At 41.8% G+C, this 71750-nt stretch overlaps 4 protein-coding genes and 5 pseudogenes across 5 annotated transcripts; 1 reads left to right on the top strand and 8 right to left on the bottom strand.

Moving 5' to 3' along the window:
• Positions 1-15527: 15527 nt before the first annotated feature.
• On the bottom strand, positions 15528-15817 carry LOC146635780 (putative protein BRICK1 pseudogene; annotated as a pseudogene).
• A 402-nt stretch (positions 15818-16219) lies between these two features.
• On the bottom strand, positions 16220-17516 carry LOC146635781 (pre-mRNA-splicing factor CWC25 homolog pseudogene; annotated as a pseudogene).
• A 1675-nt stretch (positions 17517-19191) lies between these two features.
• LOC146635782 (histone H2A-like) lies at positions 19192-19627 on the bottom strand (annotated as a pseudogene).
• Positions 19628-21414: 1787 nt separating this feature from the next.
• LOC146635783 (phosphopantothenoylcysteine decarboxylase-like) lies at positions 21415-22023 on the bottom strand. The gene has a single exon (XM_085348900.1). The coding sequence runs from the start codon at positions 22021-22023 to the stop codon at positions 21415-21417; it is 609 nt and encodes a 202-aa protein (XP_085205026.1).
• A 523-nt stretch (positions 22024-22546) lies between these two features.
• LOC146635784 (acyltransferase PGAP2 pseudogene) lies at positions 22547-23490 on the bottom strand (annotated as a pseudogene).
• A 5455-nt stretch (positions 23491-28945) lies between these two features.
• On the bottom strand, positions 28946-29356 carry LOC146635785 (histone H3). The gene has a single exon (XM_085349058.1). It carries the CDS (start codon positions 29354-29356, stop codon positions 28946-28948), a length of 411 nt encoding a protein of 136 aa, XP_085205184.1.
• Positions 29357-29681: 325 nt separating this feature from the next.
• On the top strand, positions 29682-30701 carry LOC146635786 (histone H2A-like). 2 transcript variants are annotated; one of them, XM_085349064.1, is made up of 2 exons: positions 29682-29716; positions 30353-30701. In XM_085349064.1, exons 1-2 carry the CDS (start codon positions 29682-29684, stop codon positions 30699-30701), a joined length of 384 nt encoding a protein of 127 aa, XP_085205190.1. The 2 variants fall into 2 exon arrangements, with proteins under 2 accessions (XP_085205190.1, XP_085205192.1); XM_085349066.1 differs by having other exon boundaries at positions 29682-29700; positions 30340-30701.
• A 1781-nt stretch (positions 30702-32482) lies between these two features.
• Positions 32483-34281, bottom strand: LOC146635787 (histone H1-like; annotated as a pseudogene).
• Positions 34282-43512: 9231 nt separating this feature from the next.
• Positions 43513-50444, bottom strand: LOC146635788 (programmed cell death 1 ligand 1-like). The gene is made up of 3 exons (XM_085348998.1): positions 50435-50444; positions 48518-48877; positions 43513-43625 (listed from the first exon to the last, which is right to left on the bottom strand). Exons 1-3 carry the CDS (start codon positions 50442-50444, stop codon positions 43513-43515), a joined length of 483 nt encoding a protein of 160 aa, XP_085205124.1.
• Between the last annotated feature and the right edge of the window lie 21306 nt (positions 50445-71750).

Consider the following 71750-nt stretch of genomic DNA (forward strand, 5'->3'; position numbering starts at 1 on the left):
GTTATGCTGAGAAAGGATTTTGTTAAAGGTGCCAACATGTGATTAAAAGCGTCACAGGAAGAAAAAAAACTCACAAAAACTCAGTAACTATTAGTGTTTTAAATGTGTGTGTTCACATGATATTGGTTTATGTTGCTGATTTTTCATTTTCGCTTTGGTTTGTAGTTTTGCAGTCAGCCATCAGTAAGGTGTGAGCTGACAGCAGCTTTCTGACACTGTGAGGAAGGTCGACACTGCCCTGACTGCTGCAACGGAAGAGGTTAAATAGAAATGTTGTTCTGCACTGAGTCACAGTTTAACTTGAACTGTTGATCAATGAAATGTCTCTGGTTACAGTCGAGGGCCACCATCAGCCTGCAGGGCCGCACTTTGAGAGCTTTAATTGTTACACATGAAGCTTAAATGTATTGTGAATTTTTAGATATATTTTGAAATATTTTGTCACATGACGATGTTGGCATTTAAAAATGTGAAAAAATAAATAAATGCTGGTTTTAAAATTAGTTTAAAAATGGATAGTTCAGCATTTTGTTTTTATTCTGATTTAAATACTTAGTTTGTGCTCTACAACACAATACAATAAAACTTTATTTAAATAGCACATTTAAAAACCAGAGGTATGCCAAAGTGCTTCACAGAACCAATTAAGAGCAATAATAGATACAAATACAAATATACTGACAGGTGGGACGGGTACCTGATGTGAGGTATATAAGACTGCCTACAGCCTCTCTATACGTCCTCACATCTCTCACCTTTGATCACAGGGAGTTACTCTGGGTTTACAGTTCTTCATGTTAAACCTCATCAGTATCTTATTGACATATGTTTCTTGTGACATTGTTATACATCCCTCACACTGAGTGAAATCAATACCCAGAAAATGCTGAAGTCTGCCCAAGTCTTTCATTTTAAATCGGACTGAAAGCATTTCTTTCACATCCTTCATTACCTTTTCATTGCCAGCTGCAATTATCCACCCAGGTGATCACCTTGCCATGTTCTGCCTCCTTGGTATAAACACAGTAGTCTGCTGGGTTTTGCCTGAAACAGTTCTCAGTTAGGTAGGTTTAGTTCAGTCTTCATGTTTATTATCTTGTTCCCCAATCAGTCATGTCTTCTTTCACTCCTGTCTCTGTGCTCCGTGTTCCCTTTGTTCAATGTCAAGTCCACATCTTTGTGTTATACTTCCTGTTTTACTTTGACGTTCCCTTGTCTCATGCCAGTGTTTCAAGTTTTGCTTCCCCTTGGTCCCGTCACGTTTCATTTCTCCCAGCTGTGCTCTCCTCCAGTGTCTCATTCCCTCATTATCCCTCAGTATATTTAAGCCCCATGTTTCCCTTGCTGTGTGTTAGGTTATATTATTTTCTAGTGTAGCTCCCATCCAGCAAATAAAGCTTTGGGGTTTTTTTTTTGTTTACTCTTCGCATCTGTTAGGCTACGTTCACACTGCAGGTCTTAATGTTCAATTCCGATTTTCTGATCAAATCCGATTTCTTTGTCTGCTTGTTCACACTACAAATAAAATGTGACAGCAAACACACTCTAGTGTGAACCCTCAAAGCGGCCCGCGTGCGCAAAAGAAGACGTCACACACAACGTGCTCTGTTTAGACTCAGACCAAACAGTATTGTTTGAATGATGGCCCTTAATATAAAGACTTGTTTCAGACTTTACGTTTCCCAATTTTGCTTTAAGTTTTAAAGTTATTTTGTTATTTACATATGGCCTAATAATTATCCTTATTGCTGTTTTAGAGGAGCAGTGCTTCAAAGGAAAGGTAGCTCCAAGCCCTCCTGGGTTTTAAATGCACCTTAGAACACACATGCATCAACATTACAATGAGCGGGTGGAGGGAGGTTTGGAGTCTTCTCTCACCCCCATTCTCTGCGACCTGCTGGAGCAGGGGGGCTAGGACTAGGAGGAGGAGTTGGCCGTCCGACTGCGGTCTGGAGTGTGGAGCCTTCCTGCTGCTGCGGAGTCGGGGCGGTCTGCCTCCCCCCACCGCAGGGAAAAGGGAAACACCACCTGGGTCTGGGTGCAGTTCCCCCCTCCAGGGGCGGGGGCACCTAGACCCGGTTTGTAGAGTACGCTTGGGGAGTGTGATCGTGTGTACAACGTCTCTTTATGTCTGTCTCCACGTTGGTTGAGTGTGGAGTAAGTGCATATGAGAGCATGAGGGTGGGAATGGATGTTTGTGTCTGTGTGTGCCTGTATGTCTGTGTCTATATGTCAGGTTGGGTGTCAGGCGCCACCTCTCTGGGGACATCTCAGGCCCTCCAAGGTTTGGAGGCCTATCTCCCCCTACCACCACTTCCCCTCCCAGTGGCGGACCCCCTCAGACATCGGTGCGTTGGTGGTTCTTTGTGTCTGGGGATGGGCGTCCAGGTACACACCGGCTCACTCCTTGGCGGCCGCTTATCGGGGCCTGGAGCCTGGGGCTCGCTCGGGCCACTTCGGTCACTCAGGCACAGCTGGCTGCCGGCGGAGCTCACGGGCGCGTCACTGCAACTCCCCCTGGCTTCTGCTCCGCGGCTGCTGAGTGAGCCCTCATCTGGGACTCTCCTCAGCTCTTTCTGGGACAGTGGCGCGGCTGCCCCTCTGTTGGTCTTCCTTGGTCTCTTGTGTTCTGGGGGCCTCTGGATGTCTGGAGTTTTGATCTCCTCCATACCTGCTTCATGCCCTGGAGGACGGGGCTGTGGCCCCCCCACACCCTCTAGCAGATTATTACATGAAGGAACCTTTTAAAAAAACAAAAAACAAATGCGTCCATGCTCACAGGTGTACACACGGGTGATCACACCCACAAACTACACCCTTTTTGGCTCCTACCTCAAAGCACACTGTGTTCTGTTGATCTTATGTGCTGCACAATAATGTTTAATATTTAGTATTTACTGTCATATTCCCATATATCATTGTGATGTTGTTTATTCTTGTTCTCTTCTGCTTGCTTTCTTTTTTCTTTCTCAGCAGGTGATCCAGGTGATTGATAGATGCATTTTTTTTTCTGCCCGTTCTGTTGGTTTTTGTCTTTTGCCCTTCTCCCCCGTCCCTCTTCTCAGCTGTTTCTCTTTCCCTCTTTCTTTCTCCCCTTCTTTCCCCCAGTCAAGTCTGTCCCGTATTCAGTAAGTGAAAATAAAATAAACAATAAAAGGTGAATCAAATGGACCATTATGGCAAGGCTGGGATGGTCAGTTTGGTAAAGTAAATCCGTTGGGCATCTTTCTTTGCCTTTAGACAACAATTCTGATGGCAAAAGAGCCAAACGGGACAGGCCAAAAAAAAAAAAAAAAAAAAGGTTATATTATTTCCTAGTGTAGCTCCCATCCAGCAAATAAAGCTTAGGGTTTTTTGGGGTTTTTTTTGTTTACTCTTCACCTCTGTTAGGCTACATTCACACTGCAGGTCTTAATGTTTAATTCCGATTTTTTGATCAAATCCGATTTCTTTGTCTGCTTGTTCACACTACAAATAAAACAACGCGCTCTGTTTAGACTCAGACCAAACAGTATTGTTTGACTGATGGCTCTTAATATAAAGACTTGTTTCGGACTTTACGTTTCCCAATTTTTCTTTAAGTTTTAAAGTTATTTTGTTATTTACATATGGCCTAATAATTATCCTTATTGCTGTTTTAGAGGAGCAGTGCTTCAAAGGATAGTTGCAGATTTCTGTCAGAATCTGCAGATTATACAGTACAAATAAAATGTTCATGTTTCTCCAACATTGTCTTCCCAACAGTTTCACTGACATCTACACGGGATGGCCAGGAAGCGTTCACGATGTCTTCTCGGGCTCTTCTCCGGCGCTGATAATTGGCGTCTGTCTTGTGTCAGTGAAGTAGAAGACGGATTTAAGGTGACATGGCCATTCAAACAGCAGTCGCTTTCTAAAACATTAGATATGTATCGAATTCAGTACCACATACGAAAGTGACCTGGGTCGGATTTGAAAATATTGGATTTGTGCTGTTCACACTGTCATACCATGATCGATATGGGTCGCATAGGGTCAAAAAAGTCGGATTTGATGCGCTTTCCCCTGGAGTGTGAACGTAGCCAAAGTCTGCATTTGGGTCCTCCAATGCCAGCACACAGCCTGTTCATGACAAATGCAGCACATAACAGCAGGGTGCAAGGTGCTAGCAGGCATCTACACGGTACGCCATAACCAAGTGGCCGGCTTAGTATACAGAAACATCTGTGCTGAGTGTGGCCTGGAAGTCAAACTGGGAGAGTTGAAGGTAGTTGAGAATGACCGAGCTAAGATCCTGTGGGACTTCTGAATGACAGCAACATCAGGAAGAAGGAACACGAAAAGCTGGAGAAATACCAAGGGCTCAGAGAAGATGTGGAGGGTGAAAATAACAGTGGTCCCAGTGGTAATCAGAGTGCTTTGTGCAGTGACTCCCAAGCTAGACGAGTGGCTCCAGCAGATCCCAGGATCAACATCTGAGATCTTTCTAGAAGAGCACAGCCCTAGGAACAGCTAAGATACTGCGCAGGACCCTCAAGCTCCCAGGCCTCTGGTAGAGGACCTTAAACGATAGACCGCCCGCAGGGGCGAGAGGGGAATTTTTAATGACCTTGTGTGGGTGTGTCCTGTCAACTCTCCCACCTTGGTGAGCTTTGTCTGGTGGCTGCTTGCTCCTCCTCTGTGAAGTCTGTGTTTTGGTGATTTAGCCGTTTTCAGTTACTTTTCAGTTTAGTAAAACTAGAAGTGCTAGAAAACCTAAAAGTCAACCAAACACGGGGGCCAGTTTAGCTCAGTGGAAAACAGCGGATTGAGTTCGAGTCCAACCTGCGGCCCTTTGCTGCATGTCTTCCCCGTCTCCCTCTTCCTCTGCACTTTACTCTTCATTTTCACTATTACTATCCAATAAAAGGCAAGGTGCCTTGTTTCTTTGAGGATTTCTCCAAAATGTGATGATCAGAGTTATGGATGGTCTGGTATGATAAGTGGTTTTGTTTGGAGTTGTGCAGAACTTGTCTGTGTCACCATTTCAGAGAATATGATCAAGAGATGACAATAGCCAAATTGTCCAGCAGGTGCCACTGTGGAGATGGTTTCAGATTGTTTTGAATCGTCAATACAAGCACAAACACTTCAAATCTTTCATGAAGCCTTGCTTTGCTCATCATGGCGACACCTTCACTGGAGATCTGTATCTCATCATTGCCATAGTTATGTCACAGTGTAGCTGGAAGCTGAGCCAAAATCCAGATTAAAGGGCAAACTTCACAAATCGCAAAACTGACCTTTATCTTCTGAAGCAGAAAATCCACATTTATTCCCAACTAAGGGTTTAAATGCACAAAGGGCCAAAATAAGACAGAAATAAAACAGGAAACAAACACTGAGACAGAGACTAAGATGCACAAACTTGACAGGGACAAAAAAGAAAACAAACATGAAGCTGAAACCAGCTAAACACATGTGACACAGGGTTCATAAGAACAACAGGCAAATTTTTACTCAAACACAAAGTCCCCAGAGAGATTCATGCTTCACTACCACAAACCTATCATCCAGGGGAAGGACAAAGAGCCCAAAACAGTAAGTAGTTTATCTGTAATTCTGTTTTTATAAATTCCTTCACCTTCTTTTACTTTGTGTTTGTAAGTGTGGCTTTAAAAAGACAATACGAGATCTAGTAAGGCTATAATTAGGTAACATGTTCTTATTCTTATGAGGTAGGCCTGATACAGTTTGTTTGCACCATCTACTTTCAAAAAGTTTAAAAAGAAGAAAGATCAGAAACTAACAGAGATCAGTGGAATTATTTCCTCTCCTCAATCTAATCCACTGACCTTAAGTGTTACTCTAATTTAAAAGCTTTGTGAGCTCCTGATGTCATTTCAGTGTTAGAATTCATAGACACTGTTGTGTCTGACACTTTACTATCAGGTTGAAGAAACCTTTTGTATTTCCCATCAGTTTCAGTGCAGTGTTTTCACACGTAAAGAACAACATGGGGAAATTCTGTAATTCTTCACCAACGTGTCTGATCAGATTAGTGGAATAAAGAAATATTTATGGCTTTTTAACTTATTGCAATTATTTTCTGTTAGAAAAAATTAAAACATTTAATTGTAAACTGATTTGGTTACTAATTTGTGTATGAACATATAAACTCTGTCGTTTCTTGCATGGTGAACTTCACAGTCACCATCATTATGTGATGTGTTGGTTTAGTGTGTGACCAGCTCAGTTAGAAGAGACTCCCCAATCAGGGCAGCAAACAATACAAACAAACAACAAATCTGCAGAAGCAAAGTTAGTCACCAGAACTATTCTGTTAGCAGACATTTATCACCGATGGCTGGTCTTTGACTCTGACCACACTGCAAGGTGTCGCCCCTTATTCAACAGAGCATGTCTGTATCAGAGTGTGCAGATCCTCTCTGGAAACCCTAACTGTAAAGCAGGTCTCAGTTTATTTTTCATAGTAAAAGGAAACCTCAACATCTGTCAGCCTACGAGACCCTCCACAGATTTTTCAGGACTCAGTGAACAAACACCAGAGATTTTTTTTTCTATTTGTGGACTAGGTAGAGGCACAGGACTCTCTCAGCCAACATAGGACCCCAAAACTACAAGCTCGACATCAATATTGTATCTAGATCAGCTCTCTCAAGTTACTGAAGTAGTTTTGATCAGTCAGTGTTATTATCTGACTGACATTTTCCTTCTTCTAGCTGTACTGACTGACCTTTGACCTCATGTGTTGATGACTCTTCGCCTCTGTCTCCTCTCACAGGGAGAAGATGATCTGCAGGATCCTGCTGCTCATCATCCTCACCTCATGTGTCTCTGGTTAGTTTACAGCTTCACTTTATGAACTCCAAATAAAGCTCAACAACAGATTTGTTCCAGTTCTCAGTGTGTCTGCTCCTCTCTTTCCCTCTCTGTCTCCTCAACAGGATCATTTGTAGTCAATGTGACACAGACCTCCTATCAGGCAGAGGAGAACCACAACATCACACTGGAGTGGACGTTCACCACCAAACCAGACAGATCTCCAAAACTCTCAACATCCGCTGTGAACTCTTTATCAGTGATAAATCCAGGCTCAGGACTGATGACTCGGGTCTTTACCTGTGTGAGGTGAACACTGATTATGGCTTCAGTGTTGGAAGATGTCAACTCAATGTCACTGGTAAGATGATTATAATTGCTATTTTTTATCTTTGTTTAAATAAACAAGAAGTGAATGACAGGTGTTAAGAACTGTATTATCTTGTACATGGCAATAAACATCATGAGTTAAAGTCCACATGGTCCTGGGACTGACAGCAGCAGCTCTGTTTGTCTGCTGTCATTATTTTTGTTTTACAAAGAAAAAACATCTCTTACTGTTACGTCTGTTTTATTGCCAGAAAATAAATTATATACAAGGTAATGAAGCCACATATAGGGGAAGTTATATACATATGTGGATAGATACAGTGTTGACAACGACTGTTGACAGTGTTATAACTACTTGCACTTTCAATTCAGTTTCCACCCGCATGTAAGCTACAAGATCTACAAAACACTGCTTTTGCTTATTATTACTTTCTTTTGGTCGTGTGAAGGGAACCTGCAAAGTAAGAATTTCATTGCTCTGCGTAACCATTTGTGTTTTGTGGTGTACATGACAATAAACTTCTTGAATCTTGAACACTTTATTAATCCGAGGTGGGAAATAGTTCTGTTTTAGATGATCGGTTGAATTATGAAAGCTAAAAAATGTAAACATTGGAAATATAAACAAAGTAAGTAAAAATAAGTCAAATAAAGTGAAATCATAAATTAAATATTTCAAAGTTAAAATAACACCATGGGGAGCTTAAGACTCATCATGAAGATCGATCACTCCACAGAGCTGGGAAACAAGCTCTGAGGACTGGGGTTCACGCCATCAGGAAGTTTTCTTCTGATTGGTCAGCAATCAAGGTGAGTGTGTGACAGTTCATGTAATCAAAGTTGGGGTAACAGTCAGGTCTCTCTCCTGACACATAAGATTTGTGCGGATGAAAGCTTTACCCTTGAAATACACAAAATCTTTACAAAGGATGTAAACATATTACAGTGATTATCACACCAAACATTAAATTAAACAAACCCCAAAATCACAGTTTTGTTTTCCAATCCAATGAAAGAAATAAACGGTGGTAATTATGAGAAAACAAACAAGTGTACAGTGTAAATTGCTCGTTTTGGAAAAATTGTGTAACAGAGGGCTGAATATGGATGTTTACTTATTGTCTCCAGTGTGTTTACTGGTTCTATGACCTGCAACTCTGGCACTCTCCCCAACTTCACACCACATGATTTATATCATTATGTTATCAACAAGGCCTCAAGTTATCCTGGATAGGATCTGAAGGCCTACAAAAGCTTGGATGCTTCTCAGTATTTTGTGCCATGATGAGAAACAGTGTTAGTGTTAGTGTTAGACCGTGGGTGCAGCGTGTTTCTGAAACACGCTGCACCCACGGTCTCTGTCACTGCTCAGGTATTTATGTGATGAGAGAAGAAACTGGCAGAATGAAAGTTGGAACGAGTCTTCTGCTCCTCGCTTTTTCCCCTTATAGACTGTAGACTTGTAGTCAAGACCGCCTAAACCAAGACCAAGACAAAGTCGAGATGACACCGAGACAAAAAAGTCTTTAAACTGCAGCCAGATGCTGCTTTGTTTACGGGTTTCAGGCATATTTATGTGTTCTTGCTTTCGCACAGCCCTCCTCACTGCTGTCTACTGTTTCACTCACTTACTGAGAGGACAGACGCACGCTCCACTTGACTGTTGCGTCTCTCACCCTCTCTGTTTTTCACACAATGATATTATCCTATATCCTCGCATGTGATTGGCCACAATATGGAGGGATTGGAGCATAGCTGAGCCACTGTGTGAGAGCTGAGCAGTGAAAGGAAATTAAGTGAGGAGCCGGCTCTCGCTCAATGGGAGTCGACTCTTCTGATTCACTACAAAGCTCTCTCTAAGCACGGCTCTTACGGTGTGTTCACACCGAGCGCGATAGACGCGACCAGAGAGTCAGGTTTACATGTAAAGTCAATGGAAAAGTGCAATGACGCATGATTGCAGGTCCCGCGAAAATTCAGAAGCGTTTGACGGGGACAAAAAAGAAAACAAACATGAAGCTGAAACCAGCTAAACACATGTGACACAGGGTTCATAAGAACAACAGGCAAATTTTTACTCAAACACAAAGTCCCCAGAGAGATTCATGCTTCACTACCACAAACCTATCATCCAGGGGAAGGACAAAGAGCCCAAAACAGTAAGTAGTTTATCTGTAATTCTGTTTTTATAAATTCCTTCACCTTCTTTTACTTTGTGTTTGTAAGTGTGGCTTTAAAAAGACAATACGAGATCTAGTAAGGCTATAATTAGGTAACATGTTCTTATTCTTATGAGGTAGGCCTGATACAGTTTGTTTGCACCATCTACTTTCAAAAAGTTTAAAAAGAAGAAAGATCAGAAACTAACAGAGATCAGTGGAATTATTTCCTCTCCTCAATCTAATCCACTGACCTTAAGTGTTACTCTAATTTAAAAGCTTTGTGAGCTCCTGATGTCATTTCAGTGTTAGAATTCATAGACACTGTTGTGTCTGACACTTTACTATCAGGTCGAAGAAACCTTTTGTATTTCCCATCAGTTTCAGTGCAGTGTTTTCACACGTAAAGAACAACATGGGGAAATTCTGTAATTCTTCACCAACGTGTCTGATCAGATTAGTGGAATAAAGAAATATTTATGGCTTTTTAACTTATTGCAATTATTTTCTGTTAGAAAAAATTAAAACATTTAATTGTAAACTGATTTGGTTACTACAAATTTGTGTATGAACATATAAACTCTGTCGTTTCTTGCATGGTGAACTTCACAGTCACCATCATTATGTGATGTGTTGGTTTAGTGTGTGACCAGCTCAGTTAGAAGAGACTCCCCAATCAGGGCAGCAAACAATACAAACAAACAACAAATCTGCAGAAGCAAAGTTAGTCACCAGAACTATTCTGTTAGCAGACATTTATCACCGATGGCTGGTCTTTGACTCTGACCACACTGCAAGGTGTCGCCCCTTATTCAACAGAGCATGTCTGTATCAGAGTGTGCAGATCCTCTCTGGAAACCCTAACTGTAAAGCAGGTCTCAGTTTATTTTTCATAGTAAAAGGAAACCTCAACATCTGTCAGCCTACGAGACCCTCCACAGATTTTTCAGGACTCAGTGAACAAACACCAGAGATTTTTTTTTCTATTTGTGGACTAGGTAGAGGCACAGGACTCTCTCAGCCAACATAGGACCCCAAAACTACAAGCTCGACATCAATATTGTATCTAGATCAGCTCTCTCAAGTTACTGAAGTAATTATGTGCTTAAGAATGCATTCTTCGGGTGGCCAGAGAGAAAGGCCAGATTCTATGGCGTGGGGCGAAGATAATGTTTTTTTTTCGGATTACTCCCGACTAACCATGGACCGGCGTGTGTCCTTTAAACAAATCAAGTTGGAGTTGAGGGAAAGAGGAGTGGAATACTCCCTGCTCTACCCTGCCACTCTAGAAATAAAACATAATGGAGCAAGGCACAGATTTTCTTCACCTGAGGAGGCTTCAAAATTCATTAAGAACCCCCCCCACGCACACACACGCACGAACACATCCTCCAACTGTTTATGCATGGACGATGAATACAGAGTTTATCACGCAACATCAAAGGGATGTGCCTTTTTTCACGTCACGCTGTGCGCCACGTTATTGTTTACATGAGATGAATTGCAGAATGGCAGATGGAGACAAAATACTGTTACTCTGACTATCTTCAGGTTTTACAGCTTACATATACACACGCAGTTACTGTCCCTCCATTTAGAAAGGCAGAGGCATCACAGTGTGATTATTTTACATGTAGTTGTTTTTTCCCTGTGTAATAATATTCAACATTGCTATCAATACATTTTTCAAAAAATGCCTCTCTGTGCAAAATGGGTTCAAAAACAGAAACAGCTGTGGGATACTGTTAGTCCGTGATTTGAACCGGGGAACAAATCGTGGCAGGATCAGCCTGATGTTATTTGTATCCCACTGTAACTTTACTGTATAAAGAGCTAACATCTCCAAAATGTCAGGAGTAGTTAGTCATTACAACAAGTGTTTGTGAACTAAAAATCAAGAATGTGGGATACTGTTTGTCCGTGATTTGAACAGAGAGTCAGGTTTACATGTAAAGTCAATGGAAAAGTGCAATGACGCATGATTGCAGGTCCCGCGAAAATTCAGAAGCGTTTGACGGTCAAACGCGTGTCAAAGTAGCGCATCGGGCGCGTTTGGCGCACGTATTTTTATCCGCGCATCAAATGGGAAGAGTCGACTCCCATTGAGCGTCAGTTTTTTTTGTTGCATTTTGTGCATACGCGCGTATCGCGTCTACCGCTCGAGTTGGAAAAATCTGAACTCCAGCGTCATTTCGCGCCGCGGCAACCAATCAGGAGCCTGGTGACGTGGCTCTGACCTAGGTCAAAGGGGCAGGTCCAGCCAAAGCCCTTCGTACTTCATTCAATATGGAGGAAAGGCTAATCAAGCCGTAGCAAACCACCCGGAGCTGTACGACACCAGCTTCTTTCTGTACTGAGACAGGAATAAAAAGGACCAAGCTTGGAGGAACATAAGAGATCGGGCAACCTGGTAAGTTCATTCATTTCTCTTTTGAAATTTTTGACTGACCCGGGGAAGCCGCACAAAAGCTAGCAATCCCGCCCACTGCCCCGCTATTTTCCCACTGATGTACAAATACCTTTCTGCTCTTATGCATGTTGTCATATAGAAATATATGTTATTGTTTATTAATAAACAGCACACCGTGGTCCTGCTGTTCATCCGTCACTGCCTCGCTTTTTCGCTGATTTTTTTTTATTGCACAGTACAACTTTCAACAATGTGCCTTGCATTCTGCAGCCTGATTGACAAATCTCCTCCGTGTCGTGTCTCCTGCGCTTGCCAAATTTGTCATGTTTGGTTTTGATAACCATCACGTCCAATAGAAAATACAGCACAAAAACACCCATAACTATGACCCTCATTCGGACCCTCAATAATACTTTTACGTTTTGAAATCTACAAAGGTTTGCACTTTGAGAATCAATTTGTGAGAACTGTGACTACTGTTCATGTGTGTGGGGAAAAAAGTGTATAAAGTGCGTGGCGAGGGGCTAGTTATTCTGAGAACCCCTGCAACAAATGAGGGACCACTGTATATACTTTCTCTATGACTATTGTTTTCAACCTGTTAACATTTAATATTGTCTTGATAGAACCAACTGATTCTGCAGCAGAGCATCCCCTGTTGCATCTCCTGGCTCCCCAGTCCCTGGTCCCTGAGCTCCTGCTGCTGCAACCACAGGTATGTAATTGTAGCAACAGCTGTCAGCAAGCACTGATAGCTTTTTACTCTGAATCAAATCAAATCACTTTTATTGTCACATCACATGTGCAGGTACACTGGTACAGTACATGCGAGTGAAATTCTTGTGTGCGAGCTTCACAAGCAACAGAGGTGTGCAAAAAAATACAATAACATAAAACAAACAAAATATAAGAATGGCTAAATCTGAGAGTAATAAATATATGTACAATATAAGAGTGTATGCATTACTAGATGTGTATATTAAATGTTTTTCTATGTGTGTGTGTGTGTGTGTGTGTGTGTGTGTGTGTGTGTGTGTGTGTATATACATATTTTACAAATTAAATAGAGTAAACAATAAAATAAAATATATAAAATATATAGAGGTTGGTAGTTGAACATGTGCAAAATAAGTGGCATTTATATACAGTGTGGAGTGCATAATGTTGAAGTTCCAGTAGTGAAGCTGAGGTGTCTATGACGTGTTCAGCAGTCTGATGGCCTGGTGGAAGAAGCTGTCTCTCAGTCTGCTGGTTCGGGACCGGATGCTGCAGAACCTCCTTCCTGAGGGAAGTAGTCTGAAGAGTTTATGGCTGGGGTGACTGGAGTCCTTGATGATCCTCCCCGCTTTCCTCAGGCACCGCTTCCTGTAGATGTCTTGGAGGGAGGGAAGCTCACCTCCAATTATCCGTTCAGAGCACCGCACTACTCTCTGGAGAGCTTTGCGGTTGTAAGCGGTGCTGTTGCCGTACCAGGTGGTGATGCATCCAGTGAGGATGCTCTCAATGGCACAGCGATAGAAGGTCCTGAGGATGCGGGGGCTCATGCCGAATCTTTTCAGTCTCCTGAGAAAGAAGAGGCGCTGCTGCGCCTTCTTCACTGTTTTGTTTGTGTGTACTGACCACGTAAGATCCTCAGCCAGATGTACTCCAAGGAACCGGAAGCTGCTCACTCTCTCCACAGCAGCGCTGTTGATGGTGATGGGGGTGTGTACTTCTCTGCACCTCCGGAAGTCCACTATCAACTCCTTTGTCTTTGCAACGTTGAGGGTGAGATGGTTGTCTTGACACCAGTGGGTCAGGGCGCTGACCTCCTCCCTGTAGGCCGTCTCATCACCGTTGGTGATAAGACCCACCACTGTAGTGTCGTCCGCAAACTTCACAATGATGTTGGAGTTGTTAGTGGCCGTGCAGTCGTAGGTGTAGAGTGAGTACAGGAGAGGGCTCAGTACACACCCCTGTGGAGCACCAGTGTTCAGTGTGATGGGGGATGAGGTGATGCTGCCCAGTCTGACCACTTGGTGTCTGTCAGACAGGAAGCTAAGGATCCAGCTGCAGAGGGAGCTGCTCAGTCCTAGATCCTGCAGTTTCCTGTCCAGCTTCGAGGGAACGATGGTATTGAATGCTGAGCTGTAATCTACAAACAGCATTCTCACATACGTGTCTCTCTTCTCCAGGTGTGACAGGGCAGTATGTAGTGTCAGGGCTATGGCATCATCAGTGGACCTGTTGTGGTGGTATGCAAATTGTAGAGAGTCCAGTGAGTCGGGTAGTGAAGAGCAAACAAAGTCCCTGACCAGCTTCTCGAAGCATTTGCTCACGATGGATTGTTGGATTCCCTTGTGATTACCTTTACTAAATATCTACAACCAATCTGTTTATATCCTGTTTTTTTTTTTTTTCTTCAATGTTGAAAATGAAAATCTAGTAGCAGCCTTCTCATTTCTTTGTGTTGTTTTGTGTTGTATTTTACAGGCCCACAGAGAAGGACAGCTCCGAGGCGAACAAGGGACAGGTCCCAGGACGGTCCATCAGCAGTGGAGCTGGCCATCCTGGAGTCCCTGAAGAGGCCATGCCAGTCTCCAACGGAACATTTCCTCCTCAGCCTTGTTCCTGCTCTTGAGAGCAATGCCGACTCACACGAGACAATTGTAAAATTTCAAATTTATAAATTAGTTTTTGAAAACAGCACAGCTGTGTTAAATTTGGAAACATTGGACCCCAGCAATCAGTAGTTTTCTGATGAGGCAGCAGGCTCTCCAGGGCAGAAACAATGTTCTTATTCTTCTCCTCCTTCCCCCTGAGGCTCTTCCACTTTAAGCTGGGTCCTTTTTATTCCTGTCTCTCTGTAAATAGTTATATTTTATATATTTATGTTTAATGTTTTTCTGTTTGAGAATTTTATATTATTTGAAATAAATTTTTGTAATGACTTATGCTTCAGTTCTACTACACAGCAAATATTGGCACACAGCTTGACACATGTAGAATTAATTTCATGTTATACTAATGAAAAAAATATACTACTATATAGGAACATAGTGAAGATCAATTATTTAAGAGAATAAAGAGAGGTTAGTTTATTTTGGAGTAGACCTCCATTTATTAAGAAAATTTTTAAAAGGCAGGGTTGTGGGGAAGTCAGTGGGTCTTCAAACAGGCTATTCTTTTGGCTGCCAAGACACTGCTCCCTCTGCCGAGAAGTGGGCCATGAACTTCTTCTTGACCAGGACAGCCTCTCTGGAGGAGTTGTTGGCTGCTACACGACCCAGAACTTTTTTGAAAAATTAACCTGTGATAAGACAGCATATCAAGACAGAATTGTTATTATAATATAACTAAAGATTAACTGTGCACAATTTTATCTAGCTCTGTTTTAAAAAAGGGTTAGGGTTTTTTTTTTTTAAATTTAAGGTAATTTATTACAGTAGTTAAATTCTGAAACATCACCAAACACTTTGTTGTACAAGGAGGCCCTTATTAAATGTAAGTACACAATAATAGTTCATCTTGGCACAGGCGAATGTTCCTCTTTTGATACAGCTTTCATTTGGAAGTGACACTGTACACAACACAGATGGTCAAACTGCAGTGATACAAAATTTATAAATCATAATTATGCTCCAGACTTATTTTAAATCAATACTAGTGGAGCTTAGTTTTGTAATAGAATATAATGATGCTTGAATCAATGGTAGCCCAGTTAGACACACATCCTCTGTACAAATGCGTCATGAGATAAAATAACACCAAATCCAGCCATATATTAAAAAAAAAAAAAAAAGGTCCACATCGTCCCAAAATAGGAGGGTGGGGTCCATCACACTTAGTCCAAAAATTCAGGGTGAGGGATGGCAGGTAGGTTGGGGGTGTTATGAGTTTCAATGGCCACTTCTAGGTCAGGGTTTCTCCTTTTGTCACCCTTGCCTCAATGTATTTAATCCTCCTCTCCAGCGCTGTCAGCTTCTCGTTGAGTGTGGCCAAACGAGATCGACACGGCATGTCAAACGAGTTAAGAAAGTCGGCGATCTTCTTGATGCTGCTCGTAATTACTTCTATGTACTCTCGATTCGCCCAGTCTTGGTGAATCTCTTTGCACTGGATCTTCCTGGCCAGCCATGTTGGACGAGTTGCAGTATCCCTCTGCTTTCACCCAGGAAGCACAATGAAGCCTCCAGCTGGACCTGTCGGAGGTACTCCTGGGGGTTTCTCGGCGGTCCGCTCAGGTCCAGGTCGCCCACGGTACCGGATCCACACTCCACGGGCAGCAGTCTCGGCATTAACTCCTCCACGTCTGACTTTATTGTAGGTCTTGCCGAGTCTTGCTTTGAAGAAAGTAGCTAAAACACATGAAGTAACAACAGGCCTTTTGTACTGTACATATGAATACTGTGACATCTGCTTTTCAAATTAAAAGCCTGTGTTTGAATTCCTGACAGGCTCGCAGCTCACCTGCCCCAGTCAAAAAATGGTGTGTGGCAGTCTTTAGTCAGTTCATTGAATGTAATGTGAATTTTTGTCTTTATCGTTTCATGAAGTTTTCCAGGGAGGCTGGCGTCCTCTGAATGGAGTGTATATTTCTCTTCACTCTGTCCTCTAAGGAGGAGCTCGCGGCACTCTCCAGCTTCATGTTGTGGATGAAGCCAGCGTGGCGGTCATGCTTGGCGTTTTGTTCCCTCTGCTTCTCCTGCTCGTCCTGCCTCTTATAGCGCTTCACATTATTCTCCCTGTCCTCCTCCCGCTGCTTGGCTTGGTCCATCATCTCACGCTTCTTTCGCTCCATCTCCTCTGCAGAGAGCTTCTTGGGCACGTGGTTCCTCTGTCTCTGGTAGCGGCCCTTCTGTGGGCTGGGAGCTCTGGGTTCCTGCTTCTTTTCACTCCGATGTGAGGAGGATGAAGAGTAGGAGCGGCTGTCCTTGTAATTCCTGTGAGGTGATCGGGATCGGCTCCTCTCACGCCGCCCTGAGTGACCGGAGGAGGTCGAGGTCTGTTGATATCTGTCTGTTGGGAGCTGTAGACCACAGCCTGGATGATGATGATGAGAATGAGATTTGGTGTCTGAGGAGTTGTCTCGTGGGTGTGACCTGTGTTTCTTCTCATCGTCTTCCTCCGAGCTCAAACTTGAACTCCTCCTCTTATGCTTCTTTTCCCTCCTTCTGTCTTTGTCTCCTTCCTTCTCCTTCTTCCTCTTCTTTTTCTTGTCTTTCTTATCAAGGTTTTGGCGAAGCATTTCTTTAATTTTCTTCATCTTTACTGGATTAGTCAGGACTTCTCTCTTCTTTGCTTCCTCACGTTTCCTGATTTCAAACAGGGGGTCTTCCCTGATCTTGGCAGCCAAATCGAGGCTGGAGGAAGGGGTGGCGGGGTTAAATATGGACCCAGGCAGGAGGCCTGTCTCAGCTGAGGGACTGCTCTCTGGCTCCTCATACTGGTCAGTGATCTGCTTGTCAATGGTGCACCCAAGCAGGTACTCATCCCTGGACACCTGACCGGCAGGGCCCTGGTACATCCAGTCCAACCGATCATCTTTTTTTTTTTTAAGACGCCGGTTTCCTCCGCATATTTTGTCATTTCCTCTCGGGCTCGTTCCTCCTTCAGCTGCTTCTGGAGCTCCCCGATCTTTTTACGTTCAGCCTCATGTTTCTGCTCAGCTTTCCAGACACGCTCAGTGTTTTTCATAGTCTGGGGGTGCCAGCTCTTTTTCAAGTTCAGATCACCGCCTCCCATCTTGAAAAACGTTTCTTTTCAGTCCCAAAGAGAAATGGAAATGGCCAAAACTGACCGTTAGCGACTGAAGGTGAAACCACCAAAGTTTTTCACCAGCTGGAAAATGGAGCTGCCGACGCTTGAGTGTCGAGTCTTGCTTTTTTTTTTTTTTTAAACTTTATTTAAAGTATACAAAATTACATATAAAATGTACATACATATTCAATTACATATACAAAACCGTGATCACACACCACTCACTAAAGAAAAAGTCAAACAAGGAGGAAAATCGAGCATCTGAGTCCACAAACCACTTCTAAAACTTACAATTTCAATACATTCCAGGGGAAAACTTTCCCAAGTTTCAGGTCCATTGTTCGTCTTCTCCGCAGATCTGTAATGGTATGTTTACTCACCACATCACTACCTATCATCTTTTGTTCTAACACTCCTTTGGCACGGATTTTCCAAATATGTGTGTTTATAACACACATTACTAACCAAAAGAGTCTCCTTTTGTCTTCACCCATTTTTTCTTTAAACAAACCATATTTAACTGCTTTAATATTAACATCCACATCATAGCCAATCTCTGTCATCTTCTGCCTGATCTCAGTTGTCCTATAACAATCCAATAGAAGATGTTCTAGGGTCTCATCTTTATCACAGTTGGTCATGGGACATTTCATGGTGGTAACGAAACAACTCCACTGTACCACTGCTCTCACAGGGAGGCGCCCGAGCGAGATGAGCCACACCACGTCTCTCATGCTTTCGGATAATATTTTGTCTTGTATATTTTTAACTATTAATAGATTTTCATCTTGATTTGCATACTTATATTGAATTACACCTTCATTTTTGGTTTCATTAATTTTTTTATAGATATTACAGAGTTACACACCAAAGTTTATAGCTAAACCAACTAATTTGCAACGTCAGAGGTCAGGGTTCAGCAACTTAATGGAATTCTTGAGAGCTTTAAGGTCGCATGATATGCTCTGAGAACACAATGGGATGAATAGCCGCCTTGAGACCAGGAGGCCCAGGTTCGAATCCTGCTCAAACCCACTACTGTCCTTAAAACAGGGGTTGACTAAGCGTAGATGTAAGTGACTTTGCAAAATGTCCCATATTTAGCAGCAGTGGTGCTGAACATGTTGCTAACAGCTCCACATTTTCCTCCCTCTGTACCTGGGTAGTTTCTGCAGCACCAAAGAAGTCCACCTGTCCCTCTCCTCACGTTATGATTTCCTATTGTGTTTGACAAGGTTTGTGATCTTGCCACAGTGTCATGTACCACGTGTTGTCTGTTTCCATGAGCGTAGAAACTGCTTTAATTATCAAGCGAGTGAACCATGATGAGTGTCTACAGTGGTAGTTATGAAGCTAATAATTAGTGACATCCTATTTATTCTAAATTAGTAAGATGAGCAATGAGGTTGAACAAGGCACAAGCCTCAACCACTCAGCAGGAGAGACTGAGAGCTTTTTGCTTTAGTTTTAATTTGACTTTATATTAAGACCCTCTATTCTTGTCTTGTGAATAAAAGAAACACACTGCTTAAGCACTCATGATAGTATATTTTGAAGGTGGATTTCAGTCCCTGACTATGTAAGATGACATGAATGAACATACATTTCAAAATAAATCAAGATACATAATCTACATTTCCCAATACACAAAATGTTACAGACACAGTCACAGCAAGACGGATGTTTGCTCAGAGAGAATTGTGTGGCTCTTAAAAGAGGCTTTGTTTTTTTGTGAAGCCGAGCGCTTTGCGTTTACTTGGCCTTGGCGGGCTTCTCGGTCTTCTTGGGCAGCAGCACAGCCTGGATGTTGGGCAGCACACCACCCTGAGCGATGGTGACTCCCCCCAGGAGCTTGTTGAGCTCCTCGTCATTGCGCACAGCCAGCTGCAAGTGACGCGGGATGATACGAGTCTTCTTGTTGTCGCGGGCTGCGTTGCCAGCCAGCTCCAGGATCTCAGCGGTCAGGTACTCGAGCACAGCTGCCAGGGGCGCCGGCTCCTACACGCTCGGCATAGTTGCCTTTATGCAGCAGTCTGTGGACACCACCCACGGGGAACTGAAGCCCGGCACGGGATGAGCGGGTCTTGGCCTTAGCTCTGGCTTTGCCTCCAGTCTTGCATATTTTATCATTTATTTTATATACACACACATATGAACAACCAAGCTTACATATACACACCATGGGCATGAATGTCATGGTAATTTTGGGCTTTTTATTATTTTAAAACTTTCCCAGAGTGGAATGATTGTTCACCATTCATCTTCAGTGACTTTAAAAAACAAAAAAAACAAGAATTCATTTTGGATTGTCTCTTATCCACACAGGGTCAAAATATAAATGCAGGCTCAAATATATACATGCACTTACTTACATTTTTTAATAATTGGTGCTGAAGGTTCTACAGTGTCTTAGGTCGACAAAGCCAAGGTCTAATAACTCGTCGTTAGCGACTGATTACAACTTTTAGTGACTGAGAGGTTGCCAACCAAGAAAGAAGCTCCTCCTCCAAAAGCAAACCCTTTAAGCTCGACTGAAATTTGCAGCTGTCCACATGTGAACAAGCCTTCTGGAAAAATGTTTTATGGTCAAAGATGTGACAAAGATTGAGACAATAAAGAGGTATGTTTAGGAGGAGCACAGGTGAGGCTTTCAAATGGACAAACACTGTAGCAACTGTCAAGCATGGTGGTGGTAGCAGCATGCTCTGGGGCTGTTTTGCTTCCAGCAATACTGGCAGAATATTAAAGGAGGAGGACTACCTCCAAATTCGTCAACTTTTTCTCAAATCAAGAGCTGGACAGGACAACAATCCAAAAACTAAACCTGGTTTTGGAATAGATAAGGCAAGCTTCAGGAATCACCTTCCCCGACCCTAATGAAAATGTGTGGACTATGCTTAAAAGGAAAACAACCAGAGTTAGAAATTCTCATGCACCCAATTCTTGTTTTTTTAAGTCATTAAAGGCACATCCTGTATGTCTGATATGATTGATTATGCTCAATAATCGATCCTGGAAAAAGGACACTTCAAAGAACTAATTAAAACCCACAGAAAACCCCAAATTACAACGGCTTTCATGAATCTGATGGGAATACATGACTGAAATTTTAACTTGTTGCACTTTTGTCTCTTTCCCTTTGATAATGACAAAAATTTTAGTTCCTTTAGCAAATAAACAAAATGTATAATCACACATTTTACAGCTTGGAGTATAAATATGGCCTTTTTAACAGGTATATTATTAGATGTTCATTTAGGGTGGTACTTAGCAAACAGTAATGTGGCATGTCGCAGTTTTCATTATCCTTATATCTATATCTGAATACGTCAGCTAACATTAAACAAAAAGAATAAACAAAGGTAAATTCAGAGGAAAGCCTTTCCAGGAAAAACAAGTCGAGCACATCGTAAACAGGCTCAAACTGTCTGTTCAAGTCAGGAAAAAATGTATAATACAAAACGCACTTTCATGTCATCTCTGAGAGATGCAGCTGTTGCTACCTTATCTTTTATGTTACTTGGGATACCAAATAATGTGTTACTATCTAAACAAAATAAATATACAAAAAAACAACACAAAACTGTTTAAAATGTACCTCAAAAAACTGATGGTGACAGCTAAAAATTAACGTCTCACACTACCAACTTTTTTGTTTTTAACCTCTGGGCTGATCAGGCTCCAGAGGTGATATGATGGGAATTAATGTTGAAAAAGTCAATGCACGTCTTTGAAATGTAAAGCCGCTGTGCCCCAACAGGTTTAACAATACCAAAAGAGGATTTAGAGAGATCTCAGTCATGATGTTCTGGACACACCCACACATTCTAAGAAGTGGATTTATGAAGTAAAACAGGTGAAAGCAAGTAAATGTGTTTACCATGAGTGTGTTGGACCGTGGCAGTTTGACAAATCCAACAACAAGGCATAGTGTTTCTTTTGCTTTGGCCTTTGCTTGGATGTACAATATGACGTTCATGCCTCCAAAGATGACTCATCTGGTTTCTGAAGATACTCTTTGACAAGACTGACAATTGTCGATACTTCTGCCATGGCACCTTTACCTTCATCTCCACACACTAGCTTTTTGGCAACGCAGGGGATTTCCACATATCCAAACTCTTTCAGTCTGGATACCTGCTGGGCTGTAATAGGATGCAGCCACATAGCTGTGTTCATTGCAGGGCAGAAGAGAAGAGGACGACTGGTATCCCAGGCTCTTACCACACACGTCAGCAGATTATCACAAATACCACTAGCAATCTTTCCAAGACTGTTGGCATCAAGAGGGGCAATGACAAGTAGATCTGCCCAACGCCTTAGCTCAATGTGTAGCACAGGGTCAGATCTCTGTTTCCACAGCTCCCATTCATCCTCGTCACTGTAGATTTTGACTGACACCTCAGCAGAATTATAGAAGTGCTTGGCATGCTCTGTAGTGACTACTCGTACATCCACCCCAGAGAGTTCAAGAAGCTGGGAGACCAAAAGAGGCAGTTTCAAGGCTGCAACACTCCCTGTCACTCCAACAAGGACATTAAATGTCCCGGAAGTTTTCAACAAATCAGTTTTTAAACTTGACATGTGGTCGTCTTGCTGCCTGTCAGCAAAAAGAGCAAAAAGAGTCTTGCTTTTTTTTTTTTCTTCTTTAAAGTCTGTGAGCCTCCAACCGGCGTGCAACGTTTCACGTCCTGTGTAACTAAAACGATTTCCTGTGTGCTCTCAGTAACGTGCTGCAGGATTGTTTAAGATACAAACACTGCAGGCCGGCAGCTCCGCCTCCGTCCTCTTCACATGTTCAGACCGTCTGAGCCTCTCTGATTTCTGTCAAAACATTTTGTTCTTTACTCAAAGGTTCATTTGTATTTCTTTACATTTCCAACACTTTCTCCTTCAGCGTTTATTCATCGGCCACTTTGGAAAAGCTTTTCTTGTTTTTAATAAACTAAACGTCTGGTGACGACGAGGATGAAGAACACCACCATGAAATCATCATCACCATCACATTTATTTAGTCTCTGATGGTTTTTATCTGTGTGGAAATAAAACCATTAAAACCCTGATCAGCTGTTTCTGTAAACAAGTGTGACATCATCAATACGCATCATTTCTGATGATTCAAAGACACAGGCACACTAGAGAAACAACAACAGAAGAAGAACTCTGGTCCACGTCTCCATCACGCCGTCCTGCTCCGAAGGTCAGGGTGTCGTTGGAATGATGTCATCAGACTCCTCTCTCTGCTCTTGAGTTCAGAAATGGCATTAACGCCCCGCCCCCTCCTGCTCAGTATCGTTTGTCCTCCAGCGGCGTGGCCACGGTCACCTCTTTGCTCCCGAAGTCCCAGAAGGCCGTCATGTGGAAGGCCATGTTGGAGAAGACCACCAGGTACTCGAAGGTGGCGAACAGGGAGTAGATTCCTGCTTCACAGTATTTGTTGTGGCGTCTGAAGAAGTAGGCAGCGATCACACAGCAGCTGATGTTGACCAGGAAGAGACGCAGCTTCCAGTGATATGATGTCACTTCCTCTGAGCTCACGTAGTGTCTCTTGATGACGTACCACAGCCAGCACGTAATGAGCATGTGCACCAGCGAGCTCCCTATGAACGTGATGAACCCGTACTTATGAACACTGTAGGTTTCCGTGGACGACACGTACGTGAGCATCACCAGGCCGGTGTTCTCGGCGAGGCTGCAGAGGAGCGCCAGCCCGCTCAGCAGCAGCTCCGGCAGCCTGTCGGCGAAGCGGCTGCGGTAGAAGCTGAAGTAGGCGAAGGCCACCAGGTACCGCGGCGCCGAGTGGAGCCCGATGCAGCCGCTCCAGATGTAGCGCTCGGGCGCACCGCTGATGGCGGAGCTGATGGACGGGAGGTAGTTGGACACCTTACAGTGCGTGTACGTCGCTTCCTCATAGTGGTACCAGAGGGAGATGAAGATACAGGCGATGAAGCCGGTCACCGGCAGCAGAAACGTCCCCACGGAGAAGCTTTTGAAAGGCAGCCGGATGAGGAGCCGGTCCCGGTCCAGGTTGCTGTACGGCCCCTGAAGCATCCTTCACGGCTCCCGAGGCTAGCTCCGATCAACTCAAAGCCTCGCTTATATTTCCGCAGATCGCGGGCGGATTCGTCACGCACCAATCGCAGAGAGGCTTGCGGCAGCGCGCAACATCAATGCACTTTTATCCAATGAGCAGCACACACCGAGGCGGGGCGATGCTCCACGTGGAGCCCGTCACCAATCACGAGCCGGAGCGGCACCGCGTCACAGCCAGTCACACACTTTAAGAGCAGCGAGTCTCCTCTGTTCGCTACATTTTATGCTCTTATCACAGGGAAAGGAACGTGAGGAAGAATGGCACGAACCAAGTAGTGTTTCTACAAGGCTTCGGGAAAATGAGTGGACGCATACAAGAGTAGGAAGCACGGGGGTTTGGGAGCACCAGACTTAGCTTGTTTTGCGAATTCCTTTTATAAAAATTACTCAAAGCGCAATTTCTCGGGGTGCCCCGTGGGTTCGAGGGAAAGAGCAACTGTGGCAAAAGAAAAGAGGCAGGGCCAGAGCGGGTGTTCCATACCACAGACTTATGTTTGGTGACTTATCAAGTCAATGGGAACATTATGGTTTAAATATTCTCCAAGATAATACGAAAAATATCTATAAAAAAATTAATGAAACCAAAAATAACGGTTTAATTCAATATAAGTATGCAAATGAAGATGAAAATCTATTAATAGTTAAAAATATACAAGACAAACTATTACCCGAAAGCATGAGAGACGTGGTATGGCTCATCTCGCTCGGGCGCCTCCCTGTGAGGGCGGTGGTACAATGGAGTTGCTTTGTTACCACCATGAAATGTCCTATGACCGACTGTGATGAAGATGTATGTGAATTAAATAAAATGTGGAACACTGCCCATTCAATAATATCGATAGGGGAAGACAGCTCTGACGGAGTGGGTATTTTCTTTAAAAAAGATGCGGTGAATATAATCAAAAGAAGAGACATAATACCGGGACGACTCCTCCTTGTTGATTGCTGTTATTACGGGCAAAAGTTGCGTATTATTAATGTTTATAATGCACCCGAACGAACGAAAAAGATACAATTACTGAAAAAACTGAAGTATTTATTAGAGATTGGTTTTAATATAATTTTGTGTGGAGATTTTAACATTGTTACTGAAGCTACTGACAGAATATCCAAGGTTGAATTTAGAGAATTGCGAGAAAGCAAATTGTTGGTTAAAGTTTGTAAGGAAGCAGCACTCCGTGATTTATACAGGCACTTGCATCCACATACCGTCCACTACACTAGATTCGATTCGTTAACTAAAACAAGGATTGATAGATTCTACATATCACATAATGTTCAAGGTCTGAAATATGACACTCTTTTAACAGACTTTTCAGATCATATGGTGGTTATGGCAACAGTGTCGTGTTGTCCCCATGAATTTTTGAACTATTGGAAATTGAATACATCCTTGTTAGCAGACGAGTTACTTAGGTTCGAAGTTAAATCTGAAATTAAGAAAATATTACATCTTAAGATTTTTACTACTTCTTTCTCGGAACTTTGGGAGCTCCTTAAACGACGTATGTGTCAATTTTTTAAATTTAAAGCGAGAGAATTAAATCATGCAAAGAATGTAAAATATAACGAAGATGTGTGTAGATATATATATTTAAGAAATAAGAAGGAGAAGGAAGAGGAGGAGGAAAATCAAATGATGTCTCTTAAAGAGGACATTGATCGAGTCAATAGAGAAGTTTTATTTAATATGTTGCGACGTACTGACTTTCACGGGAACAGCGATTATATGATTTTTAATAATCAAAAGAAAAGTCGGAATGATTTTATTGTCTCAATTAAGGATAAACATGGAAAGTCAGTTTTTAAAGAAGAGGGGAAAAGACAAGTGATTAGAGACTATTGTTCGGAGATGTTTTCATCCATAGCTACAAACAGCGACGCTATTAACAATTTTTTGAGTGAGGTTGAACCATTAGATCCTGTCATTTATGAAACTTTGATTGGAAAAATTAAAAGAGAGGAAGTGGAGTCAGTAATTAACCAACTTAGTACCGATAAAACACCTGGTCTGGATGGACTCCCCTCTGAATTTTACAAAATTGTGAGTAAAGAACTGTCTGAATTGTTAACTCAGTATTTTAATGAAGGAATAGAAAGAGAAACAATGGGTAAATCGTTTTATGAGGGAGTTATGTGTTTATTATATAAGAAAGGTGATAGAGAAGACATTAACAATTATAGGCAACTGACAATAATGAATGTAGATTATAAAATTTTTTCTAAAATAATTATGTCCAGACTAGAGGATGTATTAGATATTATCATTGAAAAGGAACAAACATGCGCAATTAAGGGACGATTGATGTGGGATAACTTAAGTATGTTAAGAGAAATTATTTATAATGGAAAGGATTCAGAACTCTGCATTTTAGGATTAGATCAAAGGAGGGCTTTTGATTCTGTTTCCCACTCCTATTTATGGAAAGTAATGAAAGCTTATAATTTCCCGGACCAATTTATTTCCATTATTCAATTGAGTTATAAAAAGTCCCTAGTGCAAGTTAAGGTAAATGGAAAGCTCTCACCCCCTTTTAGTGCTGAGTACGGGGTTAAACAAGGATGTCCTTTGAGTGCTGCGTTATATGTCCTTGCAATTAATCCCTTATTGAAAAGGATAAATGATGATAAACGGATTAAGGGATACGTCCTTGACAAATCCCATAAAATCGCAGCTTTGGCGTATGCAGATGATGTGTCGGTGATAATTAGAAATCAAAACGAACTGTCTTCAGTTATGGAGATATTACAACACTACGAACAGGCATCAGGTGCCAAGCTTAACCAAGAAAAAACTGAAGGGGTGTGGCTTGGACATCAGACCAGACAACCTAACATGATGATCTCTCTTTGTAGGGAGATTAAAATTTTGGGTATATGGATTGATAATACTGACTCTAGTTTACTAAATTGGAATAAGAAAGAAAATGAAATTAAAATGGAAATTATGAAATGGGAAAATAAAGATACAAATTATAAAACGCGTATTAATATTGTAAAAACACACATAATTTCGAAACTTCTTTTCCTTGCCGCAATTTTTCCTCCTCCGAGAACAACTGTAATGAAAATAAGTAAGATGTGCATTAAATTTATCTGGGGATCCAATCGAGAAGTGACTAAGAGAAAATTTATGTACAAGAGTAGGAAGCACGGGGGTTTGGGAGCCCCAGACTTAGAGATTGTTTTGCGAATTCCTTTTATAAAAATTACTCAAAGCGCAATTTCTCGGGGTGCCCCGTGGGTTCGAGGGAAGGAGCAATTGTGGCAAAAGAAAAGAGGCAGGGCCAGAGCGGGCGTTCCATACCACAGACTTATGTTTGGTGACTTATCAAGTCAATGGGAACAATATAGTTTAAATATTCTCCAAGATAATACGAAAAATATCTATAAAAAAATTAATGGAATACAAAATGAAGGTGTAATTCAATATAAGTATGCAAATCAAGATGAAAATCTATTAATAGTTAAAAATATACAAGACAAACTATTACCCGAAAGCATGAGAGACGTGGTATGGCTCATCTCGCTCGGGCGCCTCCCTGTGAGGGCGGTGGTGAAGTGGAGTTGTTTTGTTACCACCATGAAATGTCCTATGACCGACTGTGATGAAGATGAGACCCTAGTCCCTGTGTGTTGGCCCTGCGACAGACTGGCGACCTGTCCAGGGTGTACCCCGCCTCTCGCCCTATGACAGCTGGGATAGGTTCCAGCGCCCCCCGCGACCCTGAAAAGGACAAGCGGAAGTGAATGGATGGATATTCTCCAAGATAATACGAAAAATATCTATAAAAAAATTAATGAAACCAAAAATGAAGGTGTAATTCAATATAAGTATGCAAATCAAGATGAAAATCTTTTAATAGTTAAAAATATACAAGACAGGGTTGTTCCAGATAGGTGTACGTTTGCATGGGATTAATGAAGACGCCGTCAATTTTAGAAACTAATATTTAGTATTTACTGTCATATTCCCATATATCATTGTGATGTTGTTTATTCTATTACTCTTGTTCTCTTCTGCTTGTTTTCTTTTTTCTTTCTCAGCAGGTGATCCAGGTGATTGATATATGCATTTTTTATTTATTTCTTTTTTTTTCTGCTCATTCTGTTGGTTTTTGTTTTTTGCCCTTCTCCCCCGTCCCTCTTCTCAGCTGTTTCTCTTTCCTTCTTTCTTTCTCCCCTTCTTTCCCCCAGTCAAGTCTGTCCCGTATTCAGCAAGTGAAAATAAAATAAACAATAAAAGGTGAATCAAATGGACCATTACGGCAAGGCTGGGATGGTCAATTTGGTAAAGTAAATCCGTTGGGCATCTTTCTTTGCCTTTAGACAACAATTCTGATGGCAAAAGAGCCAAACGGGACAGGCAATATATATATATATATATATATATATATATATATATATATACAAGACAAATTATTATCCGAAAGCATGAGAGGCGTGGTATGGCTCATCTCGCTCGGGCGCCTCCCTGTGACGAATGGCGCTTCTATCCTGTTACCTATTTAATATTACCTTATTGTTAGGGCTGTTTTTGTTGTGCATCTGCACTTTATTGTTGTCAATGGGACAGTGTGAAATGTAATTTCAATTACTTTGTATGGCAAGTACATTTGAAGAAATTGACAAATAAAGTTTTCTTCTTCTTCTTCTAAATTACTATTGAACAAATGACCAACTAAGAATTTCAGACTTTAGTTTACTTCAGCCATATTCCATATAAATCAGGTATCATACAAAAATAAAAAAAAGCTTGAAATACAGTTATGACAATAAAATTATATGACTTTAAGGACTTAACAACATTACTTCAGTTATAGGACACTGTTTTGGTTCTTCTGTCACGTGACAATAGGACATAGATGACAAGAATAAAATGGGTAGCTGCTTCAGTGCTTCTGTCAATTCGTGAAGATCTTGATATGTCTCAAATGAATCCTATGAATAGGTCAGTACCATTAGGATGAAATTGTGTCACCAACATGTTAACGTTAGATAACATTTTAACAGCCTCTGCAAACTAATATTAACATGTTTGCCTTACTGTCATGTCTATAGTTTATAGTATTTTATAGCATATTTAAACAATAGGAGTCTACGCTGGAGCACTTTGTCTATCATATTGTCTAGTACAAAGAACTGAAATGTGATGAGCGTTGGAAAATAATATGTGAATAATTAAAGGAGGGAGCCATTTAGCATAACAATTCATGCTTACAAAACTACTTTCTTTTTTTTTTTTTTACGGAAGTTAGTGAATTCCATGTTCATGCCGACTGTCGTTTCCAGAATAAAAAGAGCATGAAGATTGAAGTGTGAGTACGAGATACTACTGCTACTACTGGAGCGAGCTCTTGGTGTGAGTGAGGTGACTCGGAAAAGAGCAGTTGTTGGTAGGAGAGCGTGCAGCTTAAGCTCTCTCTCCGCGGATGCGGCGAGCCAGCTGGATGTCTTTGGGCATGATGGTGACCCTTTTGGCGTGGATGGCGCACAGGTTTGTGTCCTCGAAGAGTCCGACCAGATAAGCCTCGCTGGCCTCCTGCAGAGCCATGACAGCAGAGCTCTGGAAGCGCAGGTCGGTCTTGAAATCCTGAGCGATCTCGCGGACCAGGCGCTGGAAGGGCAGCTTACGGATTAGCAGCTCGGTGGATTTCTGGTAACGGCGGATCTCACGCAGAGCCACGGTACCAGGCCTATAACGGTGGGGCTTCTTGACGCCTCCGGTGGCCGGGGCGCTCTTACGAGCGGCCTTAGTGGCCAGCTGCTTCCTGGGGGCTTTGCCGCCAGTAGACTTGCGAGCAGTCTGCTTGGTTCGTGCCATTCTTCCTCACTTTTCTTTTCTTGTGATACGAGCATAAAATGTAGCGAACAGAGGAGACTCGCTGCTCTTAAAGTGTGTGACTGGCTGTGACGCGGTGCCGCTACGGCTCGTGATTGGTGACGGGCTCCACGTGGAGCATCGCCCCGCCTCGGTGTGTGCTGCTCATTGGATAAAAGTGCATTGATGTTGCGCGCTGCCGCAAGCCTCTCTGCGATTGGTGCGTGACGAATCCGCCCGCGCTCTGCGGAAATATAAGCGAGGCTTTGAGCTGATCGGGCTACATTTTCTCTTAGTCTCGATACTACGAAGAACAGAACCTGTCAAAATGAGTGGGCGCGGCAAGACTCTTTTTGCTGACAGGCAGCAAGACGACCACATGTCAAGTTTAAAAACTGATTTGTTGAAAACTTCCGGGACATTTAATGTCCTTGTTGGAGTGACAGGGAGTGTTGCAGCCTTGAAACTGCCTCTTTTGGTCTCCCAGCTTCTTGAACTCTCTGGGGTGGATGTACGAGTAGTCACTACAGAGCATGCCAAGCACTTCTATAATTCTGCTGAGGTGTCAGTCAAAATCTACAGTGACGAGGATGAATGGGAGCTGTGGAAACAGAGATCTGACCCTGTGCTACACATTGAGCTAAGGCGTTGGGCAGATCTACTTGTCATTGCCCCTCTTGATGCCAACAGTCTTGGAAAGATTGCTAGTGGTATTTGTGATAATCTGCTGACGTGTGTGGTAAGAGCCTGGGATACCAGTCGTCCTCTTCTCTTCTGCCCTGCAATGAACACAGCTATGTGGCTGCATCCTATTACAGCCCAGCAGGTATCCAGACTGAAAGAGTTTGGATATGTGGAAATCCCCTGCGTTGCCAAAAAGCTAGTGTGTGGAGATGAAGGTAAAGGTGCCATGGCAGAAGTATCGACAATTGTCAGTCTTGTCAAAGAGTATCTTCAGAAACCAGATGAGTCATCTTTGGAGGCATGAACGTCAGGCAGAGCTAAGGCCAAGACCCGCTCTTCCCGTGCCGGGCTTCAGTTCCCCGTGGGTCGTGTCCACAGACTGCTGCGCAAAGGCAACTATGCCGAGCGTGTAGGAGCCGGCGCCCCTGTTTACCTGGCAGCTGTGCTCAAGTACCTGACCGCTGAGATCCTGGAGCTGGCAGGCAACACAGCCCGCGACAAGAAGACTCGTATCATCCCACGTCACTTGCAGCTGGCTGTGTGCAACGACGAGGAGCTCAACAAGCTCCTGGGGGGAGTCACCATCGCTCAGGGTGGTGTGCTGCCCAACATCCAGGCTGTGCTGCTGCCCAAGAAGACCGAAAAGCCCGCCAAGGCCAAGTAAACGCAAAGCGCTCGGCTTCACCAAAAACAAAGGCTCTTTTAAGAGCCACACACTTCTCTCTGAGCAAACATCCTTCTTGCTGTTATGGTGTTTGTAACAAGTTGTGTACTGGGAAATGTAGATTATGCATCTTGATTTACTTTGAAATGTACATTTATTCATGTCATCTTACATAATCAGGGACTGAAATCCACTTTCAAAGAAAAACTACTTTCATTAACTCCAAAGCTCTGTGTGTTTAGTCTATTCTTTTGTGAATAAAACTAACTTTAGGTCTTGATATAAAACTAAAGCAAAAAGCTCTGTCTCCTGCGTTGTGGTTAGGGGTCGTGTTCAACCTCATTGCTCATCTTACTAATTAAGAGTAAATTGGATGTCACTAATTATTAGCTTCATAACTGACTGTGGACACTCATCATGGTTCACTCGCTTTATAATTAAAACAGTTTCTAAGCTCATGGAAACGGACAACACACAGTTCATGATGTGGCAAGACCACAAACGCAACAGGAAATCATAACACCAAACAGGTGGAGAGGGACAGGTGGACTTGTTTGGTACAGAGGGAGGAAAATGTGCAGCTGTTTGCAACGTGTTCAGCACTGCTGCTGAATTTGGGACATTTTGCAAAGTCACTTACATCTACGCTTAGGTTTTTGTGTCTATTGTGAGTAGAATAAAACTATTACAATAGAGTTTGCTTGGATAATAGGGGGCAGCTGGTGATCAGAAGAACAGGAAATGATTCCTAAGTGTGGCTTTTGTTAGAATGTCTTTGTCAACCCCTGTTTTAAGGACAATAGTGGATTTGTGTTCTCAAAGCATTTCATGCGACCTTAAAGCTCCCAAGAATGACATTAAGTTGCTGACCTCTGACGTGCCAAATCAGTTGGTTCAGCGATAAACTTTGGTGTGTAACTGTATAGTATGAAAAATGCATTGACAGTGGGGGTCTGCCTGTTATAAAGTGAGTGAAAGCTGCCTCAGCCAAGAACAAGAAGCCACAGTTACTAGTCTGGTTAGAGGACAGCCCCCCCAGACTGAACAATAGAATTAGTGGAAAACTGCTGTGGAGGGGGACACAGGGCAGCCCCGGACTCTTCTTCAGCTGGGATATCCAAAGAATCGGTGAGGTCAAGAAGTAAACCTCAAGACTATTTTGAAATAATTTAATTCCCCTCATCCTTCACGCTACAGAGCTCCATGGTAAAATAAATAGCAGTACGGGCTCAGCTTGGAGTAAAATGTGTCCTTGAAATCACACAATATCAATTCAACTGGACTAGATTTAGTCAGGTAAGGTTGTAGATTAGAGCATTTCAAGTGGATTATATTAGCTAGGTATCATTAAAATATACAGTGTACTTCCAGTACAACAGCCAGTGTAGGCTTTTAAAAAATAGAACTCAGTATTTCATACGTGAATAATAACATGCATCTATGAATGTATTATGTGTTGTTTAATAGAATATTTTAAAATGTAGTTGCTAACTTTTAACAGTTTATGACTTGTATTACGAAGGTGTGATTATAAATATTAAGTCGTTAATATTTGTATTCCTCTGGAGTTGTAGACTTGCTTAAACAGCACTAATGTGCACCATGATAGTAATCCAAGTTGTAATTGTAATGAGGACAATGGAGAAAAAAAAAACCGTGTTTTAATAACATGGACATTATTGTGAATGACAGAGTGGTGAGTGAGTGAGAGGAAGGAGCTCTTGTGTGTTGCTGTGGTGGCTCTGAGAAGAGCCGTTGTTGAGTGTGAGAGCGGTGTCAGCTCACTTCTTCTTGGCTGCTGTGGCCGCCTTCTTGACTTTGGGCTTGGCGGCCTTCTTGGCGGGGGATTTCTTTGGTGCAGGAGCCTTCTTGAGCACCTTCTTGGGGCTCTTTGCCGCCTTCTTGGGGCTTTTGGGCGCTTTCTTGGCCGCCGCTTCTTGGTCTTCTTGGGCGACTTCTTAGCGGCTGCTGCCGGTTTCTTGGCTTTGGCCGCGGCGGGCTTCTTGGCTTTAGGAGCGGCTTTCTTTGCGGGCTTCTTGGCTTTGCTCTCAGTAACCTTCTTGTTCATCTTGAAGGATCCGGAGGCCCCGGTGCCCTTGGTCTGCACCACAGTGCCCTTCGCCACCAGGCTCTTGATGGCGGTCTTTTTTTTTTTTTTTTGCCTGTCCCGTTTGACTCTTTTGCCATCAGAATTGTTGTCTAAAGGCAAAGAAAGATGCCCAACGGATTTACTTTACCAAATTGACCATCCCAGCCTTGCCGTAATGGTCCATTTGATTCACCTTTTATTGTTTATTTTATTTTCACTTGCTGAATACGGGACAGACTTGACTGGGGGAAAGAAGGGGAGAAAGAAAGAGGGAAAGAGAAACAGCTGAGAAGAGGGACGGGGGAGAAGGGCAAAAAACAAAAACCAACAGAATGAGCAGAAAAAAAATGCATATATCGATCACCTGAATCACCTGTTGAGAAAGAAAAAAGAAAACAAGCAGAAGAAAACAAGAGTAATAGAATAAACAACATCACAATGATATATGGGAATATGACAGTAAATACTAAATATTAAACATTATTGTGCAGCACATAAGATCAACAGAACACAGTGTGCTTTGAGGTAGGAGCCAAAAAGGGTGTAGTTTGTGGGTGTGATCACCCGTGTGTACACCTGTGAGCATGGACGCGCTTGTTTTTAAAAGGTTCCTTCATGTAATGATCTGCTAGAGGGTGTGGGGGGGCCACAGCCCCGTCCTCCAGGGCATGAAGCAGGTATGGAGGAGATCAAAACTCCAGACATCCAGAGGCCCCCAGAACACAAGAGACCAAGGAAGACCAACAGAGGGGCAGCCGCGCCACTGTCCCGGAAAGAGCTGAGGAGAGTCCCAGATGAGGGCTCACTCAGCAGCCGCGGAGCAGAAGCCAGGGGGGGTTGCAGTGATGCGCCCGTGAGCTCCGCCGGCAGCCAGCTGTGCCTGAGTGACCGAGCCCCAGGCCGAGAGGTCGGGGGCACCCCACCTCCGAAGTGGCCCGAGCGAGCCCCAGGCTCCAGGCCCCGATAAGCGGCCGCCAAGGAGTGAGCCGGTGTGTACCTGGACGCCCACCCCCAGACACAAAGAACCACCAACGCACCGATGTCTGAGGGAGTCCGCCACTGGCAGGGGAAGTGGTGGTGGTGGTGGGGGAGATAGGCCTCCAAACCTTGGAGGGCCTGAGATGTCCCCAGAGAGGTGGCGTCTGATACCCAACCTGACATATAGACACAGACATACAGGCACACACAGATACAAACATCCATTCCCACCCTCATGCTCTCATATGCACTTATTCCACACTCAACCAACGTGGAGACAAACATAAAGAGGCGCTGTGTACACACGATCACACTCGTTGATGGCGGTTTTAACGCGGGCCTTGTTCTTGTCCACATCGTAGCCTCCGGCAGCCAGAGCCTTCTTGGAAGCGGCCACGGCTTTCACAATCAGCTCGCCCATGCTGGGGCCGGCCTTCTTGGGCTTGGAAGTCGTTGTCTTCTTCCTGTTGGCCGCCTTGGGACGGCAGCAGGTGCGGGAGCTTCCTCGGACATTTTCCTCTTTCGCGTCTGATCGAGATTCACGGTACAGCGATGGCAAGTCGGAAGCGCCACGCTGCACTTAAACGCATCATGAGAACCGTTGAGAGTGAAGGCAGCGCGCGCAGCTCTCGCGCGTGCCTCGCAATGCTTCATTTTGTGTTTCGTGTCTCGGGATCAAAGAGCTTAAAGTGAGTGTGTGAGCAGCACTGCAGGTCGACAGTGGAGCCGTCCACAGCGGGCTTGTGTCTCCTCGTACAGGCCTCGTGTCGGACTCTCGTGTTCTCGGTTCGTGGCGCTAACCCAAAGCTCAGTGACTCGGTGCGGAGCTCAGCGCTGCTCGGCGGCTTCTTTGACTCTTTTCTCTGCTAAAACCGGTGGAGCCGCAGCAGAGCTCCGTAAAAAGCCTTTTCCAGCTGATACACATGTTTGTTCACACACTCAGAGTTAAAAGCAGCATCTGGTGAGCGCAGCTTTGGGACAAAGTGACGCTGCGAGCTCCCAGCAAACACACCGATGCTGCTGGAGGCCCACGGAGCAGCGAGACTTGTGTGACAGCTGCTCGCTTCTAACCAAAGCACAGTTTCACTCACATTGTTGTACATCAGAAGCTTCATTAGTGACCTTACAGCAGCTCGCTTCCACACTTTGGCTCTGATCTCTTAGTCTGCATTGACTCAGTTTCCTTCTACAGTTACTGACTCTACAATAAACAACAGCAGTGAATGAACACGTGACTACACGCATCCACAAACTGATCACTGCGTATCTCAATGTGTAATACTCAATACCTGCTAAACACATCCAGCTTATCTCCCAGTTAAACCTCGTCTTGTTGACTCTACTAGTCAAACATATTTAATCATTTTATTCATAGTAATATTGTTGTAATTGTTTATTTTATCCTGCTCTGCCCATGTTGGTGAATTTCCCAGCTGTGGGACTAATAAAGCTCATCTCATGTCCTGGATAGCGACCTCAGTTTAATCTAGTGTCTTTAGTTATGCCCAGTATATCTCTGCTCTTCTTTCTGGAGGATTCTGTGATTCTTCCACCTACTGAAAAATGTGTAACCACAATTTTCTGTCCAAGATAAGTAAAATGCTGACCAGTCACAGGAGTGAGAGACTGAGAACCAAAATTCACCTCTGAACACCACAGGAAATCATTCCTACCGACATCCTGTACAACTCCTCCATCTTATGCACAGCACTTACTACAATAGTTGCATTATATAAAGGCAGATAAAAAAGGTGGCTATGGAGCCATCAAATTAGGAGTTAGATTGAAGACAGCTTTGATGGAAATTCCTCTTTGGTTATAGCTAGAAAAGCTGGATGTGAAGGACACAGCAGGGCCTGTGGCATAGGCAGTAAAGGCAAATGCTAAAGGTGTCATCCATCCAAGGTTGCCAAGGGGGGGATTACAAAAAACAAACTAATACGAATTTCTCTTAGTTTAGATTTTGGCATGTAGTTGCCAATTTTTGCCCGTTGATAGTCCAACAAATCAGCCCTTTATGTATCAAAGTAGTTAGTCTAGTTTTGTTTGTAAGGTTAGTGAGCAAGTGGGTTTGTCATTTCAACCATGTGCAGTGCTACAGTACACAGTGAAGCGAGACAGCATTCCTCCAAAGACCATGGTGCTCCATATAACAGACACATGACCACATAAATGTGCATGTGTGGGAAAAAAAAAAACAACAAAAAAAAAAACAAAAAACAACCCTGCAACCAAACAAAGACAGACAACCAAAAACGATACAGACACAAGACCGTGCAATAAAAAGGCACGAGTGGCAAAGTCATATCAATGCTGGATTTTTAGTGAGTTTCTTTCTTCAGTCTAAAAAGTAAGGAAGATGTCGTTGACAAACGAGTTCATGATGCTCATGGCCTTGGAGGAGATCCCGGTGTCGGGGTGGACCTGCTTCAGCACCTTGTACACGTAGATGGCGTAGCTCTCCTTCCTGGTCTTTCTCTTCTTCTTGCCGCCCTTGCCGGCGGTCTTGGTCACAGCTTTCTTGGAGCCCTTCTTGGGAGCGGACTTGGCGGGTTCAGGTATTTTCTCTCTTCGATACTTTGAAGTAACGAATGAGCTCCGTGACTGAGAGCAGTGCTTTTTATACAGGCTGTATGCTAATACCACTGCGCGGGCCCTCGGATCTCATTGGTGGAGCCGCACAGTGGGCCGGACGTTGTGTTCGAGGGAGTTTGTGAACTGTGCTGAAACAGGCGCGCATCTAACAAAGACAGTGGACTGTGTGATTGTGTCCTCGTTTGCTGAGACAGTCATTTGTTCTAAATGAGCAGTAAATGCAGAGCTCTGTGTGGCAGATATGGATGTGTTAGTATCTGTATTATCTTCAGCCAACAATGAAATCATTTTAATTACAATTCCACCTGGTTTCGTGTCTCTGTGTCCATTTAACCTGGTGATAATCACAGTTTACTGCTCACCAGCACACAGCTTTAAAACCTTGCTGAGTTTTTATTCTCAGTGGAGGTTAAACACTGGGCATTACGGAGCCCCCCAGGGGACATGGGAGAAAAAAAAATTAGGGAGGAAAAAAAAAATTAGGGAGGAAAAAAAAAATTAAGACGGACTTTTGCGAGATCTCGCAAAAGTATTGCGAGCGCTCGCAAAAGTATTGCGAGATCTCGCAAAACTCCAACAATGGCGGCAGCTACTTAGTTGTAATATTACTCCTTCTGGGTCACAAAATACACTTTTAAGATATTTTGAGGCGTGAATGTAGTTGTGTAAACGTCAGATACCTGCTCAGTTTACAAGACATCACATATTTGCAAAAGAGCTCCGACGTTTTTGGAGATCTGACACCCACTAGCTCGAAGCTAACGGGAGGTCGAGACCTACTACAGCCGGGAGGAACACCGCTTTCCCGGCACATCGTGCCTCGACCTCCCGGTCGGCTTCGAGCTGACGGCCACTAGCTCGAAGCTAACGGGAAGTCGAGACCTACTACAGCCGGGAGGAACACCGCTTTCCCGGCACATCGTGCCTCGACCTCCCGGTCGGCTTCGAGCTGGCGGCCTCCGAAGAATGCGGCTAAAACTTTTGCGAGATCTCGCAATACTTTTGCGAGCGCTCGCAATACTTATTGCGAGATCTCGCAAAAGTCCGTCTTAATTTTTTTTTTCCTCCCTAATTTTTTTTTTTTCCTCCGTAATTTTTTTTTCTCCCATGTCCCCTGGGGGGCTCCGTAGGGCATAATTAGCTTCTGTCTGTCAGGTCACGTTTACTGCACTCTTTTATTTACAACTAAGCAAATCGATTTGGCTCAGATTAAAGTTACGTTTCATAACTGCATAGTTTTAGTGAAATTTAATGTCTTACTAGAGAACACATGAGACTGAACCATTCACTTTTTTTAATTACAGGAGTTGGCCTCTCCAGGCCTCGAGAGCCGATGTCCTGCAGGTTTCAGATCTCACCCTGGGTCAACACACCTGAATCAAATGATTACTTCATTACCAGGCCTCTGGAGAACTTCAAGACATGTTGAAGTTGTAATTTAGCCATTTAAATCAGCTGTGTTGGATCAAGGACACATCTAAAACCTGCAGGTCACCGGCTCACGAGGCCTGGAGTTCCCCACTCCTGCTTTATTATCTAGTGTTCATATATATTTTTAACCGTGTATTTTGAATTTAAACTAACATTAAAAGTCTGTTTTATACAAGGATGAAAGAGAAGGTGCATTTCCACCGGGAGGATCAGTGTCTGAAGCAGCTTGTTGTTTGTGTATACTGAAAACTCCAGCCTCCAGAAATGATTACACCATCCAATTTTTTTATATGTATTCACCTCGGGGTGTATATCCAGATTTCCGAGGACACAGCCACATCAGACAATTCTTTTGTAATGAAAAACATAAGCAATCATATCGCCAGTAAGTCATCGCAGTGCCAGCTGTTTAATTCACTGTACCTTCCACAGTAGCTATGGTAACCGCGGCCCTGAGCAGATGGAGACGTAAAGAGTGATTCACAGGCAGAACCTAGTTTATTTCCCACAGTTTCTTTTTTAATCTGCTGCCTTATAAACACTGTCACCAATCTTTGCATTTTATTGTTATCTCATAACACTTGTTTAATCAGCTCCCATCACTCCTATGGACCTTTTACAGTCTACAGCCTCAGATCAACACAGCCCTTCCCCCCAGCACCATCAGCAGCAGGAGCAGCAGCAACTCCTCAACAGTAACATTGTACCCATCAGGTAAAACACAGGCTACGTTTTCTTTGCATTTTCTCCACCTGATGACAGTGATATAGTGTGATACGATATTAGATTCTTGATGAATGTGTGTTGTTGTTCTTCAGCCTGCAGAAAAAAGAAATGTTTACGTCACACGATGGCGCCACTTCATCAGATAAACTAAAGGGAAAACCCTGATGTTGGTTAAACCACATTGTTTTAAAAGCATTTATAACTATTATCATGTTTACAGCGTGTAGAAGATTAGTTAGTTAAAATGCTATGATAATATTTCATAACTTTATTAATATATTAACGTAACAAAACTCTCAGCAACATAAGAATAGATTTCAGAAACCACTCCACATTTGAGCTTCACTCAGATAAAAAACGAGACACTCACAGTCAGTGTTTGTAGGTTTTCAGGCACAGTCTACAGCTTTCAATAAAAATCAGCTCTTCCACTGACTCTGGCAACTGTTCTCACAACTATTATCTTCGAGAGGACAACTAAGCAAAACAACAACATTTATCAAAAAAAGTTATTTTGTTTGTCACTCTCTGCAGGTCACACAGTCTTTAGCATCCTCTAGAACTCTAAAACAGACATAAAAAAACAGCATTAATAATTTGAACTTCATAAATTCCCTCGTGTGGATTCGAACACAAAGGGATCATATCATTAGGCACACTTGTGGATTGATGTGTTTTGTGCCCCCCTCCCTCTTGTTTCATACGCCTTCTTGTATGTCTTCTTTCTGATTCACAACTTTCAATAATCACGAGCTTCAAAGCACGAGGGCGGAAGGAAGCAGTGACACTTCCTTTCACTGCTGGTTTAAGGTGTCCCAATTACAGCTGGGATATTAGCAGAATATATTAATGGTCCTGTCCTTTAGTTATTTTATATTAAAGGTCCTGTTCTTTAGTTATCTTATATTTTATGATATATTGACACCTGCTACATTTGTGTTTCACAACTATGATATTCTGGAATTACATAAATAAACAGACAACAGTCTCTCTCACTGTAGTCTAATGCTGTGCAACTACCAAAGGGAGCTCCCATTTAATGGGAGTACCCTGCACGTTGATTAAATATGTCATCTTTTCATTTGGTTTTCAATTAAATAAAACAACAAAACATCTTCTGTCTGTTTACCTCCTGGATTTTAGTCCAGATTACGTTAGACAACAAGAGAACATCTTCATGTAAGTCTGCATTACAGCTGTTGATATGATAAAAAAAAAATCAAATTTGAATATGATTCAAAAGTTAAATTTAGGTCTGAGTTTACAAACAACAGTTACCCCTCCAAGCTGCCCCATGCTTCACAGTGAGAACCATGCTTGTAGAGATCTGTTCATCTTTTCTTTGTTTCACAAAGACACGGCGGGTGGAGCCAAAGATCTCAAACATGGACTCATCAGACCAAAGCACAGATTTCCACTGGTCTGATCTTTATTTCTTGTGGGTCTGATCTTTATCCCTTGTGTTTCTTGGTACAAACAAATCTCTTTTGCTTGTTGCTTTGCCTAATAGTGGTTTCTTAGCAGCTATTTGACCATAAAGGCCTGAATCACTCAGTCTCCTCTGGACAGCTGATGTAGAGATGTGTCTGCTACTGAAACTCTGTGTGGCATTTATCTGGGCTCTAATCTGAGGTACTGTTAACCTCTGAGGCTGAGGTGATTTCTGAGGCTGGTGACTCAGATGAATTTATCCTCAGCAGCAGAGGTGACTCTTGGTCTTCCTTTCCTGGGGCGGTCCTCATGTGAGCCAGTTTCATCATAGTGCTTGATGCTTTTTGCAACTGTACATAGGGACACATTCAAAGTTTTAGCAGTTTTCTGAACTGACTATTCTTAAAATAATGATGGACTGCTGTTTATCTTTACTTAGGTGATTGGTTCTTACAATTATATGGTTTCTAACAGTTGTCAAATAAAGCCGACTTCTGCACAACACAGCTGATAATCCCAACCTCACAAAGAAGCCAAACATTAAAAAGCATTGAATAATCTGTACAATCGTTTCCACCAACAATAGTCTATACAGAAATTGTCTCCTATGTTCTTACGTGTACATATCCTAGATTCTTTTTTTTCTACTACCTTTATATTTGTATTTATTTTTATTTATACCGTGCAGTCTGATGGCAAGTAAATGCACTGAAATTCCGTTCTGATGACAACTAACTGGTGTGTGTTCTGAATTACAATACAGTCTCTATTCTATTCTATTCTATTCTATTCTATTCTAAAAAGCTGATTGTGTCAAAACTGTAAAATAAAAATTGTCAGTCGCATCATTGAAGTTCTACTATCACCCAGTAAAATTGGTAAGGCACACTTTGAACTGTTTGACAAACAATCACATTTTGTATTTCTAACAAAGTTGGAAAGGGTTTTTTGTAGTTATATGTTTGGATTTAGAAATGATTAATGAAAATTGCCACTGTACGCAACGCCTCAGCTCTGAGTAATAATGCAATGAATAATCTGTTGTAAAAAAACAGACAGCCACTGAAAAAGACACATTCATAACTGTATAACTCTGTCAAATAGGTATAAACAGGTGTTTGCTTTGAAGAATGGGCACCTGTTTATTGGATAAAAACTTATTCTGTTTCAGTGCAGAATGAAAACAAATCTGGAACAAGACTCAATCTTGTTTCAGATTATGGAAAACACAGAAAACAACAAATGAGCCTAAAAAAATTCAATTTAAATTATTGTGTGTGTTCATAGTGAATTTGAGATTCATCCGTAATAGAGACACTATTACTCAATTTTACACACAAACAGTTTAAACTTTGTTCCAGTCATGTGATCTGTATTTCTTCTTCAGCTTCCGTGAGAAGACAAAAACGTGGCTGTTGTTTGTCCTTTCTATAAAGATTTGAAAATAACGCGGACTATTAAACTATAATAATATATAACTAATATAATAATAATAATAATAATAATAATAATAATAATAATATAAGAGCAGTTATAATAATATTTTATAACCTGTCTTCTGTTGCATCGTTTCACTTGGACTCTTGTTACTTCTCATCCCGAAAAGGAGCTCTAGACATGTCTCTTTATTTTTTGTCTCTTTATTTTTATACAGTTTTTATTAGCAGAGTTTTACAGTTGATCATGTACTGTACTTCTACAAACTCCTAAAATCAGTGCCCTTGAGTCTGCCCACTTTGCAGTGCATTCCCCCAATCTCCACATCCCAATAAAGTTGGTGAGAGATCAGCTTTCTCTCAGTAGGTTTGAGGTATTTTATTTTTAAAAAAATAATAAAGACATCTTAGGCTGAGATGTGTTTGAGTAAACCTCCACAAATTGTGGATACTTTCCCATTTAGTGCATTGTTCTCAAACCCTGTCTCCAGTTTTGCTGATAAACAAATAGCTGAAGCTGTGGTATGTGTGAGCGTCGATCTCGTTGTCAACCTCTGCTAATGATGATGGTCCAGTTTCGAAGGTTTATAAAACAGGACACTATGACACTAGAGTTCAAGCAGACATGCCACAGATTAATCTGAATGTTTTACTCAGTGAAACTTTCCTGCTGTTCTGCTGCTTTTCTCTGAAATTTCTGAAAAACAATGTGTCATCATGTTTTTTTTTTAAATCAGTGTTCATTCAGTTGATTACAAAGAGGAGATGGAATAAAGACCTCGAGGATCTAACTCTGGAATTAAGACCAGAGGGATATACTATGGTTCAACAAAATGCTCAGAAAAAGCTAACACCCCAGTCAGAGACCAAAAAAGCTTATTAGAAAGTATAACAGCAACAAATAAGGTGAGAGAGCCTCTCATTGGTTAATCTTATCAGGGCCGTGCAGAGAGGTTTAAAGGGGCGGGTGCTCAAAGTTAAAAAGGGGCACATTGAACCAGGCTGAATAACAACAACACACATTCATCAAGAATCTAATATGGGAAGGGCAGGGCTGTGTTGATCTGAGACTGTAGACAGTAAAAAGTCCATAGGAGAGATGGTAGCTGATTAAACAAGTGTCATGAGATAATAACAAAATGCAAAGATTGGTGACAGCGCTTGGAACCATAAGGCAACAAAAAACTGTGAGAAATAATTTAGGCTCTGCCTGTGATTCACTCTTTGCTTCTCTTCTTCCTTCCATCCCATCATTTCATATATCACTCTCCACTTGCTGTCTATCTGAGAACAAGGCACAACTTGTTATTGCAATAAACTATAATCTAATTATCCACACCTAACAACTCTTGCACTTAATCTATAATAAAATGATAACAGAAAAATGTTATAGCACTGCCTTTAGTAGCCTCACACAGCTCCTGCTGTTTCCTCCTCATGTCCTTACCAGGCATGTGCACATAAACCTTTATCAAGTCTAAACTGCTCCATAGAAGAAGATGGTTTGCAAACAGAAGCCGATACAAAAACACTTATATGTAAACTGAAGGAGCTCCATTAGCACCAGAGTTAATTAACAGCATATTTTTTAACTCCTTCAGAACTTATAAAGCTGAGGTAGCATTAAAATTGTAAGAACTATAACAAAGCAGCTGCTAACCCTTTTACTTTCAGTTTATGGTTAGCATTTGTGCTAGTCACACATTGTACCAATGAAAAATAAATACATTGTGTGAATAATGACAATGTTGTGATGTGAATAACAATCCAGCTAGGATGAACTAACATGTTTCAGATTTGGGATAAATAGTATTTTTGGGTGAAGTGATGATTAAACTTCTCTTTTCCACATGTTTTAGCCTAAACATATCAACATGGGATGCAGCAAGTCAGAGAGGAAAAAAAAATGGAAAAATCACTGAAAAAACAAACAAACTTGGGAATAAAAGTGCATAAGTTTGTGTTAAATATGGGACAGTGGAGGATGATGTAAGTGTGCACTGCTCTGTGGTACAGCTCTGAGGAATTTTGACAATACTTCAAAAAACTGTCAGCAGCCTCATTACAGTCTCAGGAGTGATCTGTAATGGGCTGCTACTTCACATAAATAGACAGTAGTTATTTACTAAAGGAAAAGTACAAAAATCGCCACTATAAACAAAGCTGGCACTGCATATAGGCTGTTCCTTCCACTCTTCACTGGTGTTGATGTCTCTGCCACAGGTGTTTTGAAGGCAGCTGGGAAGACATTGAACAAGCATGAGTGACAGGATCAATAAATATGAACTTCTGAGAAAACCTAGTCACTAGTTAAAAAAATGGAGAAGCTGGTACAGACTAAGCACTAGGATTACACAACACAACTTCTTTATTACGTTTCCTAGGTGTGTGAAAACAATTTCCAAAAACCACAAACTGGCCATTTCACTCATTACATCTTGCTGCCAGGCTGAACCCTCGTTTGCCTTTAGAGTTGCCTCAGTTCTTCATGGCATAGATTCAACAAGGTCCTGGAAACATTTCTATGAGAATTGGGTCCATTTTGACATTATGACATCACACAGTTATGTTAGCTGCACATAAATTATGTGAATTTTTTTTTTTTAATCCAACGTGTCTGACCTCACAAATGTGCTTCTGGAAGAATAGTCAAAAATTCCCATAAACACTCTTAAACCTCGTGATAAGCCTTTCCAGAAGAGTTGAAGCTGTTACAGCTGCAAAGGGTAGACTGACATCATATTAAACCCTGTGGTTTAAGAATGGGATGTCATTCAAGTTTATATGTATGTGAAGGCAGATGAGCAAATACTTTTGGCGATATAGTGTACAGTCCACTTTGATCTTGAGTGGGCGGGGCTAGTGAAACTATAAAGTGGTTTAACCAGACATGGCAGGAGTTACCCTCTCCATCAGCAAAGCTTTCATTAATCATGTGCTAAACAAGGTATTAAAAGTTTCTAACATAATACATACTCATGAGTTATGATGATAAATGAAGGTGCTTCTATACTTGCAAATGCTACCTGTTTCCACAATAAGTGCAGACTGATCACTGATCTCAGAGCAGTGAAACTGGAGCCAGCAGTAGCTTGGCTAGTACAGTAATCTCCAGTTGTTTCTCTCTTTGATAGAGATTGCACCTTACCATTGTGCTCTTGTTCTGCCGTGCATTAAAAAAAATGTATGTGCACATCTGTCAGGGTACCTCAGTGTTTGACCTAGTGTTTTCCATTTGGACTTTTGTCACTAAGTTTCCCATGTATGTTTCCAGTTTTATTGTGATAACCTCTTGTCTTTGTGCATTATGTTTAGTTCTACTTTGTCTGGGTCATTAGGGTCACTAGTTAGATTTATTCCAGCTGTGTTCTCACCTATTTCCAACTGTTACGGCTGTGGCCATGAGGACCCTGTATGGGCTGTTTTCTTTCTGTGTTTCTGTACTGTGCTTAAGACTCTTTCCAGGTCCCTCCCCTAATGAAGAGTAGTGAGCGGCTGATTGGACCATGGAGCCGCTCTGACAGATCCACAGGGAGAGGGAGAGAGAGTGGAGCGAGCGAGTAGCTTGACAGCCGACGCGGCCCTGACCCTGGTTTTCCCAGCCTGTATTTTTATTGTGTATTTGTGTGAGCGTGAATTGTGAAAGCCGCTCCTAGTGCATTAGCTGAGAGCGTAGGCATTCTTGGGCTGAAGCGGAAGGGGTGAGCCGCCTTTTCTTTTGGAACCGTTTTCTCCTGTTTTCCGGGTAGGGAGTGAGGGATAGCTCTGTCATTTGTTTGTTCTGTTTCTTTCCTAGGGTTTAGTTAGTTTTTCTCTGGTGGGACTTAGTTGGTTTTGTTTATTATTTTGGCCTGGGCTCACCCTGGAGCTATGCTTCTTTTCCTTAAATAAAATCACCTTTTTACTCACAACTGGTTTGGATGTTTGGCTTGGGAACCAGGGCGGGGATTTGTCTCTCTCTCCTCCAACCTTATGTGCGTCCCTACACGCCTAGACTAGGGGCGTAACCATAGCTGGACTGGCCATCGGGCATACCGGGCACTTGCCCGGTGGGCCGCTGGCGATTTTTTGTTTTTATGGGCCGATGGATTTTTTTTTTTTTTTTTTTTTAGGAAGGGTATATATAATGAAAGGTGTTGGATGGGCCAATTGGTCATGATCGACTCTGGGCTGGACCAATTACAGCCGAGGAGGCTGGATGCACCCTCCCCCTTGTTTAGCAATCACGTGATTTTCGCGCATTGCATGCCGGGAACTCGTGGCAAAACAATCCAAGTACCGGCATCAAATGCAAGCATTTGCAGCACCGCAAAACGTTCATTCTCCGGTTCCAATACCTTCTTGTTTTTTCTTTGCCGCACAAAAAAGGAATGTACAAAACAAAAGGAGAACAATGCCGGTCCGTACAAAGACAGACTCGACGAAAAGACAAAGAAAAATACGAGGAAAAAATCAAACCAGTGAAAGGGTCAGACCCTTACGAGCACACAGAGTGGACAAAAGACGTCAGCGTGCTGCCCAACTTTCACCACGCTCAGATTTATAATTATACGGTTCTTGGAGTGAGTGCATACACTCATGAAGTTTAGTAACTTCAGGTCACTGCAACAAGCCCAGGTACAGTTTACCGACGGATGGGTACAGGACCTTGAAATGCACCGTGTAGAACGAAAGACCATCGTACGAACAAAGGTAAGTTTACCAGTCTCACAAATCGTCGTCATAGATACACATTCGTTAACCGTTTATTAATATAACCTTTGAGCTCAACGGTAATTAATTAGTAGTGGAAATAATTTCTGGTAGCATTACAGAAATGTAGCAATGACAATAATATTGTATGTTGTAATCGCACTGGACAATTAGTGATACAAAACAACTGTTTTACCCTGTGAATAAAAGTATATGTTTTTGTCAATGTACCATAATAACAGAAGCGAAACGCAATATTGTGTCAGGACAATTCACTATTTATGCACAATAAACACAATAAACAAAGGAGCATAGCACGACAATTTCTGTTCAGCGCCAGACTTGCTTGTAACCTATATCACCAATTATGTTAAGAAAAATGACGTATTAACTACAACAGAAGACTGACCTTTGTGGGAATGCTTGGAGCAGACTAACATGTGAGCTGAAGTGTTCTGAGACGTTATATTTGGTATATCCAGACCATCTGTCGGCTCTTACTTCGGAAACATGGCTTAAAAAATTTCTCTTCAACGACGTAATCCGATAAAAAAAAAAAAACGATCTCTTTACCCGTCGGCTTCCCGTGGCTGTCATGCGACCAGCTATTGCAGTTAATAATACAACAGCTTCTTGGCATTTTTTGGGTTTCTTTTTATCGCTAATACCTCTTGCCACAAGTTCCCAGAATCCTTTGCGGTTTTACCCCTGAATGACGTCACATTTTCAATCTTTATCCTGGTGGGCCAGTCTCTAGTCAAAATTCCCGGGCCGATTTTTTGTCCCAGTCCAGCCCTGGGCGTAACACCAACCCTCCTCATTATCCAGTTCTTTTAAGCCCTCAATGCCCCTGCATTTGGGTCCTCTCTCCATTTTCCACCCACTGAACATGACAGAATGACGAGACCTGTGACTCGAACACGGAATGGACCCAGCGGATTCTGAAAAATATGAGCTGCAGTAGTCAGCGCTTTCCTTTTTGGAAAGGAAACTGAGGTGGAAACCATGGTTCATGCCAGCTTTTCCTCCTTGACATGGCTCAGCAACTCTGCCTCCTGTCTGGGCTCTCCAGAGACTAATCACCCAGTTTCTCTGCTCCCTCCGCCAAGGGGAGGCAAGGCTCCCGCTGCTATTGCTCTTCTCATGCAGAGCACTTCCCTTGGGTGAGTGATATAGACATCCTCCTGCTCACCCCAAGTCAAAGATTCTGTTCACTCTGCTAAAGCGCTAGTGACTGTTCAGTACCCAGCTACATCCATAAAGACTGTTCTGCCCTCTGAGGCTTTCACGAAGGACATTTACGACTTTGAACCTGATCATTTTTCTCCTCCTGTGGTCATGCCAGAACCTCTCTCACTGCCTGTTTCTGCTTGCAGAGTGGTTCAGACCCAACCTACTACTACTACTTTAGTTTCCTGGCTTATGGTGGCTAGGGCACAGCCAGTCCCTGTCCTGGTTCCTAGAGGGGCTAGGGCTCAGCATGTCTGTGCCAGTTCCTCAGGTGGGGGCAACTAGTGTCCAGCCATCGCCTGCTCCCAGAGCGAGGGCAGCTGAGACACAGTCCACTCCTTCACCCGTACCTGTTCCTCGGGTGGGGAGGGCTGGTGTCCAGGGAGTTCCTACGCCTGTTCCTGCTCCTAGGGTTAGGGAGGCCAGGACCCAAACCATCCCTGCACATTTACCTGTTCCTCATATCGCTGTAATAAAACCTTCTTAGCCAGCCTGGAGTCCTGCATTTGGGTCATCTCTCCATATATTGTGAGTGTAGTTGATGGGCATTAGCCAAGATGGCATGTGAAACTGCTTACTTGTTGAATTCAGTTGTGTAAACCCGCAAAGAGCAGCAGGTCAGCTGAACACATCATGTACACTAAGAAAACCTACTGAAGCTCATATTAATTATGTAAGTTGTGATTATTTTCCCCATGCTGAGACACTACACAGGTCTTAGGGTCCCCCCACCTGCTGAATCCCACTGTAATACCATACTAATTTCTCTTTTTAGGAGTGGAGGTAAAGTTACTCTCTACAATGTAGGTAGCACGAAAAAAAAAAATCTATAAAATTTACTGTATGTATCCTACATAAGCAGATTCAAACAGAGTACATTCATTGCAATTCTAATATTATATTTTGATAATATAGCATGGGGTTTAGTTACCGTTTCATTCAAGGAGATACCTTTAAAGTATTAAGTAGTATTAAGTTGGCTATGTAGATATTTTAATATACAGTTTGTGAATTTTCCCAACCTGAAATGACACATTTGTTTATTCTTTTTATTCATTTATTTTTTGACTGTGATAAAGCTGGAAAAATGTCCCTTAGTGTAAGAAACACACTAATTGGGTATCCCTTGATTATTCAGGTCAAAATATTTCTTTCCTGTCTAGTTATTGTCCTGGATACCAACAAAGGAGATGGTGATGTCGTCTTACCTTTAACATTGAGGTCACATGTTTTGTAGCTACTTTCTCTGTTAAGGACAATCACACAGTCGTATGTCCCCGTATCGTTGAGCCTCACATCAGTTAAAAGACATTCAAGCCGTCCTTTCCTGGCTAGCCGTGGATTACAATGTAGTCGCCCTCTGTAGTTCTCATCTGGGTACACTTCAGTGTCACTCTCACTGTCATAGAAGAAAATCTGTGTCGTCCTTCTCACATTCATTAGGTCTATTAGCAGGGAGTCAGGAGGCCTGTTCGTGTCAAAATGGAGCAGCCAGATCATCGTGACGTTAGTGTTTTCTTCTGCACAGTAGACCTCCTGTTTTGCACTCACAGTGAATTTAGTCTGACCTTCAGGGGTTAAAAAGAAACCAACACAGAATAATTAGGAGTAATTAAAAAAAATGCTCAAAACTAAATGAGTATATAAGCAAATAGCGGACAAATCAAGCCGTTAGACTGGGCGTTCAAATTCATTAAGCACACTGACAAGCTCAGAAGTTAGACTGCTCTAAAGAAAATAAATCTAAATACATTTTTTTAAAAGTTTAAAGTATGTACATGTCTGTATGTGTACATGTACACACCCTAAAAACAATTCATCAAACCTGTTACCACCACTTGATTAAATGCATGGCTGTAACAGAAAAACTCAAATTTATTATTGAGATACGTCTTCTGAGCTTTTGGGTTCTGTTGACTTAATAATTTTGGTAATTACATCAACCTAATATTGCACTACCACATGTAAGTAATGCTACTATTTAGCAATGTTATTTAGCCATTTTGAACTTTAGCATATGAATGGATAAGACTTATATACATATATTATAAATTTTGCTATCTAATTTCAATCACTTTCTTTTTTTTTAACCAGAGTTAGAAGCCTTTAAACTGTGAATACGTCTGTGAGAAGGGGTCCTGTAGAGTTGGTCTGTTTGCCTCACACGTTCTGTCTTTATAAAACTTGCCTAACACATTATATTATATTGTAAACTATTTCGGTTACGCTTGTGATAAAGCTTAACTGAAGTATCGCTCTTGATCTTAAGACCAGTATCTATCACTATTACCTTTCTTGGAATAGTTGCGTTTTTGGAAATACTATGTTAATATGACAATATTAATGATATCAGAATCCTTTATTAATTCCTAACAAAATTATGTAAACAGTTCCCAGGAGTCAAACCCAGGCCGCCTAGGTGGAAACCAGAAGGCTTAACCACCAGACTATATGGGAATATGTTAATAAGCTTTCAGTAGTATGATCCTGGCAAAGACTATGTGACTCTACTTGCCATTAAAACTTTACATAAGCAATGTGTGCTTTGAAAAGAAAATATTTGTGAAGCCTGACATTTTTTTGTAAAAATGGTAGAAGTTTCTCGGGGAAATAACCACTGCAAGCCTTGAATCTACTTTTATGGCTAAACTTGACCACTGGACCCCAAAACTGATGGATGTAGTTTCATCAAGGGAAGTGAGAATCGGGCAGATCAATGACATGCGTCTTGAAGTATGATAATTATTAAAACTTTGGCTTCAAAATTCAATTTGTTGGTTTATACTTATTTCAATACTTAGAGTTTTTTCTTAAATGGCACAATCGAAGTACCCACTGAACCTGGAAGAGAACCTTTTCATGGAGTTTGGTGGGCTTGGTGGTTATCACTATTGTCTCACAGCATGAATGGCCTGGGTTCAATTCCACCAATTTCTGTGTGGGTTTTACATGTTTGTTTGGGTTCTCCCCAGGTACTCCCGCTTCCTCTCACAGTTCAAAGACAGGCAGTTAGTGGTGGGGACAGGTTAATTGGAAACAATAAATTGCCCATAGGAATGAATGTGAGTCACTCTCTCACAACTTTGAAATCATGTTGCAAAACCCATTTATTCAGAACTGCATACCCTTCATCATGATTCCGTCTTAGTCACTTTAGGTCACATCTTGATCAATAATCGCCCCATATCACACACATGTCAGTGGCCCATTCAGCATAGGTGTTGGCCATTGCAAAAGGCTCCTTAAAAATTTTAAATAAGGAAATTAGGGCTTCACTTAATCATTTCAGTGTCTGCATGACAAAATAGAAGTAGAAGTGGAAGAGGGAAACAAATTTAATAACAAACTGGAAATTTCTAATTAATTATTATAACTTGAGTTAGATATATTAACCAAACATCTGCTTTGGGAGGAATATAAAACAAAAAAATAGTGAATCTGTTTTTATTGACTTGTATTATGATATCGTAATTTTAAAAAATAAATAAGAACTAAACTGATGATCTAAATTAATTAAGATTTAGTTAGGATAACAGTGTATGATATAATCCACTAACCTTTTTTTAGATTTTCTTTAACATACTGAAGAGTTTAAGGCTAACCTTGAAAAGCAGGTGTTTAAAAAAATTGGTGTGCTGATTGGTGACCAGTACACGCCCGGATCTGACAATAAGACTACAATCAGTGTGGTGGAGGGAACAAAAATCCTTGAGGGACAGGACATGCCAAGGTGCTGTGCTCTACACATGTGCATAATATCACATAATAGAACTCTGTTACGCATTGCACAATACTGTTAATTATGTTGTTATGAAAACTGAGTCTTGTATGTGTAAAACTGATTTTAAACGTTTTTTACTGCATTATATAAAAGAAAGATGCAAGACTTTAAGAGGTTCAGAGTGCATAGAAAGTTAACATGTATTTAACAATTGGTTGAAGGTAGTCCTTTTGCTAAATGTTTTTTTTGTAAGTGGAGTTACAGATTCAACACATTTGTTACTGTGGCGTTAAACACATAAAGGCTGATTGTGTAAATTTACTTTGATGTTACAAACGATTTACTGAAGGCTAATGTGTTTATACATTTTGGGGAAAAAACATTTCAAGTTTATTTTCAATGTTTAAACATAAAGTGTTGAAATATCTACAGTTACATATAAAATCATTAGTTGCTTAGACAATGTTGACTTAATTTATTTAAGATTAATTTATTTAATAACCTATTACAAATGCAAAAACAAGAAAACGCTAAAATAAATGATGATGAAGAAAATCAGCAAGTTAATTTTTTTAAATGATTAATGATTAACTTTTGTAATGACTGTGATTAACTGCATAACAGATTAAATACTTTTAAATAATGTAGAAAAATTGTTAAGGAACATATTAATTGGTTGACTTAAAAACATTTTAAGGTGTTTACTCAAAAGTAAGTAAGGGTTCATTAGAATGACTTTTGATTGTAGAGACAAAATTCCCTTAACTTTATATAGTTTGTGGGTTCAATATAATTTTGAAATAAATTGTCGTAACTCAAAAAATTAATTTAAACTGACATTTTTTTAGCTTACACATTTATTTTTAGAATGTGTATGCATTAGAAACAGAAACATTAGGAGCTACTCACCGACTACAGCACAGAAGAGAGTCGCTGTTAATGCTGAGAAGAAGAGAGCTGTGCAGCCTGGCATTCTTCATTGAGCCCTAAAGAGTGAAACCGCAGAACGAGAACATTTAACTACATCATTATTTACAACATTTATTAAATAACTCATATCACAGCTCCAGTAGACAATCAAGTATTTTATTATATAGTGCATCTTAGATTATCAGCTGTTATGTAATACATTTATTCTGACACGTTTTTTTGTTGTTTTGGGGTTGTTGTTTTTTTTTTTTTAATCTTTTCTGGACATCTGGCAGGAACACAGGCAAGCAACACATGGAAGGAGCAGAAAATAATTTAGGCCCTGTCAATGCAAGGCGGAGAAATGCAAACGACCTTCTTTTTTTTTCAATTAGTTGTGGTGATGTTTTCGTGGGTTTCAATTTCAGGCCACTGTTGTTATAACATTCCATTTTAAAGCATACAGATGTCAGGAAAATCGGGAGATTTCATTACACTGTATGATGCAGCAGGCCTCAACACAAATGTACTTACTGTCGTGTCTTTGTTTCCCGACTCGGACGCAGAAGCAGCCTCAATAAAAAGAAACCCAAACTTTGATCGTTCTCTCAAACGTTCTGCGGTAGAATCCACATTTCTGCTCATCCAGAGCTCCGACTGTTCATCCAGCTGCACATGGCTCCCAACATGGGGAATAAATAAATGACGCAGCTTTTCAAGCAGAAAAAACTTTCAGGACTTCCTCGTTAGTTCAGCCGAAAAGCCCACCCTTTCAAATTTGCACACGTCTCAAGCCCGTTTCATAATTACAGCTGTCCAACACACTCAATCAAACGCGGTCTAGTATAAACTTCATCTTTATTAACCGAACAATCTGTAACAGCGTTTGACAATATTTCAAAATAATCACTGAAATATCCTTTACATTTAAAGCATTCGGTCCCTACAGCTGTCTGTTGTTACATCTGCTTCGCATGTTTTGCTGTGGTTCCCCATTATGTAGCAGGCGCGCGGGGGGGGTGACTCACGGCATTTCCCTACACACTTGTTAAATAGCGGAGTGGTAGAAGTCTGTTGTCAGAGTATTGTCTGAGCAAATGGTAATGACTCAGTCGTGTTTCGTGTGGAAATCCTCCAGTAATCAAAGTCTTTTTGGGATTATTTTCGCCTGTTTTACTGCCACCTTGCTTCGCTGTCACCCCAGCCGTCCACAACCTGAGGGTCACTTCAGCGCTCGCCAGTCTGCCTTACCTTTCCTTCGTTTGTCACCTTTGGATGTCAGTCACCCTGCCCGCCTACACTATCATGGCCAACCCCGCCACGAGGTCCACGCACCTCGTCCGAGTCCTCAGTAAATGTGTGACAAGTAAGCGCTCCAATTTTTAGACTGAAAAAAAGAAGACTGACCACCTTCTTGGGTTTATGTGTTTTGAATTTAAGTGTTAATTTGACTCAGTTGTTTAAGTTGCTGCCAAAGTAAAACATCTGTGTGCAACCAATGTCCACCATTGAAGTATCTCACCTTTCCCTGTTTACTAACACTCGAGTGTCTCCGTGTGCGCGCTCCCTCGCCCCCTTAATGTTTTTGTGTTTTTCATTCTAAATAAATCTGTTTCACTACTACCAAGCGTGTCTGAGTGATCTGCTACCGGGGTCCACTTGTGTTATTTTTAACAACCGTTTGATGCATGGTTACAGGACACATTATTCAAAAATACTTTGTACTCCTCATCCAGCGTGGACGGACAGGAAGTTCATACAGACTGGGAGATGAAATAAATGTAGCTGCAGACAGAGCATAGAAATAACGTAAAGTGACAAAACGTGTTAGTTGTTTGAGGAGTCACATGAGTATATATGTCACTAGTTTAATGTTTAATCAGAATCAGAAATAATAATGATGCTTTACTGCTTTGAATGGTTTCTGTTTTGAGATGTTGGGCCGCAATTTAGCAGAACAAACAACAAACACATAAAACAATATTAAAAGCTCATATTTCACATTTCCTCTTTTACCACAGTGAGAAGGGCCTTGAACTGTGTGGGTTGTGGGGAAGGGGAACTATGTGTTCTAACCAATGACCATAATTTAACTGCAAAGTCTGTCAGTCTTGTCAGACACAAACAGAGTTCAGGGAATTTATCCAAATTCAGTTCATTCAGGTTTTCAAAGACTTGGGTTTACTGTATATTGCCGCTATTATCAGTGCCGGCTTTTGATATGGGCGACATGGGCCGTAGCCCAGGGCTGCATCGTGGTGCATCATGTATTAAAAAGAAAAAAAGGTTGCTCGCACCCTTACTGCCCTGACATCATGCCAGTGCATTCTTGCGATCGCAAAGGCCGTTTTCTATTGCCCATTTGCGTACTGGGTGCCCTCCATCCATGAGGTGCGCCTGCTGCTTGCTGCACAGGGAGGAGAGGGGCGGGACGGCGGGGATGCTCTGGCTGGCTGCGGCATCTAATAACCAACTCGCAATATAAAACAAAATAAAAAAACAACAAAAAAAAAAAAACTAGGGCTATCAAGGTTAACGCCGTTATCGCTATTAAGGCAATTAAAATTTTTAACACAAGCAACCCATCTGCAGCGCAGAATGGACAAACTTTGAGGGAGGGAGTGCACCAAAACAGGCTAGGACCAGGGGTGGTCCTAGCCTGTTTTGGTGCTATTATCTACAGCTGACCCGAATTCATCAAATTTTGCAAACACAAAATGTTGTTGTGGCGATTAGGAGGTTGAAGGTTTCACAGTCATGGGGTAAACCCCACAACGCTGCCCTGGGGAATTCCACCCATATTCTCTGGGTGAAATTCCCCAGGGCGGCATCGTGGTGGGGGCGTTTGAAACACTGCAAATTACTAAGAAGGCACCCAGGTCTGCAACACCTGAGACACGGGCGTGGTTCAGAGTGTAAAATAAATAATTTATTAACAGAAATGTAAAACAGACATCAGAAGAGCCAATAATTTATTTGCGTGTGCTGTTAGCTGTTTCAGAGCTGTGGCTTACCAGTGGGCGATGCATAAATAATCACAAACCACGGATGATCTTACCACCAGGGCAAGTAGTCACCTCCACTTTAGGCCTTTAGATCGTGAGTAAAAACATAACTTATTAATAGACTCAAAATCTGAAATCAAATATGTCCTCTGTGATTAACACTACTGCACAAACATATTGGTGACCTGCAGCTAATAAAAGGGCATCATTCCAGTGATTTAGCAAAATTAAGCATTTATAAATCCATCTTTCAGAAACCAAACACTCAAACTACCAAATAAATTTAATCTTCAGTTTAGAGCAGATGACCTATCGATTAGTACTGTGAAGATGTTACAGAAACAAACTTCACTAATTAGATAACTTACATTAAAAAAAACATTAATAGCTTCCATAGATCCCACATGTGGTGTAAGCGCCAGACGTCTGCTTTATATTTTATTTGCGATTGAGTTCATGTTTGTTTTATTATTCATAGATTCATTACATAAGTGCAGTAGTAGCATGAAACCCTGTGTGAGAGGGAAGGGGAGGAGCATGGACAGAGAGGTTAGGAGTCTCACGGTTTTCTGACCGTGTACACAGCTAGTATTGGATAACTGCTATTTTTTGGAATTTTCATGCCTTTTTTGGAAGGAGTTCATTGTTACATGCTCAGTTTGTAATAAATAAAACAGTCTTCAAACCATAATGCAACTGGAAGCATTTCTTTTGGAAACCAGGAACACGTGTCAGCCATAGACTCCCCTTTTTTGAACTTGGTTTATTGGAAATTACCCTACATTTAGTCAGAAAACCTTCTTGCTCCTTTTTTGGGAAAAGGAATACTGAAAAGGATCATGTTTAGCAACGCCGTGCACTGTGGATTGAAGGCAATAGCCTACTTGGAGGAAGAATCACGGTAAGCAGTGAAAACAAGCTTTGCTACTGTGGAAATTTGTCATAATGCATGAGAGTGATGAAGAACTAGTGTGTGGAAAAAGAGAACCAAAAATGACAGAAAAGGCTGTCGAGGAAAAGCTGCACAGGTTGACCCAGTCTAGAAAGGCTAAGCTAGGCCACCTAACTAGCCAAGCTAATCAGCTCGAACGGCTAATGGAAGATGATGCTAACGTGAATGCTGTTAAGCAGAAATTGCGTTTAGACTACCAAGATTCATTTGGAGAACTGTGTAAGATGAATGATAGTTTGAGAGTATTAATGCATGAGGAAGAATTTGAAAAGGACCAAAGTTCTTGGTATGAACCTAATGCTAGTCGTATTCGTGGATTTATGCAACATGTGGAAACGTGGGTTAAAGCAGCTGAGGAGCGCACAGAACAAGCTAGACAGTGTGATGCAGACATCCAGCCTTCCGACAGTGTTTCTGTGATGTCCGCTGCATTAAGCAGTAAAAGCAGGAGGCGCAGGTCAGCCGTTGGGAGCCAAGTGTCCACTGCTTCCTCAGTACGCCTCAAAGCTGAAATGGAGAGAGCCACATTGCTTGCACAAGCAACTGCTCTCAAACAAAAACAAGAGCTTGAACGACAGGAAACTGAGTTGAAAGCAAAAAGAGAGCAGCTAGATCTGCAAACTGCTATTGCCGCCTCTGATGCTAAAATAAAGGTATTAGAGAATTTTGAAAATGAGCGCTCGTCACATGTGAGTCCTGCATACCCAACGACTATTGATTCTGGATTCATACCATTACCTGTAAGTCAAACTCCAGTCACCAACACAGAAAATGGATATGGGGAATTCATGCCTTTACAAAATCACCCTATTGGTACGCAGCAGTCTAGAGTGGATTTTGCAGCAGATGAGCAAGCAGTTGAAACACTCTGTACTGTTATGACACGTCAGAATAATATAACAGAGCTGATGGTGAAACAACAAAAAATGATGACATTGCCACCTTTAGACATCCCTGCCTTCAGTGGTGATCCTCTAGATTACAATACATTTGTAAGCGCCTTTGAGCACGGAGTAGAGTCTCGCACTGAAAGTCCTAAGGATCGCCTCTACTTCTTAGAGCAGTTCACTAATGGACAGCCGAAAGAGCTAATAAAGAGCTGCCTTCATATGAAGCCAGATGTAGGCTATCACAAGGCTAAACAGCTCCTCAAAGAGCATTTCGGAAATGACTACAAAGTTGCTGTAGCCTACATGAACAAGGTCTCAAACTGGGCACCTATCAAGCCAGAAGATGCAGAAGCTTTAAATGCGTTTTCACTCTTTCTGACAGCTTGCTGTAACACCATGGCAGAAGTGAGTTACATGGAGGAACTTGATAACGTCGCAAGCCTGAAAGCCATTGTAGCAAAACTTCCATACAAGTTACGTGAAAGGTGGAGATCTGTTGTGTGTGGTATGCAAGAGCGAGGCGACAGACGAGTCAAGTTCAATGATTTGGTGGAGTTTATTAATAAACAAGCCAAAATTGCACTTCACCCTGTTTTTGGTGACATAAAGGATAGCACCACTGCTAAACCATTCACCATTAAACAAAACAGTAACAAGGATCAGAAAAGGGTTGTAATGAAGAAGTCATTCACCACCAGTGCCATACCATTGGACATTCAGGAGAAAGACACAAAGACAATGGAAAACACAAATTATGTGAAACCCACTCCACAGGCATGTCTGTTCTGTAACGGTGGGCACATCATAGACCTGTGTGGTAAGTTTAAGGGCAAGCCACACAACGAAAAGTTGGAATTTTTGAAAGGCAAAGGACTGTGTTTTAGCTGTTTGAAGCAAGGTCACATGAGCAAACTTTGTAAGAGAAAGGTGAGCTGTGAGGTATGTTCTCTTGCTCATCATACATTGTTGCATATCAAGAAAAGGGACACAGACGCTGACACAGAGAAGAAAATTAAGAACAGTGAAAGTCAAACAATCTTAAGTGCCTTTGTCTGTGCAGAGTCTGAGGATTGTGGGCCAACTGGGGCCGGGGAAGATGACTGCACACTTGCAATAGTTCCTGTACAGGTCAAGGCCAAAAAGGGAAGTGTAGTAGTGCAGACTTACGCCTTCTTGGACCCAGGAAGCTCTGCCACATTCTGTACAGAGACATTAATGGACAAATTGAAGATCACTGGAAGGAAAACTGACATACTACTGAAAACTATGAATGAAGAGAAACCTGTCTGTACTCATGTAGTGTCAGGCTTGGAGGTCAGTAGTTTATCTGGTGACGACTTTATTGATCTGCCAGATGTCTTTACACAAAGGACAATACCTGTAGGAAAAGAAAACATACCCCTACAGAAAGATCTCGAAAAGTGGCCTTACCTTAAAGAAGTAAAACTGCCTCGAATTGAGACTGACATTGGATTGCTTATAGGAGCAAATGTACCTAAAGCAATGGAGCCATGGGAGGTTGTAAGCAGTGTAGGTAATGGACCGTATGCTGTAAGAACCAAGCTAGGTTGGACTGTGAATGGACCTTTGAGAGAAACTGGCTGTCATGCAGACAAGAGAAACCCAGCCAAGGCTAATGCAAACCGCATATCAGTGAGCCGTTTAGAGAACCTGTGGCTTCAACAGTTCATGGTGGATTTTCCAGAGGGAAGAAAACATGATGAAGTGGAAATGTCAAGAGAGGACCATCAGTTTATGGACATGGCCATGGAATCTGCAAAACTGATGGATGGCCACTATACAATATGTCTACCTCTGAAGAACAGATTGGTCAACATGCCAAATAATCGCTCAGTCGCTGAACAACGAGCACGTAACTTGAGGCTTAAATTTCTCAGGAATGACTGCTTCCGACAAGAGTACACAGACTTCATGGAAGACCTTCTTAAAAAGGGCTATGCAGTACAACTGTCAAATGATGAACTGGCGCACAAAGAAGGAAAAGTGTGGTATATACCCCATCACGCCGTGTACCACCCTGTGAAGCAGAAATTAAGAGTTGTGTTCGACTGTGCAGCATCCTATCAGGGCACATCCCTGAATGATCAACTTCTTCAGGGTCCAGATTTGACCAGCAGTCTCATTGGTGTTGTCATACGATTTAGACAGGAACCTGTTGCAATTATGGCAGACGTTGAAGCAATGTTTCACCAGGTGAAGGTGCCTGACGGTGACTCTGACTTACTTAGGTTCCTCTGGTGGACAGGTGGCGACTGCAATCAAGCTTTGACTGAGCACAAGATGACTGTGCATTTGTTTGGGGCCACATCCTCACCCAGTTGTGCCAATTTCGCTTTGAGGAAGTGTGCTGAAGACCAGAGTAGGCAGTTCAGAGCTGAAGTTGTTCAAACAGTATTGCAGAACTTTTACGTTGATGACTGTCTCAAGTCTGTCGCTACGGAGGAGGCAGCTATATCAATGTGTCAAGATCTAATGAAAATCTGTGCCAACGGAGGCTTCCGTCTCAACAAATGGGTGAGCAACCGAAGGAAGGTGCTTGACTCCATCCCAAAGTCTGAACTGGCAGCAGAAATGAAAAGCCTGGACCTGGATCATGGCAAACTTCCACTTGAGAGGGCCCTTGGTCTCAATTGGTGTGTTGAGTCAGACACATTCAGATTTAAGATCAACATCAAAGATCGCCCATTCACAAGAAGAGGACTTCTTTCTGTCATTGGATCAGTGTATGACCCATTAGGCATTTTGGCGCCAGCAGTCTTGCCAGCAAAGATTATCCTGCAGGAATTGTGCAGATTGAAGATCGGGTGGGATGACGACTTACCTGAGCACATAAAGAGGCGGTGGACTGACTGGTTAACCAGCCTTCCTGCTTTGGAACACTTCTCAGTTGCAAGATGTTTCAAGCCCAAAGATTTTGGAAATGATGTATTTGCACAACTACATCACTTTGCAGATGCAAGTGAGGATGCATATGGCTCAGTCAGCTACCTACTCATGCGTAACACGAGCAATGAGACACAATGTGCATTTATGATGGGCAAGTCCAGAGTGGCGCCTCTCAGGCCTCCTACCATACCCCGTCTGGAATTGACTGCTGCTACAGTAGCCATTAGGATGGATAGTGTCCTGAGAAGAGAGCTACAACTGAACCTTGCAGAATCAGTTTTTTGGACAGACAGTACGGTGGTGCTCCAGTATCTCCGGAATGAGACCACGCGTTTTCGTACGTTTGTGGCAAACAGAGTTGCAGCTATTCTGAAAGGCTCTGATGTGGAACAGTGGAAACACATCAGCACAGACAAGAATCCTGCTGACTGCGCCTCAAGAGGGCAAAGAGTAGATGAATTTATGAAGAACAGAACGTGGGTGTCTGGGCCAGATTTTCTTCGCAGTCCAGTAGAGTTTTGGCCTAACACTCCATTGAATTGTCCGGAAATCACTTCTGGTGATCCTGAGATCAAGAAGGCCACAGTAAACAAAATAGAGGTGGAAGAAAATGTTGCTCCATTCAAGAGACTGATAAATTACTTCTCATCATGGACAAAGTTGAAAAGAGCGGTGGCGTGGTTCCTGAAACTTAAAGCCTTACTTTGGAGTCTCTGTCAAAAACGTAAAGAGCTATGCGTAACCAGCGTGGAGAATAGCTTTGACAATGATCGACAGCTGAGGCAAAGTCAGATTGACAGTTTCAGGACAAGCTTTAAGCCTACACAAATTTCAGTGGAAGACCTGAATCAAGCAGAGCTCGATATAATCAGATTTTGCCAAAAGGAGAAATTCTCGGAAGAGGTTTCAGCTCTTCACAAGGGACAAAGTGTGAAGCGCAACAGCCATTTATACAAACTGAACCCTGTACTACAGGAAGATCTGTTGAGAGTTGGTGGAAGATTGAGCTGGGCAGCTATGCCGGAAATCGCTAAGCAGCCTATTATCCTGTCTAGAGACTTTCACATTTCTGACTTAGTCCTCCAACAGATACATGAAGAAACTGGGCATGGAGGGCGCAATCACATGCTCTCTGAATTGCGACAGAAGTTTTGGATCCCAAGTGCCAACACAGCCATTAGAAAGATCATCGCAAAGTGTGTGACATGTCGTCGCCTGCATGGGAGAGTTGGGAAACAACTGATGGCTGATCTTCCACAAGAGCGAGTGTTGCCAGATGATCCACCCTTCACCCGGGTTGGTGTAGACTACTTTGGCCCATTCGAAGTAAGACGTGGAAGAACCATCTTAAAAAGATACGGTGTTATATTCACTTGTTTAGCGGTTCGTGCAGTACACATAGAGCTGGCCTCATCATTAGACACAGATTCATGCATAAATGCAATCCGGCGCTTCATAGCACGGAGAGGACAAGTGAAGGCGATTCGCTCAGATAATGGGACAAATTTTGTTGCTGCCAATCGTGAGCTGAAGGAAGCAATCGCTGACTGGAACACTTCACCGTTTCAGCATCTATTTCAACAGCATGGAATTAAGTGGACATTTAACCCTCCCACTGCTTCACATCATGGCGGAGCATGGGAGAGGTTGATAAGATCAATACGAAAAGTGCTGAATTCTACTGTGAGAGAACAAGTTCTGGAAGAAGAATGCCTTCATACAGTCTTATGCGAGGCAGAGTCGATCATCAACAGCCGACCAATCACCAGGGCATCAAGCGACCCAAATGATTTGGAGGCTCTGACACCTAATCATCTTTTGTTGTTGAAAACAAAATCTTCATTGCCTCCAGGATTGTTTGACCAGAATGACCTCTACTCACGACGTAGATGGAAACAGGTGCAATATATGTCCAATCTATTTTGGAAGAGATGGACTAAAGAATACCTACCTCAACTTCAGGAACGTCAGCGGTGGGCCACAGCATCAAGAAACTTTGCAGAAGGAGATGTTGTTCTTCTTGTGGACGACTGTGCACCACGAAATTCATGGATTATGGGAAAGATCATCAAAACAGTTCCAGACAAGAAGGGTCTCGTTCGCCGAGTACGGATAAAGACAAAGACTAATGTTTTGGACAGACCCATCACCAAGATTTGTCTGCTTGTGGAATCTGAATGGGCTAGTGGTAAAGACTAAGCCCCTACGATGAGCCATGTGCTAGCAACCTCTGGCTCTTTCCTTCTTTCTCTCTTTCCTTCTTTTCTTTCTTATTCTTTTTCACCTGTTCTTTTGGAAATGGACAGAAACCAGCCTTAATATACTTTGCAAAGCTGATTGGCAAAGTATTGGACAATTCATTTGTCTATAAATAATATTTTGTCATGTGTTTAAACATTGGATATGTCTAAACGTGGTTCATATTAAGTTTGTAAAGTTAAAAAATGTGGTAATTGTTCTAAGGCAATACATTATTAGAACAATTAGGGGCCGGTAATGTAAGCGCCAGACGTCTGCTTTATATTTTATTTGCGATTGAGTTCATGTTTGTTTTATTATTCATAGATTCATTACATAAGTGCAGTAGTAGCATGAAACCCTGTGTGAGAGGGAAGGGGAGGAGCATGGACAGAGAGGTTAGGAGTCTCACGGTTTTCTGACCGTGTACACAGCTAGTATTGGATAACTGCTATTTTTTGGAATTTTCATGCCTTTTTTGGAAGGAGTTCATTGTTACATGCTCAGTTTGTAATAAATAAAACAGTCTTCAAACCATAATGCAACTGGAAGCATTTCTTTTGGAAACCAGGAACACGTGTCAGCCATAGACTCCCCTTTTTTGAACTTGGTTTATTGGAAATTACCCTACATGTGGTTTAAACACTGTTATAAAAAGGAGACTTCAAAACCCAAGTAAAACACACAGATCAAATGTTCTGGGTCACCACAAAAATCTAACACAAAAAGCTGACTCTAAAGCAAATTACTGCCCAGTTACTGAAAGGACAGGAGGAAACCCAAACAAAATGGAAAAAAGGCAGCAAAGGCCAATAGTAAGCTTCTGCAGCACCAACCCTTGAACACAACTCTTAACTTAACTGAGTGCAATGACTGAATGTACAGCACAAAATAAAAACATACTCGTAATCCACGGGGGGAAGACTTCAGAGGAAACAATCCCCAGGTGATCTCTACAAAAGCAATCAACCAAAAATAAGTATAAATAAAATAAAACAAAATAACACCTACTACTGATAGTAGGACCATGTCACATGACTGGCCACTAACCAGTCATTAGCAATTAGCAAATATAATATTCATTCTGCTTTGCATATTTCACCCAGCCCAAAAGTCACATTTACACAGCATACAACAAAGTCAAGTACACTTATTAAGGCAGGATTGTATTACTGCAGCTCGTAATGGGCCAACGTGTTGGTGTCATCTGCAAGCAAAGAAGTCCAAATGTGACTTAATGGCGCTCAAAAATTTAGGCGATACATTTCCACATGGGGGTGAGAGGTCATTCATCAGGGACACATGTGTGAGTCATTGTACTTCAAAACCATGTTTTAAATCAAAGTTGGGGAATGGTACTGCGATGAGGCCCACACAGGGACTATTGTAAGATTGTTCAGGGGTATGAAGGTCATTCATCTGATGCTCCAAGTTTGTTCTCTTCTTTATAACATGGTAGTTAAAAATAAATAAAGAATGTTCTTGTGCCACTGTGATAGCTTTTGATAGGTATTCATGGCTCATTTTCAAAAATGCACTCCTGCACCAAATTTTTGGAAAATTTATGTTTAATTGATATTGGGCATTTTATTTTACATCTTAGTGTTCTGTAACATTTTTGGGGTTGTCCAAAGGATCCAAGGGAGTGGCTGCTTTTTGTCTCATTTTAGTTTTATTCATTTTAGTTTCTTTTGCAAGGACAGGAGGGACACTGGAGTGAAGAAGCAGTCAATGTTTGACTGCCATCATGGAAGGAGATGAGCAACAAGCAATGATCCAATGCATACAGGAGTTGGAGAATGAACTTGGAGACTTGAAAATAGCATCTGTGGGTACTAGGTTTGTCAGCTGTCCCGTTTTAGCTGCGACATAATGAGCAAAATTGGTTCATCCCTTATTCTACTTTAAATGTCACGTATATTGACTGTTACTTACGATATCACATACAGTTCATATTTACACTATGTCCAGCTGGTTGTGCATTGTGCTTCGGCACACCACAGCGTCCCTTATTTGATAGTTAAAAAGTTGGCAGACCTAATGGGTTCAACAGGAGCTACAGGAAGTGAGTCAGAGACTGAGATACAACCCTGTATGACAACATGCTCACTGACTCTAGATGACTGGATTGAACAGATAAGAGACCTTGTGCACACAAGAGGCCAAACAGAAGAGGAGCAAGCTCAAATTGTTTGTAATGTTTTAGAGGGTAATGCCATGGATTGAGATACAGTGGGGCAAAAAAGTATTTAGTCAGCCACCGATTGTGCCAGTTCCCCCCCCCCCCCCCAAAAATGATGACAGAGGTGGATTGAGGATTGAGATAGTTTTTTGCCAAATGATCAAACAGAAAATGATGAGAAAATTTTTGGTGCTCTGAAAGAAACTTAAGGTTGTTTCGATTCTCACATTTCTTTGCAACACAGATTTTTCAACCGTAAACAATTAGTAAGCGAATCTTTTATTGAATTTTCTCTTTCTTTGATGGCCTTAATAGATCAAATTATTAAAACGGATGAGGAGGCAGAAAGAGAAGCATCAAATGATCTACGTGATCAATATTGTGACATGTCAGAGATAAGATATTGAAGATCAGGCTGGGAGACGATCAGTGCCAATCCACAGTGGACGATTCGTGAGATGAGAGCTGAAGCGATCAGTATAAGAATCAGGATCTTAGGCCCAGATATAATCAGTCTATTTCAGTTTCTGCAGATATACAAGCTTCTTGTGAAAGTTTAGATTCTAGATATGATTTAAACATTCAGAGCTCATACAATGAAAAGGTTCAAGTTAAGCCTGATCACGCAAACACACAGCTGCCCCTCCAAACTCAACCCATCCCCTCCCCCGTATATGTGCACATTGTAAATGCATATTCAGTGCAGCACAATGTCATACCTTTTTACTTACTGTCTTTATATTTAGATCTTTTTAAATTTATAACTTGTAGTCCAATGGCAATTAAATGTAGTGAAATTATGTTCTGATGACAACTAACCGTTGTATGTTCTGAATTACAGTAAAGTGTCTATTCTATTCTATTTTGTTCTATTCTAATCTAAAAAGCTGTTTGAGCCAAAACACTGTAAAAAATGTCAGTCAGATCATTGAAGTCCTACATTCACCCAGTAAAATCAGTAAGGCACACTTTAAACTGTTTAACGAACACTCACATTTTATATTTCTAACTAAGTTTTTTTTTTGGACAAATGTTTGGTTTTAGAAATGATTTCAAAAGAATTCATATCTATAAAAGATGAAAAGACTTGGGGAGAAAATTGCCACTTTATGTAACGCCTCAGCTCTGAGTCATAATGGAATGAATGATGTGTTGTCAAAAAACAGACGGCCACTAAAAAAGACACACTCATAACTGTATAACTCTGTCAAATAGGTACAAATACAGATAGCTGGTGTTTGCTTTGAAGAATTGGCACCCGTTTAGTGGTTAGAAAGTCCCCTCACATTATCGAGTTATGCAGTTTCAGTGCAGAATAAAACAAACCAGCGGAGACTGAATTTTGTTTCAGATTATGCTAAACACAGAAAACAACAAATTATCCTAAAATTTGTTAATGTAAATTATTATGTGCAGTCATAGTGAATTTGAGATTCATCAGTAATAGAAACACATTTAATTAATTTTACACAAAAACAGTTTAAACTTTATTCCAGTCATGTGATCTGTATTTCTTCTTCAGCTCCTGTGAGAAGACAAAAAACATCCAGTGGCTGTTGTTTGTCCTTTCTATAACAATTTGAAAACAGTTCCGAATATTAAAATATAATAACACTAATAATGATTTACTTATAATAAATTATAGCAGTTATAATAATAATGTATATCCCCTCTGCTGTTGCCTCATTTTACATGAACTTTTCATCCTGAAAAGGAGACCTAGTCTCTTTATTTTTATACAGCTTTTGTTAGTACAGTTTTGCAGTATTATATTAGTATATACACATATATATAAATATGCAAGGCCACCTGGGTTGGCTGGTAGACTGTTTACTTAGCCTGAAGGGCGAAGGACACTGTCTCAGCTGAACTATGGACACGCACACACATACACTTACACTGATAAGCACTCACACATCCCCCTCCCCTTCCAATGCCTTCGATGCTTGTTGCCTCCTGGGAACACGAGGCGGGTCTGGGCCCGCGCTGGAGAGTCGGCGCAGTGGCAGGATGGCTGCTGTGTTGCCTGGAATTACTCCTTATCCCCTACCCAACCCTGTTGCTGGTCAAGTGCTCTATAATGTTGTACTGTGGACATTTATGTGCTTTCTGTGTAGAGGAGTTTTTTTTTTGTTTCCTGTTCTCATGCTGTCCTCCTGTAGCCCAGCATGAGTAGAGGTCTCTTTTTTTCCCTCTTGTACTTTCCCATTGTACATTTCAGTGGTTTTTGCGTAATGCAACCGTTCTCTGACTTGTATCCCCATGTGATGTCTGTGTTGTGTGTGTAAGGTCGGGGGGCGGGTTCATTCCACTGCATGTGGTGAATAAAATTTGAACTTGAACTTGAATTGTACTTCTCACATTTATCCTTTTTCCCCCCCAACTATTATTTGGCATAAATAACATTTCACTTTATTTTGCTGTGTCATTCTGTGCCAGATGTGTCTGATGCAAAACTTAACTTCCTGTGCATGTGGATGAGGAGAAGCTTGCATGCATATCATTATAGGAAGATGGTTATGTTTCAGTTCAGTTTAAAGGTTTGGTCTCTTCATCAGAATACTCTCTTGTTACCATTTTGTCACTTCTCTCTTTTTTACAGACTTATTGTGTCCTGAGTTGTTCTTAATCTTCAATCAGCATTTTCCGGGTTCACCACAACCACATCGTCACAAACCTCATTGTTTATCTAGCAGTGCTCTCCTGAACTAGTTTCATTCTTGCTAATCTAAATGAGACTGTCACTGCATTATTAAGTGCTGTCAGGCAGCATGCAGTCTTACTAGGTCTAACTAGATGACAGTGTTTCTTTTTAAGTTGCAATCTCTTTGCCTTTTATCCCAGTTTAGTTATGTTTAAAAATAAAATGTAGAGTAGATTTCGATAGATATCAATTTCATCAGTTTCCACACTGACACATTCATATTCCAAGCACTCATTTAAAATGGTGGCTCCTCCCTTTCTGTAACCGTTGACACGATGATTTGTAGTATCAGAGTTTCATTCATGGCTTTCTTTCTCATGCATGAGGTTAACTCAGGGTGAAGACATTCAGAATAGATTAAACCGAACTTGATCACCTTTTCTGAAACCAAAAACATACTGCAGGCCTTTAAGGTGGCTGTAATTTTAAAAAAAAAATCTCATCATTAATAGCTTATTATAAGATAATCTTCAACCTTCCTTTTATCTCAAAAATGCTTAAAAGATTAGTTGTAAAACAGCTTATTGATCATCAAATGATCTTCTGATGGCCTCTGACAGTGGACTCATATCTGTGGTCGTCCTATTATATTGTATTGTGTTATATTGTATGTACACGCTCGCAAAATAGTTTTCAGTGTGGACAAATTGCTTTGTATTGTATGGTATTTTATTTATTTATGTAGCACTAAATCACAACAACAGTTGGCTGAAGGTGTGTTATATTGTAAGGTAAAGACCCTACAATAATACAGTCCATGTTTCTAAAGTAGAATCAGAATGGCGATCACTTTAAAATCTCTTTGTGCTGGTATTCATTTTTCTTTGTGTTTATACCTAAATGCTAGTGATGTGTCGGTCGCGAACGAAATGGCTCTTAGAGCCGGGTCTTTGACGTGAATGACGCGAGCCGGCTCCTTATCGCGAGCCCTGGGTTTGTTTTTTCTTTCTCTCACCCTCTCTCTCGCACTTTTGCTTCACTCCGCACGCGAGCCTTGTGCTTTGTGCTGGGAAGAGGGGGGAGGGGCGGTAGTTACACATGCTAGGTAACTACAGGAGGGAGAGAGAGAGAGAAAGAGAGACAGGGACAACAACGTCACATTAGAAAGGTATAGTAATCATCCACAACTATTTTCAGTTGCGGATGATAAAGGATTCAGAAAGTTTATTCATGCAGGTCCATATGACAGAGAATATGCATGTTCTTTTTGTTTTCATATTTTAATTTATATTTAATTGTATTGTGGTTTGCAGTGTTTTGTGTTGTTTCACTTTAAAGATGTTTAAAAGGAAAAAGCTGAAAATTTAAATAGTTAAAAGTTGAACCGCTAATAGTTGGCTTTTGTATTATATGATTTATTTATTACATTTTATGTGGAGTGAATAAATAAAAGTATATTAATAAAAATAAAAATACAAGTCAGCCGCACAGGAGCACCACAGGGAACTGTGCTGTCCCCTCTTCTCTTCACCCTGTACACCTCTGACTTCTGCTATAACTCTGAATTATGCCATATTCAGAAGTTTGCAGACGACATGGCCATCATGGGGTGTATCTGGGATGATCAGGAAGAGGAGTACAGAAGTCTGCTGAGGAACTTTGTCGCATGGAGTCACACAAACCACCTGCAACTCAACACTTCAAAGACCAAGAAACTGGTTGTGGACTTCGGGAGGTCCAGAGAAGGTCCACTGCCAGTTCAGATAGAGGGAGAGGAGGTGGAGGTGGTCAACAAGTACAGTGGGGCAAAAAAGTATTTAGTCAGCCATCGATTGTGCAAGTTCCCCCACCTAAAATGATGACAGAGGTCAGTAATTTGCACCAGAGGTACACTTCAACTGTGAGAGACAGAATGTGGAAAAAAAATCAATGAATCCACATGGTAGGATTTGTAAAGAATTTATTCGTAAATCAGGGTGGAAAATAAGTATTTGGTCAATAACAAAAATACAACTCAATACTTTGTAACATAACCTTTGTTGGCAATAACAGAGGTCAAATGTTTACTATAGGTCTCTACCAGGTTTGCACACACAGTAGCTGGTATTTTGGCCCATTCCTCCATGCAGATCTTCTCGAGAGCAGTGATGTTTTGGGGCTGTCGCCGAGCAACACGGACTTTCAACTCCCGCCACAGATTTTCTATGGGGTTGAGGTCTGGAGACTGGCTAGGCCACTCCAGGACTTTCAAATGCTTCTTACGGAGCCACTCCTTTGTTGCCCGGGCGGTGTGTTTTGGATCATTGTCATGTTGGAAGACCCAGCCTCGTTTCATCTTCCATCAGTGAACCTCCTTCACTGATGGAAGGAGGTTTTGGCTCAAAATCTCACGATACATGGCCCCATTCATTCTGTCCTTAACACGGATCAGTCGTCCTGTCCCCTTGGCAGAAAAACAGCCCCATAGCATGATGTTTCCACCCCCATGCTTCACAGTAGGTATGGTGTTCTTGGGATGCAACTCAGTATTCTTCTTCCTCCAAACACGACGAGTTGAGTTTATACCAAAAAGTTCTACTTTGGTTTCATCTGACCACATGACATTCTCCCAATCCTCTGCTGTATCATCCATGTGCTCTCTGGCAAACTTCAGACGGGCCTGGACATGCACTGGCTTCAGCAGCGGAACACGTCTGGCACTGCGGGATTTGATTCCCTGCCGTTGTAGTGTGTTACTGATGGTGACCTTTGTTACTTTGGTCCCAGCTCTCTGCAGGTCATTCACCAGGTCCCCCCGTGTGGTTCTGGGATCTTTGCTCACCGTTCTCATGATCATTTTGACCCCACGGGATGAGATCTTGCGTGGAGCCCCAGATCGAGGGAGATTATCAGTGGTCTTGTATGTCTTCCATTTTCTGATGATTGCTCCCACAGTTGATTTTTTCACACCAAGCTGCTTGCCCATTGTAGATTCACTCTTCCCAGTCTGGTACACGTCTACAATACTTTTCCTGGTGTCCTTCGAAAGCTCTTTGGTCTTGGCCATGGCGGAGTTTGGAGTCTGACTGTTTGAGGCTGTGGACAGGTGTCTTTTATACAGATGATGAGTTCAAACAGGTGCCATTCATACAGGTAACGAGTGGGGGACAGAAAAGCTTCTTACAGAGGACATTACAGGTCTGTGAGAGCCAGAGATTTTCCTTGTTTGAGGTGACCAAATACTTATTTTTCACCCTAATTTACGAATAAATTCTTTACAAATCCTACCATGTGAATTCATGGATTTTTTTTTCACATTCTGTCTCTCACAGTTGAAGTGTACCTCTGGTGCAAATTACTGACCTCTGTCATCATTTTAAGTGGGGGAACTTGCACAATCGGTGGCTGACTAAATACTTTTTTGCCCCACTGTACAAGTACCTCGGGCTGTGGGTGGACAATAAACTGGACTGGTCATGCAACACAGAGCACCTGTATAAAAAAGCCCAAAGCCGACTGTACTTCCTCAGGAGGCTGAGGTCTTTCAACATCTGCAGGAAGCTCCTGAGGATGTTTTACCAGTCAGTGGTCGCAGGAGTACTTTTCTATGCTGTGGTGTGCTGGGGGAGCAGCACAGCAAAGAAGGACTCATGCAGGCTGGAGAAACTGATCAGGAAGGCTGGCTCTGTGGTCGGCATGAAGCTGGACACTGTGGTGACAGTGGCAGAGAAGAGGACCTTAAAGAAACTGATGGACATTATGAACAATGCCGGGTATCCTCTGCACACGGTCGTAAACAATCAGAGGAGCCTATTCAGTGACAGGTTGCTTCTCCCAAAGTCAAAAACCAACAGACTTAAAAACTCCTTTGTCCCACACGCCATCAGACTGTTTAACTCCTCACTGGAGGGGAGAGGGAGGGGAAACAGGAGGACAAAGGAGGCGGGAACAACTGAGCTGTCGGTGCTTTTTTACACTGTGCAATATTTGCAATATTTGTTTTGTCTTTTTTTCTTATATTTGACTGTGCAATAATCACTGTGCAATATACTCACTCAAATGAGCAATCCTATTTATCCATATTGTATATTCTGTATCTATATATGTGTATATGTGTATATATGGTGTATTTATGCTTATATCCTTACTCTCATTCCCCTTAATTTATCTGTAACATGCAACTTCTTTCGGTGTTTTGCTACTGGAAACTGAATTTCCCAGAGGAACCCACTCGAGGGATTAATAAAGTTTCATCTAATCTAATCTAATTTACAGTGGCCCCTAGAGACAAAACACGTACAAAACACAACAGAAGTGCTCCAGGATGCTCGGCACAGTGTTGAGCTTTTGTTACCTAGTGGCTACACAAGCCAGCAAGTACCAATGACCGGATTTGGTGTGTGGTAGTAACAGGTAAATGAACTTTTTTTTTTTAATTATTTGAATATATATGAGTGCTTGTGTATAAATACACAAACAATACACATATTCTTTCAATTGTATAATTTAAGTGATCTAGGTAGCTCTGTTTTGGAAGTTCAGTAAACGCTAGAAATGTGTATTGGTGTTTGTATGTGCTTTGGAAGTTGGACGTGCTTTTTGGAGTTTGTACGTGCTTTGTCTCTAGGGGCCACCGCACATATTTATATATAAAAATATATAAACAAAACCACTTTTTTTCCCATTAATAATTCCTTTTGTGCATAATTTTATATATTGTTAATAATAAATTAATTAAAGCAACAAAACAACCTGAAGAGCCGGTTCGGAGCCGAAAGAGCCGGTTCTCTAAAAAGAGCCGGAAATCCCATCACTACTAAATGCTAAGAGAAATATATGTGCCTCCAGCAGGATAAGGACTTTTGTCGCTGTGTGGGACTGTGGTTTCAGGTTTATATTGAAACAGTATTATACACAACACTTTTTCTTATGAGTATTGCAGTACATTACTTAATTACTGCCAGAAGAAAGTAATGTGTTACTCTATTCATTACATTACTATTGAATTTCTCTG

The sequence above is a fragment of the Diplotaxodon limnothrissa genome, linkage group LG3 (assembly GCF_057381915.1).
Source record: "Diplotaxodon limnothrissa isolate DT_005_m linkage group LG3, D_limnothrissa_male_GT1.1, whole genome shotgun sequence".
NCBI lineage: Eukaryota > Metazoa > Chordata > Actinopteri > Cichliformes > Cichlidae > Diplotaxodon > Diplotaxodon limnothrissa.

Excerpts from the sequence above, each read along its gene's own strand:
- LOC146635785 (XM_085349058.1), bottom strand. The coding sequence starts at position 29,356 with ATGGCACGAACCAAGCAGACTGCTCGCAAGTCTACTGGCGGCAAAGCC.
- LOC146635788 (XM_085348998.1), bottom strand. Across the intron at positions 43,626-48,517 it reads ATGTGACCTCAATGTTAAAG|CTGCCTTCAAAACACCTGTG; the intron begins GTAAGACGACAT and ends ATGTCTTCCCAG.
- LOC146635786 (XM_085349064.1), top strand. The coding sequence starts at position 29,682 with ATGAGTGGGCGCGGCAAGACTCTTTTTGCTGACAG. Across the intron at positions 29,717-30,352 it reads AAGACTCTTTTTGCTGACAG|AGCTAAGGCCAAGACCCGCT; the intron begins GCAGCAAGACGA and ends AACGTCAGGCAG.
- LOC146635783 (XM_085348900.1), bottom strand. The coding sequence starts at position 22,023 with ATGTCAAGTTTAAAAACTGATTTGTTGAAAACTTCCGGGACATTTAAT.